Genomic DNA, 72,089 nt, shown 5'->3' with positions numbered 1-72,089 from the left:
GTGTGCATGCAAGAGATCTTGATTTCAGGAACAGCAGAACTGATGATGGAGGGGTAGTGTGCTCTAAATGGTTCCAAAAGGATCTTTAATCAATGTGTTTCTTTACAGTGACATCACAAGCAGCTATCATTTCTTCCCATTTTCGTGAAGTCTCCCCATTCATGTAATCAAGCCCAGAATTCCTACATATTCCTGTTACCTGGGCTTTAAGAGAGGGAATGCCCTCACTGTAGTTCTAGACTTCGGGACTCAATCCCTTTTGGCAAATGGTGTTTGAGACAGAGATGCATTTTTAATGAAAGGTCTACTCTCTTAGAAACAGAATGAAGTTTTGAACAAGTTAATAACAGCTGCACAAAGAAATAGGACTAAATTATACCAAAGAGATAATTCTAAGAGGATGTGTATTTGAAGGAAGAACAGGTTTTGTAAGTATGATACAGAATGGTAATTAGATAGGCACCATTAAGCTGTCAGAGTCCATGTGAGACTTTACCTATCCCCAACCATCAATGACCATCTCTGCATTAACAATTCCCAAGTCCATATTTCTGTTCCATAACTCTCTCCCAAGTCACAGATCCTCATTTCCAACTCCACTTCCCTGAAACTGAACTCATAATTTATTTTCATTCCCTTCTCATCCTCCCATATTTGTTTCCATTTTATCCAATCTTCTAATCTAAAACCGATCAACCTATATTCCTCTACCTCCCTCATGTAGAGCCCTCAACATTTGTACACTAAATGTGATTACTTTTATGCCAGAAAATCTGTCCCAAATCTGAGCTCTATTCCTACCATCACTATTCATGCAGACCCTCCTCATCGCACCCCTGGATCACCACAGGAGGCTTTGTACCATATCGTAACTGGTCTCTCTGTCACCAGTCTTTTTTCTTTCCGTTTCATCCTCCCCATTTCACTCTTGTCAATTATACTACTAATTTTTTCCCATTGTCTTAGAACTTCATCCTCCTGCTCAAAATCTCATCTTCTCTCCATTGCCTGAAGGATAAACTCTATGTCTGCCCTTGTGACCCTTCAACTCTGACCCTAGCCTAACTCTCCAGCCCTCTCACTCTCAACCCTCCGCCACCCAACCCCTGCACTGAAAATGTACTGAGCCTCCCACAATTCCCTGACTTGCCTTACCTACTTGTATTTCAGAGCCTTTACACATATTCTCCCTTCCCTCAGGAATGCCCTCCCCCACATTTTTCACTTAGTAAAGAGCTCCTTGTCCTAAAGGACATATTTACCTATTACTTTCTGCACGTTTCCTAGAATCCCCACATGTAGGCTTTGTATTTTGCTCTTCTGTTCCTCCATAAGATTTTGTTCATAATTGTATTATATTGCCCATTATAATGTATTGTACAAATCAGTTTTCATGTAAGTTTGACTTGTTTACTCATTCTTGTATTCACTATTTTGGCCAAAATAAAATTGCCTGCTATAGGGAAGGCTCTGGAGTATAACAAGCTGTTCTGTCATACTATCCACATGTATGTCTTCTTTAACCCCCTATGAAATAGAAATTGTCATTATATAAGTTCATTTTTAAGATGACGAAATTAGGGGCACCTGAGTAGCTCAGTCAGTTGAGTGTCTGACTCTTGATTTCATCTCAGGTCATGATCTTGAGGTCATGGGATTGAGCCCCACATCAGGCTCCTAGCTCAGCAGGGAGTCTGCTTGACATTCTCTCTCCCTCTCTCTCTGACCCTCCCCGCTATTGCTCACACACCTTCTCTCTCTCTCATATCAATCAATGAATCTTTAAAAATAAAATAACAATGAGGAAATTAAAATTTGGAGAAAGTAAGTACATGCTGATAATAGTGTAGCTAGTCAACAGAAGGAGCATAATTTCCACACATATCTGGTTGATTGGAAACTCCCAACTATTTACATACGGTCTCTCTGGGCAGCATACTCCTCAAGGTAAGGAGCTGAGGTAAGTGAGCTATTCATTTTTACATCCCCAGTGGCTACCAGAAAATAATGGGCATTTGACAAATTTTCCTGAATAAACGAAAGACTGAATGAGTGAATGAATAGATGGATATTGTGTATTTTCCCTCACATGATAAATATTCTCTCAAAAGTTGTACCTAGTACATAGATTTTGAAAAACAAATTCTATACTAGACATATGTTAGACGTTCTCCTATGATGAATCATCTTGCAAAGCATATTTTAAGCTGTATGTGAATTTTCATGTACCGAAATTACGTAAAATGAGGTGTAGCCACATGGAGAGAATGACATCAGGCTATTGTTATATGCAGTCAATGAAGTAACTTCCTAGTTAGTCAGCACAGCATAGGAGTCCATACCACAACACTATGACCACTGGGGGCCCACCCAAGGATAGAGAAGTTGGAGCATGTCCAAAGAAGAGCAATGAAAATGATTAAATGGTTAGAAAATTGTCTCTCTGAGGAAAGGTTACGGGAACTGGGCCTATTAAGTGTAGAAATATGAAGAGGCAAACCTACCAATATATTTCAGAGATGTAGAAAGGAATGGGCAGAGGTAAGCAGCTGTTTTTAATTTTTATTTATAATGATAGAAGCACAAGACATTGACTTCAAATGAGCACAAAGGTTTAGGTTAGTCCTTTAAAAGTCTTTATAAAACAATAGATTTAATTAACCCAAAAGGTTATAGTATTTATTTCTTTGAAAACTTCTGTAAAAAGAGTCAACTTCCATAGAAAAGAAATGTCCTGTGCCCAGAACTAAGTAGAAAGAACAGATATTTAGGAATGTGGTTAGAAAGGGTCTAAGATTCATGCATGTGTATTGCTTACTTTGGAAATTAAAATTATATCCAGCAAAGTTGGCTTATAGGAAAAGTCTCAATTTTTTTTTATGCTTTTCCCTATCATTTTGAAAATCTGAAATCTAAGTATCTTATGAGCAAATTATTTTGGAAAATCTATTAAATATTTAGTGAAATACTTTTTGGCAAGAAACATTATGGAGTCCATGAGCAATTTAAGCAATGATTTATGAACAATTATCCAGAGAATGACAAACCAATAATGCTAAAGAGGAAAGTGCCAAGGGTTATAAAAAAAAAAAATGCAGAGCTTACAGAGTAGGCAGTCCGAGTGTCTGCTTTCCTTATCTCTGGACAGCAGTGTTGGTGTTGATAACAAGACAGTTTATACTACTCAAAGGCATCCAGGACACAGTCTATTTTGCCTTTTCAGAGATATAAGGTCTATGAGTTGTAATTGACAGTAATGGTTTTTATCCAGCAGAGCCATGTGAAAGTCTTAGGGGGTTAGCAATGTTTCTATTGTATCATGTTACTATTGCATTTCTCTAATGTAGTATTAATATGATGCAGATGTATTAATTTATTATGGAGTCACAGATATTGAAATATATTGGCAAAAGAAATGTGTGGGAAGAGTTATCCAGGTCTGCTGAGACCTCCTCGATGTTCCAAAAGAAATCAATTCCCAGAAAGAAGCCCACTTACCAGAGAGCGATCACAATGTCTAGACTACCTAAATTGACAGTAAGGGGGAAATGCTGCAAGTAGATAATTGAATCGAAACGGCAGATACCTGCTGTTTGGGTCACCAGGAAAAAAAGAAAAATCATATTAATTGTAAATGCCAGTGACCTAAAGTGTAGTTTACTCTGTTTTCTCCCCCAGAGACTATTGTCTTCAACTCAGTTCCTCACTAGAAAAATAAATGCAAAAGACATCTTCACCATACAAGGAATTCTTTGTTTCAGGCTGGCTGCTGACATTCCAAACAAACTCACACTCAAGATAAGGTTATCCTCTAAGAGAACTCAGACACTTTTTTTTTTTTCTTCCCCATCATCAACTTGCCAACATTAAAGGCAGACCTTGCTTTTAGACACAATGTGTTTGAGGCAAATGTAGCTTCAAGAAGATTACTGCAAGGCCAAGCCCCGGCTGGTCTCCTATTCCCTCTTGATTATGGGGGAGCTGTCAGCTCTGAGGGGAAGCCACCAAATTAGTAGCTATATTGGTGAAAAGTGAAATGTGAGTCTTTGTGATCAAATGTCCAGTAAGAGGTGTGGTGAAAAGTAGGACCCCCCAAAAAGAACTGGCGAAAAGTGTGAATTATGTGTACCTTCCAACAAAATAACAGGAACATTTCCTCTGAACATTTTAATCAGTCACTTTTTATAACCACTTCTTAAACTGTGGAATGCTTCTTTCTACCGTCTTCAGTTCCTCAGCAGGCTCACTTCTGCACTCTCTTTCCAAGTTTTCCATTCTCATTAACAGTATATATTGCTGTTAGGTTCATGCATTGAGGGACCTTTATGAAGCTATTGAATTATTAAAAGCATGTAGTTTTTCACCAGGCCTCAATTTAAGACTTGACTTTGGAGCTGCTTTTACTGAATTGGCGGGAAGAAAAAGGAAAATAAGAAACCTTTCATGGAAATTACTTCCCAGAAAGTTGGTTTTGAACAGCATTTTTGGTCAAATCCAAGATAGGGAGTACCAAATCTCCAGAAAGACAATTTCTCTTGAAAAAATTTTATCTCAAGTTTGTGGAATCAGCTGCTTATTTTTCATAAAAGCCTAGATAACTTCAAAACACCATGTCCATATTCACACCACTGTATGGGCAAAAAGATAAGTATGGATAACACTAAGAGTACTTAAACAATGAATAATGTGACATATCCCTTTAGTTTACGATAAATTCTCCATGGAACTCTGTAGAAAAAATTCTTTCATTCTTATGTTTTGCTAGTCCCTTTTGCTACCCAAAATCAGGGAAATAAATGTTAACTTATATCCATGAGTAACGGCTGAGTAATTCTGGCCACATATTTAATCTATCTATGTGTTTTTTTCCCAATTATATATAAAGTATTTACTTTGGACCTAGTGGTAATAAATATCTGTAATATGTCCTTTTCCTCCAGAAATATTCAATGCTTTTAGGAGCAGTTTCAAGAATAACCAAAGCTGTAACACAGAATAGGATCATCAAAGGCTAAGAAAGCTAAACTTGGTAGTATCAAGATGATTTTATTGTTCAAGTAAGAAATATTAAAAGAGGAATAAAATGGAAGGTCCAGATTTGAGACATACTTTCTGGGATAAAAATTAATCAAATTCAGCGAGAAACTGTTTTGTGTTATTGGTGAGAAATGTAAAGGAGTATACGTTGACTTCCAGTTTAGGAGACTGGAAAAAAAATGATAGCAATATAAGATGTATATATTTAGGGGATGTGAAGCAGATAAAAATAAGTCATGAGTTCAGTTTTAGCAAGTAGTGAAAGTTAAGATATAAAAGTGGATGATGCTTAGAGACCAGATAGGAGCCAGATCATGAAGGGTCTTTAGGTTGGACGAAGCAGCTTAGGTTGATTCAATAAACAATAAAGAACCATAACAAGGTTAGAAGCAGGAAAGTGACAAGAGCCAGATATGTATTTCAGATACAGCACCCAGACTATCTGAAGGGTAATTTAATGTAGAGAAGCTAGTCAGCAGTCAGGGAGAGTAAGGATTGGGTTAGTGACATATTTCAGGTGTGCAGTGATGATAGACTGAACTAGGAAAGTATAAGAGATTGAGAAATAATCATAATGTAAAATCAGTAGGATTGGCAGGTTGATTATACGTGGGGAATAAGAAAGAGGAAGTGGCTTAGGATGACTCCAAATTTCTGGCTGGAGTAACTATGTGAATAATGTTGTAATTAATTAACAAAGGAAACATAGGAAGGAAGAGTGGGTTTGGAGGGAGAGAAATTTCAGATCTTTTTTGAACATGCTGTATTTCAACATAATGAGTAAGACATCTAAATGGATTTAACTAGCAAGTAGTTAAATATAGGAGTCTGAAGGGAGATACCAGAACTGTAGATGTGGATTACAAAGCAACAGGATATATAGTAGTAGTTAAGATCAAAAAAGGGAATGAGTTTGCCCAAGGAAAATGAAGATAGAGAGAATGGCAGAGAGCCAAAGACAGAATCCAAGGGAACCACCCATATTCAAAAGCAGAAAAAGAGGAGTAGCACATACAGAAGATTAAGAAGAAATATTCAGGGAAATAAGAGTTAAAAAAAAAGAAAAGAGTTGCTTCATAGATGTTAGCATAGTAGATTTTAAAGTTTCAATGCCTGGCTGATAGCGTCCATATTAAAGAGATGTCCAGTAAGACAGCAATTGAAATAGCCCAAGAAATTCATCAGCAATTTGGCCCTCGCCATACAAATATCTTGGTAGGCCACGTTGTCACTTAGCTAAAAGATAACCTTTCCCCAGATCCCTCCTCTTACTACCTTACTACCCAGCACCAAACACTCTGATTGCCACTATCAGTATCACTAGAACTTTGCCTGGACCACCAGTCTATATATAATCTGCTCTGGGGCCCTCCCATGAATTTCATCTAATAATTTCATCTAAAATGTCTTCCATGACTCTTGTTCATTCATTTCTGTAAATTTGTTTTATATTTTCATGTATCCAACCATGAATTGAGGACTTGCCACACATAAACAGCTTCTGACATTTCTACCCCTTCCCTGAAATTCCTAGCACTGTGTCCCTGATAATGTTAGATCTACTGGTTTGGCATTGCCTAAACGGGACATACAATGACCATATCAACTGGACTCATGCCTTGGGACATTTCCAGCTGATATTGTTGGGGCTGACTCTACAGAGGAATTAACTCTCTGAGTGCCCTCCTTCCGGTTAGGATTCTTCTCTTCTGTAATTCAGCATGTTCCAGACCTGCCTCATAGCTATGATGACTTGAACGGGAGGTGTGGCAGTATGTTCAAAGAGAGGTGCTGGATAAGCCATTTGAAATATGGCTTGCAGAGGAGATACAAAGCCAGAGTTTGCCTATAATTTTGAGAGACGGGATGAAAGTTAGAAATCTTTAAAATACAGCTGCTTCTTGATAGAGTATTTAAAGAAAAGATGCTATAAGCTTTATGATAACATTTTAAAGGACAACCAAACTTAAGGTGTTAGAGGAGATAAAGAACACATCTGAGGCATGAGAGAACCAAAAAATGAGAAAACAGAATATAAGACAAAGTGAAGTGAGCAAAGAGAATAAGAACATAGAAAAGATCTAAGCCATCATTTTATCTTCATCCTTGAAGGAACAGCTTCAATGAGTACAAACCCAGACTGTAAGAGATTTCTGAAGAGAATTGTGAGGAAGTAGAGGAAGTCACTTGAGGACCATACTTGGAAATTTTTTGAAGAAAGTAAAGAATTCACTTGTCTATAGAAAAGGTAGCAAGGATACAAAAGTCTGTGTTTATGGAGTCTTAGATCCTTATCTCCTGTATACCTAGAAAAGTGCCTATACAGAACAGGTCCAGTAAAATCTGTTGAAGGAGTGAACTTTGTTTTTGCTCTTGTTTTTATTTAAGATGTATGTATCTACAGGCTGGGATAGAATAAGGTTGTTAGAGAAAAAATAGGTACTTGATAATATCCTGAACATACTGGTAACATCTGGAGTCCAGAACACCGAGAGAAGAGTGAAGTCTCAACTGGGGAAGGGTCAGAGAGAAAGGAAGATACAGGAATAAAGACTAGAATATGCAAAAGGGGACAAACCGCATGCTCTTTCTCCCTAAAATAGTGGAATAACCAGATGGTATTGGGAGATGAAAGAAAAAAACACTACTAAATTCAATGCTAAAGCTGAACGAAGACACGAATTTCCCTATTAGGGAGAATTGAGAGTGAAAGTAGAGCATCTTTAGTCAAAATATGAAGGTGAGCCTTCATATTTTTTTTTCCCTCTTTCTCTAAAACATTCTGTCATCTCAAAGAAAACACCAAGAGTAGCTGGGAGGGCACCTGGTGGGGGTTATCCAAGCTGGAGCTCTGATGAATTGGGCAGGAAAGGGATCAGAAAGATGAACTGAGAGGTTGACCGAGCATACAAGGCTGGGTCAGAAAAGAGAGACAAGAGATGCTCTTTGAGCCTATAAAGGCACAAAAGAGAACATAGAATAAATGTTGAGTTAAATGGGGGAAAGAATGCAGGTAAAACAATTGTGGTTGAGGCAGGGAAGTGCTGAATTAAAGATCTCAAAAAGAAAAGTATTGACTTACGATGACAAATTTCAGTCTGTGTGACTTAAGAAGCAATGAGCTACAGGTCTATCGGGTCAGGAATAGAAAGGTATCAGCCCAAGGAAGCTTCGGGATCAAAAGTGTAAGTAATGAAATGATTAAGGAAGATTGCAGGGAATACTCAGAAAAAAAAATTGCAGCCAATAATTCATATAACCTGAAATAAATTACAGTGATGTTTTAAGGAAGGCCCCATGGAAGAAAGTCAAGGCCTTGAGGTGATGAAAATGGAAAGTGCCACAGAAGGCAGGGCTCCTTCACTCCAACTGTTACCATTTGAAACTAAAGTAAAATAAAATAATGCCTTTCTTTTGGGTTTCTTCCATATCTGCTCACACAGCTGGTTCACTGATCAAGAAATGATGTACCAAAAAAGCCAGTTGTCGCTACCACCCCAATTAATCAGGGCCAGTGAGAGGTGAGATCTGCATGAAAGAGGATATTGGGAATTTAGGTTCTTAATGAGAGAGCAATATTTCTGTTAGAGGAGAAGTAATTGGAAAAAAAGAAAAAAAAACAATATTGTTTTAGGAGGTAGTATTCCACAAGGTCCAATAGAACAGAAGAGTTAAACGAAGAAGAATTCAAATTCACAGGTGCAAAGAAGTAAATAGGAATACCTACGTGAGAGCACACTGCATACCGCCAACCCCAAACTCCACCATGAGAATGGAATGTCTTCATGGTGGAGTTTCTACTAACTATCTCATTTGGTCTCATATTTGGAGTATGCTAGGGTTGGTATCCATCCATCTATGCCTGGGAAACATCAAGAGACAGGCCCCAGTGGAGAAATAAATGAACAGGACTTTTTTCAGCTTTGGGGAAGTCTATTCTACCCAACTGGCACAAGAGTTATGGCTACAACAGCGTTTGGAAGTGTTCTGCTATCAAGCATTTAGAAAATAGTCTTTGTTTCAGCCAAAGAGAAGCTCTGACTAAAAAAGAAACTGGCTGGATAGGTTGTAATCTTAACAGATAATGGGCAGCATTTATGTCTTTAACCCCCCAAATGTAAACATAATGGAAAAAAAAGTCAGTCCCTCTTTATCATATACTTCCAAGCTGATCTGACCAACTCAGACAACAGTCACAACAACAAAAAAAATTTTTTTCGAAGAAAAAAGAAAAATCCTGCTGCATATTGAATCATATCTAATCGTATTGTTTCTCATTTGCTTGAATTAATCAAGAGCTAAAATGGCTGTTTCACTGTTCTCCTATGACAGAGCAGAGAATTCCCATGCAGTTTCCATTTGAAGGTTTTGCGGGAGAGGTAGTTTTTCTGCATGAGCTTTGAAGGAGGGGAGGGGAATAATTGAGCAGATGGGGACTGGAAGATTTTTCTTTCATGTTGCAAATAAAATATGAGATGAACTACGAAGTTAACCAGCCATAATTCCCAGCAAAGGTCAGCTGGTCTCAACTGATTTCATGTTCTTGCTACAAAGTATTCTTGATCTAAACTGGATTATGTGGAAAAAATTAGATGCTGCTCTATCCATTATTAATTCATTTCAAATATTTGTTTCAATTCCTACATAATAAACATAATCTTGACTGAGTAATTCTTTCCCAGTTATAATCTATATTTATCTATGTTGGCCTTATAAATGTATTATTTTTATTCATTTCAAGAGTGTTTGGATTTTTTGTTGTGGTGGTTTCTTTGGCTTTTTCTTGGTGTTTTTTGGAGTTTTTCTCTTAAGGATTTTTCTTTATTAATTTGTTTTTGTTTGTTTTGGACAGAGTGGTAAGTCAAGAATAGACTAAATTTTTTTAACCTGGCAAGATGGAAATATGAGTATGCCAAATAAATTATGAACATTAATAAATTTTGTTCACCCTTTTGTTCATAGTACAGTAACATGTGTATACTTTTCTAGGCATGCAGAAGGAAGACAGTCAATTAAACAATATTTATTAAATACCTATGATTTATTTGGCAAACAGTTATTTGGGACATTCTATATGTTTGACATTGTTTTAATTATTGTGGTGAATACAGAGAAATAAATAGGATAAGGTTTCAGTCTTCAGTGTATTTATTACATTGTTCATTTAAAAAGATTAAATAATACTTGAAATAACAAGGAACACTTTAAGATAGTGTGCAACTAAGTATTAATCCCAAAATGGAAGGTCAGTGTGGGTTAGGATTAGAGAAAACTCAGTGAAAAAAATAGAACCTAAATACTAGAGAAATGATCTTAATGGCTGGGTAACACCTGTATAATTGGGATAAAAAGTAAAGGTGGGAGGAAGTAATGAAAATAATCGACAAAAGCAGCAATAAAAGCAAGAAGGAGGAGGCAGAGGAGGAGGAGGAGAAGTAGAACTTGAATGAAGTTTGACTGAATGTTTACCATGCTCTGTAACAATGCTGAATGTACCACATAATGATGCCCTGAACACTTTTATCATTTCTTGACCCACAGTCAGACATCTTCCCGCATTTTCCCACTAGTGGTGATATTCTTCTTTGAGACATACAGATCTCTTCACAGGCCCCTTATATCATCAGGGCCATCCATTCACAAGAATGCCTAACAAAAGGAATGTGCTGGAAGCAGACAGCATTAACTATACAGTCTTCTTGCTAGAGAGGTTTAGTTTGAATTTGAGCATGAGGGAGTTATCAGACACCTTCAGGATGTAGACCTTTGAACCAAATGATGGGTCAAAAATCAGTGTCACCACAAATAAGAGACAACTAAATGGAGAAGAGATATGTTGGGTTCCAAAGGACTAAAAGAATTTGTTGCTGTATTTTTTTATTCCTTTGGAACCCAAAATATCTCCTCACCATTAGGTGGCTGTCTTTGGTCATGGTGACATTTCTTTGTTTGTAGGGGACAGGCCAGATGTCTAGCTTAATGGCATACCTCCTGAAGTTGTCTGATCAGTCCCTCCTGATTAAATCCAGCCTATGCTTTTGGCCAGGACACTCCATAGTTAATGCTGTGTGTGCCCCAGCTCAGCCTCCCCGGAGACCAAGAGTGTTCAGTTTGCCTGTCACCATTCTTGGGAGAGCAGCTTTGGTTACTTTGCTATGGAGGGCCTATCAGATCTGTTCACAGCAAGACACATAATTTTTGTTCTAAAATTAAGAATTTGGCAAGTGGTGTACTCTGAGGATGTATGAAGAGCCTCTTCTCTAAAGTCTTTCTCTAAAATGTTGCCATCTTCTAATAATTCCTGTGGTGCCTCATAACCCTATCTGTGTGTGTACATCAGAAGAATTCTTTTTGATATCTATACAATGTGTATTCGCTGACATTGCGATGTGGAAAAGAACATTCTGTCCTCCTTCTGTATCATTAAAGTTTTTTGTTTGGACAAAAAAAAAAAAAAAAAAAGGAAAGGCGAGCAAACAGGGAAACATACATCTTTCTCCTTGGCACTCCTCTGTGCTCTTTCATTATCTGTGCCTTCCTGCAATCATAAACCAAGTTCTCAAGTGCATCCCTGAGCCTCAGATAACCATCACTGTTTCTCTCTTTTGAGCTGGTGTTATACTTCTCTGTTCCTTGTGTTCTTACTCCATTACTACAACTGCCTCTTCTGAGTTATATTCCTTCACATTTCTGTATGGGGGGTGGGGGGGGATGCTGCTGAAAAGTTTGAGGGTTGGTGGTGTCCTAATATTTGATGGCTTCCGAACTATGTTTATGTTTTAAGCAAAACTCTTAAACTCAGGAAAGAGTAAGTTGAGACTGATAGGAACAAGAATAAAGAAAATGTTGCCTATGTATTTCTTGGTGTGAACAGAAAGAACATTCCTATGCTTCTCAAATGAACTAGAGCCATGCAATGACCTGATCAGAAAGTCATTTAGGCTCCCCATTGTTAAAGATAATTGGATATCAGTGTGGACTGAACTTAACGGCCCCAGACCTTCTTAGCATTCAATTTAAATGACCAAAAGAAAAAAAAACAACAAACAAACAAAAAAAAACTATAACAAATGTGTCAGCTAAACCCTGTGTTTATATACTGACTATATAACTCTAAAGAGAACGAGACATGATTATCCATTGGATTATCTCTTTCTCTTCTTGAACAGGATATGAAGGTAGGAGCTAGAAGTAAAGCAGTGAGCTAATATGTGGCACAATATTATGGGCTGTGTCCCACTCATAGACCCAGTGCTATTTGATTCATGACCTAGGTCATAGAGCTCTGTTGGTCCAAGTAAGGCTTCTTAACCAAGTATTGGGATATAGAAGACAAACTGAAGACACAGTCTACAGAAGGGAAACTAGTGTTAACTTCCACTTTGCAAAGCTCCCAAGCCACACATTTTCTTTTGAAAGACATGCTTACTTCATGGAAACCACTTACCAATAGCCATTGAAATACCATACAAACATTTTAGAGTAAAAGAAAATAATATTGTGTCTGCAAATGAATGATCTAAAACGAAAAAGTTTTGTTTTATTTTGTTTTGTTTTTTTAGACCCTCCCCCGCAAAACAGAATTGCAAAGAGGGTTAAAGTCACTGTTTTTCTTTAGACTTTGGGAAACTAAAGAAAAAATCTTTAGGGAATGGATCAGATATGCCCAGGGTTTTATACTTCAGAATCTGATATCAATGACTATGGATGCTTAACGATTGGTGAAAGTTCTTTAACTGACGTTTTATAATATTTCTTCTCACCTTTTGTTTTTGTGTCTTCTAGCATTGCCAAATTCAGCTAGAACAGGTGTGGGATGGCTTCATCTCTCACGGCAGCCCCCTTCAGGATCCTCCCTGCCTTTGTCTCAGCCCTAAGATCGTGAAAAAGACAGACTTAGAGGAAACGGAAGGAAGGAGCTGTTCTCCTCTGTACTATTGTTGCTCTTGGCAGGGTGCTACCAGGAGGCCTAGATATGTACCACTTAAAGCTTAAATACTACAGCTCACTCTACCAAAGAGCAGTTTAAACACAAAAGCTCAAGTAGATTATGCTCCTTTGCAGGGTGACTCATCTTGGATGATAAATATAGCATTCCTCCCACACACAAAAACAGATGTGGCAGATACGTCGCTTGTAGACGCAGCGCTTTGCAGAAGCTTTGCGGCTACAGAGATTTTTGTTCCTAAAATAATGCTTCACATTTCCACGGCATTTTCTTCCAAAGCATTCTCAGCCTTTCGGATAGGAGTGAGAGGAGGGCAGATCATTCCAAGTGGACGATGTGAGGCTCCGTTGGAAGAAGAGCATCCACCAAGCACGCAGCCAAAAACAACTGCAATGGGTTGTTGACAAGATCTGGAAAGTCCTCTCCTGGAGAGCCTGAAGCTTCACCCACCCAGGGTGGCCTCTCTCAGGCTTGCCAACAACACACAGGATGTATGAGGCGACTCTTGAGGCCATTGTCATTCATCAGATGGAGACATTTATAATGAAGACCCCCGCAAACAAGATGGTTGGCTCAGTTACTGTCACCAAGTCTTATAAAATCTCTGGGATATGAAGAAAAAAAATGTGTATCCTCTGTTTTTTTCTCTTTCCATCATTTATATTTAGATATAGACTCATTAGTAGAAAAGAAATACTTATGTGACTCTTGAAGCTTACTTAAGCCTTTAAGGTGATGTTCAAGAAGACAGGTTCTCCTCAAAATGCTCCAGTGGCCATAATGCAGCCACCGCCTCCACTAGGGGATTTGCTGCCCTAGTTAAGACACAGTTAGATATTCCCAGGCATCCCGGCTCACACTTCAAATCCTACATTCCAAAGTGAAATCTACTGTCCTTGGTAGGGATAATCCATTCTCAGGAATCAGCCCTTTCCTGAGCAAAGGAAAGGTCCTGAGCAAAAGGACAGTTTTTAGAAAACAATAGCGAGTTGAGAACAATAACTTCTATTATTTATAAATCTATCCAAATTCTGTCCCAGCTACCTCCACTCCCCTGCATGCACTATGTAACTCTCTGCCATGCATCTCAAACAGCCAGGTCTAAACTAAAACAGAAAAGGTGCTTTATAAATCTCCATTCCAAAGGTTTCCTAGAGGTTTGCATGGTAATACTTCCAGTTAGCGGTACCTCCATAGTTTTAAAATTTTCTAAAGCAGTGATCCAGACTATTTTGATTATGATCCTAATAGGTATATATTAATTTGTTTATAAATTATAGCTGTATTAAACAAAAACTAGAAAATTTAAAAGGACGAGATAAAGATGAAATAAACATATTTAATGTTTTGTTAATTATAGTGGCTTTATACTTTAGGATACCAAGGAAAAGTATACTCGGACAAAGCTCATTGTTAACTAGAGTAAATATATCTTTATTATTAATAGCTTTTCCAATAAATTTATGTATTTATTTATTTATTTTTTAATAAATTTATTTTTTGACTAGCTTTTCTGATACTATCAGTTTGCCATTTTCTTTATCTACCTGAAGAAAAGCTCTTATTTGGGGAGAAGTTGTCAGATCAACCATTTTCCTGTAGTGCCCAAATGCTTGCTCTATTATCTTCAATTCAAGTCTACATTGCAGGAGTATTTTAAAGGTTTTTTTTTTTTTTAATTTAGTTATTTGACAGAGAGAGTGATCACAAGTAGGCACAGAGGCAAGCAGAGAGAGAGGGGGAAGCAGGCTCCCCCCTGAGCAGAGAGCCCAAGACGGGGCTCGATCCCAGGACCCTGGGACCATGACCCGAGCCAAAGGCAGAGGTTGTAACCCACTGAGCCACCCAGGCGCCCCTGCAGGAGTATTTTAAAGCCATTTATCCATTTTATAAAGACCAGTCTAGTGAAAACTGGATAACAAGTCATTCAGTGCAAAATATGCACATATTAAGCTATAGTGCATAACAATATCTTGGGGGGAAAAGGATCCAAGTGAGGGCACCACAGTTAAGTTCACCATGCAACTTCCCTTTCCAAGGCCCCTCCACATCACATGTTTGTGGTGACGGTATTATGTGCATGTGCAGTGAGGATGAGCCAATGATATGCCACAAAACAAATTAGTAATATTTCACCATAAAGAGGGTGAAAGACAAGCCACAGAGATGGAGATGATATTTATAATACATACATCAGTAAAAGATTGGTGTAAAGAATTTTGGTAAATCAATAACCTACCAAACAACCCACCCAAAAAAATGGACAAAAGACCTAAACAGGAAAACAAGATCTAAATGATCATTCAGCATCTGGGGAAAAAAAAAAAAATGCTAAGTCACTAGTTATGAGGGAGGTAGAAATTAAAACCACAGTGTAATATCACACTACACACAAAAGAACTGCAGTAAAAAAATTTAACTATATCATGTGCTGGTAAGGATATGGAGTACTAGAACTCTCATATAATGGCTGTTGGGAGTAAATTGGTACCACTTTGCAAAACTGTTTAGAGCTATCTACTAAAGACTATTTGTGTATCCTAAAACTCAGGAATTCCACTCCTAGGTATTCATCTAACAAAAATGTTGGTAGATAATAGTATTCATAGCAGTGCTAAACCAAAAACTGGTGACAAGGAAACCCAAATATTCGACAGTAGAATGGATAAACCATGGTACATACAATGGAGTAATATATAACACTGAAAATGAACTACAACTATATAGAAATTGGAAGTAAATCTCATAAACATACTGATGAGTAGAAAAATGCCAGATTAAAAAAAATACACAAAAATTCCATTTAGGTAAAATTTTTAAAAAGGTAAAACCAGTATATGGTATTAGAAGTCAAGATAGTGATTTTTCTCTGAGAGGTGGTCATATGAGGGCGGGCGGTGGTGTCTTCTATGGTTCTGATAATGCCTGTTCCTTGATCTGTGTTGGTTATATAGGTGTATATGAAAATTTATGAAAATTAACCTAACTAGATGCCTTTTATTGTTCATTTTTTAAATGTATGCTATATTTAACAAAAAAATCTACAGAATGGGTAAAGCTTAACTCATTTTCTTAATTTTTTTAGATAAAAATAAAAATAAATGACAGTTGTTTTTTTTTTAAAGATTTTATTTATTTATTTGACAGAGAGAAATCACAAGTAGACTGAGAGGCAGGCAGAGAGAGAGGAGGAAGCAGGCTCCCTGATGAGCAGAGAGCCTGATGCGGGACTCTATCCCAGGACCCTGAGATCATGACCTGAGCCGAAGGCAGCGGCTTAACCCACTGAGCCACCCAGGTGCCCCATAAATGACAGTTCTAATTGCTTCTTTTCACACCATAGTCAGTGATTCAGTGAGCATACACAACTTTTTGGACAACACGATTCTGGAACCAGAGCTTAGTAAGTAGAACATACATCTTCCCAGCCAACGGTTCTGGAGAATTCCAAAATTCTCGTCCAGTGGGGAAAAAATGCATAGTCAGGGAATATAGAAACTGGCTGTTGCTTATTTCCTGGTAACCACAAATATGTTGGTCAATTTAAGAACATGTGGAAGGGGAAAAAACAAGCACTTCTAGTCTTCCCATCCCAACATTTTTCTAATCCCAATATTGGCTAATCAAAAGCTCTGTCATTTTAATTAAATCTTTGCTTTGTTTTAAGACTGACCCTCCTAATTTTTTCTCCAGGTTACAAAATATGCATTGCATATAAATCAAGGTTTTTCTCTCTGCAGGCCTCCCATCATAATTGAAATTCCTCACATGCCTCAAATACGAAAATGACCTTTGCTTTCTCCCTCTGCTGATTTAATCACTAAACAAAAAAATTTATATTATCCTCTAACATTTGTTGGTGCATCCATCAGTTAATCCATATTCAATATTTATTGAGTTTCTGTTTCGTTCTAGCCATTCTGCTAGGACCTACTAATGTAATCATGAATAAGAAATCATGATCCCCATTCTTAAGGATCTATAAATGTCCATGTTGCAATTTTATGTGTTTAATTTTACATAAGGTTATTTATAAAAACAACATAACCTATCAGACATCATTTACTAAGGACAGTGAATGAAATATTTTTCCACTTCTTCAGCCAAAATAAGCATTGGAGGTGATGGGCTGTCAGAACATTTAATTGGTTAAGTTTGTTGGATATCAGAGAAAAAAAGTCTTAGGGGTTTATAATAATAAAGAGTAAAGCCAAGAAAGAGGCCCTTCTTATCCACTACCAAATATCTTTTTAATGACTCAAGTATAAATAAGTAAAATAGAATAATTAAATTTCTCTTAAGTACACATAAATTTACATAAAAATAAGAGAATCTAGGTGGAATGCATTTTCATTTTTAATGAAACCAAACATTTGTTCAAAAGATAAACTTAATACTCAACAAGCTTTTCAGTACCATCCTACCTAACTCACCAACTTTGAGGGTTAATCTAGGTCTTAGAGCAAGTGAACCATTTACCAACGAGCTTACTCAATCACCTCAATGACTCTACTTAACTCCTTTATTTTTTTTTCCTAAGAATAAATTCTAACTTAAACTATTTGCAATTGCAAATGAGTTTAAAAATCCTAATCATTAGTTATCGAATTTCGTGTATCCAACCAAACATCACTTATTTTTTTAAGAAAATGAATTAAACAAAAACTACACTCATAGATCCCAGGATTGCAACTCAGTATGATTTATAATGATTTGGCAGTGCTTACATTTTAGTTACAGTGCTGTTATCAGTATTATGGAATTATGCAATATGAGTTGAGAAGACTGTTAAACACTCTGCAGTTTTCTAAAAAAGACTTGACATTGAAAGAGTAATAAGATGGGTGTTTCTTTTTTTCACACTATGATATGACTGCCAAATAAATCAGAGATGACAATAATTTACATTTGTTCATTAATCCCCCCATTTTTATCTTTCAGCATTTATTATGTGCCTATCATGTGAGAGACACTGACAGGCTGTGGGTATACCGAATGAATTAAGTACAACGTTGTCTCAGTCCTTGAAAAACTCACAGTCTGGTGAGGGAGACAGACATGTAAACAAATAATTACAATGCAATGTGAGAAGTGCTATAAGAGAAAAGGAATGCACACTTAGCAGAGATGTTAGCAGAGATGAAGGAGATGGTAAAATCCTGCCAGAGGGAGAAGAGGAGCAAAAAGGAAAGTCAGAGAAAGCTACAAAGAAGAGATATTTGAATTTGAATCCTAGAGCTTGAGAGAAATTGAATTTAAAGTATTAAAATATGTGAAAGAGAGACTGAATAATACATATAATTATTAAAAGAAACATATTACAGGACCATGATCCCTTCCAAATAAGACTGTCCAAAACAATATGGTATTTCCCTATCTCTCATTGATTATCGTGTGTTGGTTAAACCCCTGAAAATAAGCTATATAGTAAATATCAGAGATGATCCTTTCATTCAATTTTCAGTTTAGGAAACATTGCTACTGCGATATTGCTTTTGGACTAAGCCAACTGTCCCCAATTCCTTTTCTAAGACATAAATATCTCTAATCCCAAGTGTTGCTGAAAAATAGAAATATAATTACCTTATTGATGACAAGAAAGCTATGAACATAAATCCAAAAAGGTCAACCCACTTATTTCATGCTAACAGCTAATTTATCCAGTAGCTTTGTGCCTATCCAGGCTGCCTAGGATCTAGAAATCTTTTAGCACAAAAAGTGACAGGGGATTATTACCTTTTACCAACATTTTCACATTGTATTAGTACTATTGTCACCAACCAAAGATTTTCTTCACTTTTTTCTCTTAATATTTGAAAGGTAATTTTAAATCTCCGTCTAAACACTCCACCAGGAATGACTAAACAAACTTTGATACATTCATTTAATGCCATATCACTCAGCAGTAAAAAGGAACAACCTATTAATACATGGAACAACATGGATGAACCTCAGGTACATTATATTGAGGGAAAGAAGGCAGATTCAAAGGCTGCCTGTGGTTTGAAAGCATTTATATGACATTCTGGAAAAAGCCAACCTCTACAGACATGAAACCGATCAGTAGTTGGCCAGGGTCTGAAGGTGGGTGGAGGAGCAAGAGGGAAACTGTGGACTGAATGGAATTAATTCTTCTGTGTCTTGGCTTTGGTGATGGTTACATGGCTCTTTGTATCCATCAAAACTCATGGGATATCCACTAAAAGGTTGATTTTACTGAATGTAAATTATAGGTCAATTTTTAAAAAACAAGTAAGAAACCAGAATCGCAACTACCAAACCCTCTAATCCATGGGGCAACCTAAATAAACCTACATAGTGCAATTTTTTATTATCAAAACCTAATATTCCATGGTCTCCTATTACATAAAACTGAAGGACATGATTTCGTGTTCTTTAATCCTTTTTAAGGTGCTGAGATGAAAGCTGTTCATCTGCCTTAAATACCATTAATGTGATTATGAAAACATTAATGAATGTTAAATAAACTTTTCATTGAACATAACTTTTGCAGAATAAATGGACTAAAAACAAAACTGAAAGGAAATTGTGGCTAATCATCATTTAGTAGTTCATGCTTTAAAAAATATAATATTTAAATATGTGATTAATTTTTTTTGCAAATGTGTATAGACTTCCAGTAAATCAAGCTATCAATGGTACTTCCTAAGTGTCAGCTGCATGTTGGGAACTATATCAGCTACATTAGGAAGTACTTAAAAGTGCTTACAATCAAATATGAGGCTCACATTATATAATATGCTTAAGAGAATCATAAAGCAAAACAAAGGTGAACCCTCAGGATACATGAACTAATGATACCAACACATGGTTCCCTCATCAGCTCATTGAAACAGAAGATCCAACCAGATCTATCACTTAAATAAAGTTTATAGATAACACCATTATCTCCAAATCCTGATCTTACCTACACAAAAGTAGCTAGATTTAATTTACCCTTTTGTGCCATTGTAACTAAATCAAGAGTATCACTATAAAGCTTTGAGATCAAATATGGTCTGCATGGAAATATTGAAAACAGCCTTCAAAACAACCAGCAATGTGTTAAAAAAAAAAAATGGGGGAGAGGTGGTTAACGGGTTCTGTGATGCAGGTGAAGTCTTGTTATAATTAAGCTTGTTAAAGCCCCAATTCCACTTCAATAAAACAGTATGAGGCTCCAGCTGGTAGCCAGCTGCTCCCCAGACCTTTCCATGCCAAAAAAACAAAACAAAACAAAAAAACCCCTCCATGATATAAGACCCAATAGTTTTGTTTTAACAACATTTCACTTTTCTAGGTGTATCAAACAATGCCAGATATTGATTTATCTGATTCTTCAGAAACTAATGACTTTCATCAATCTGTGAATATACCTACAATATTTTATAAAGATCTTACTTTATTCAGATGTATCAATATGAGGAAGAACATATGGCAAGATTTTATGCAATTCACAGAAATCTTGGACATATTTCAAAATAGATAACCTTTGAGAAGCTTTTATTCCTTTGGATTAAAAAATCCTTACCAAAGTGTGCCCAAGCTTTCAAAGTTGCTTGTGAGGACTGAGAAATCTAACAAAGAATTCTGAGAACTTTTGGATGCAAAAATCTTGAGTCTAAAATTATATTATGTTCTGACCAAGAATTCAAATAACCCTTTCTGTATACTCCTATAAATTTGCATTTTTATTGTTATTTTGACCTATGAGTTAGCTCTATACAGGTAACAAATGGTTCACAGAAAATATTTGCAAATCTTGATGGATGGGCTAAAAATGGAAGTGACTGAAATCCAAGGCTGAATAATTGGTGGTGGAGGAAAAAAAAAAATAAAACCAGAAAAGTAGCAAAGTGGGATATTTGATTGATTCCTTCTCCTCACTCAAAGTGACATCTGGTCTTCCCAGAAGGTCTACTCTCAGAAGACCACAGAGTGACTAGAGAGACATTGTATTTACAAATGTGGGACACACTCATAACTCAAATTAACTGTTATTCTTAGGTTATTAGAACATTTGAGAAAATAATAACGGAGACTTGGAAACTAGCTGGGAAAAAAAGGTAAATTCGAGTAAGAAAGAGCCACCCATTCATTCACTCACTTACCCTTTCAGTCAGTCAAAGAATTAATATTGAGCACTTACTATACTGTAAGGCACACGTGAAATAAAACAGATGTGGTCCTCTGTTCTCACACAGTTCACAGACCAGTGGGTGATAAAATTACAATACATTAAACATGACACATATGAAGATGGAGGGCAAGCAAGGCACTGTGGGGGCTCCTATGGAAAGGATTGGTCAGTAAAGTTTCCCAGAAAGAGATGACACATATGGTGAAATGTGAAGATTGACTAAGAGTTAATCAGACAAGATGGTGGCCAGGATGTTAAAGGTTTCGAAGCAGAGAACAGAGGGATCAGAAGTGAGACAGACTGTGACAAAAGTGAGGAACTGCAAGATGTTAGGCATGACTGTATTAGAGATGACAAAATGAGAAAGTAACAAAATACAAGACCTGAGAAGGAAAGAAGAACCGGATCAAGAAGAGACTTATAGGATATGAAGAGTGTATTATGAATCCATATGAAGTTTATAAAAAATGACCCAACCATGAGAATTACCAGTCTTATACCTTCAAAAATATACCTGGGAACTTTTTGAGTCTTACTTTCCTGATTTATAAACTGTCAGTACCAACCCCATCCTACTTATTTCCCATGGCTATTGTAAAGATAAAATGAGATAATACATGAAGAATTATACATATAAAAGCATATTATGAACATAGACGTATGTGCTGGAGCAGGTCAAAGAGAATGCAGTTTACAGAGGGACAAAGCAAAAGTAGAGACGTCATCTGATTTAATGATATCATTTGGGTTTAAAATAGAACATTAATTTTGAATGAGATAATTCTTCGCCCTTGCTTGCATTAGCCATTGTGTTTATCTCTCCTAAAGCTCTCCCTTTTACAAACAGGCAATCCTACATTGATTTCCACACTTGGATTCCCAGAATTACTGGCCTACTGCCCACTTTCCTTCATTCCTCATCTAAGAATCCTTTTACCTAAGTACTACCACCGGACGGTGGCAGGTGGGGAACAGGGAGGACTGTAAGGGGAGAATCGTGGTTTCCTGACAACTCCCACAGGATAGTCTCCAGAGGAGGAGACCTCTACTGGAAAATTTCCCCTTGTCTATTTTCACTTACTCCCTGAGACTTAACCACCTAATTAGGGATTTATTCCTGAGGGTTAAAATTTTCTAAAGCATTTGAAAGGAAGTCAATTTGTTACTTTAAGTCTCACCCTAACATAACCAACACATGTTCTCACAAGGGACTGAACAGTAACATCCGCATGAGGAAAATGTGTTAAAGGATTTAAAATGAATCTTGTCTATATGGATGCCCTGAAAAATAACTACAGAACTTAAAATATGTCCTAAGCAGTCCACAGTCCATAATACAAGAGAGAGTAGATAAGTTCTTTGAGGCAACGCATCTGGCCTTGACAGGAACTGTTGACATCAGAACCTTTGCACAAAATGGGTGGTTTTGACCTCAGAAAGTATATTTTAATAATGTGCTCATAATAGGATAAAAATTTATTATGTTTTATTCAATGATTCAAATTATTTTTTATCAGTATCTTGGAGGCAGATCTAATGCTTTCCTAAATTTCATTAAGCCTGTCAAGTTATATCTCCTTTTAAAAAAAAAAAAAAAACTTTTAATTAAATACAAAGCTGCAAGGATATGTAATCCCTGTCCTCAGTTAGCTTAAAATCAAATCTTCCAAATCTTCAAGCCCTGAAACAAGGACGATACAACTTTGCACATGGTTCAAAGGTAATGAGTGGTTATAGCAGGGATAGCATGGAACTCAAACTTATCAAGTGTGAGAGAGACTGGGGAGTCTCTGGTAACTTCCAGCTGCCTCTTCCAGCTTTCACTGAATTCTTTTCTCTTCTACAACATACGGCCATTCTCTAAATCCAGCCCCCATCCTGTCCCCTTCTTCCTCCCCCAAATGTCACATGAGCCAAATGGAAGGCATATCCTAAGTAGGAAAGTTATATTGACCAGATGGAACATGAAGAAGCAGGAGAGGGAGGTGGAGGGAGTTAGCACTAGCTGTTAAATCAAGTCAGAGAAACAACAGCTACTGTAAAAACAAAAACAAGGTATGGAAGCTTAGCACAAAAGCTTATCATTTACATAAAATCTAAGGCAGTTGTCCCCAGTCAGGATCTCTCCAAGGCAGTATCTCTTCAACTTTCTTTTTTATCCATGAAGTTGGAAGAAGAAAGGGACCTAGTTTATGGCCAACCCAAGAATAACACTCTGCCCACATCCCACTAGCTTGAATACCATGATCGGACCTAATGCAAGGACACTAGAAAATGTGACACAGCTGTACACTTGGAAAAGAGGAGTAGACCTCAATAGCAACAGCAGTCTCCAGCCGGACTGGGATAAAAGCAAGCTGGGCAAGGCCAAAGAGAGAAAAAATAGAGCATAGGAGCAAGGAAGGGGCAAGGCTCTAAGGACATCCTGGGGAAACAGGCTTCAAGTCTTTCTCCCCCATGTTCTTCTAGTGACCTTCTATCTAGATAGGAAAAGCTGAATTATTTTATTTTTTTTAATTTATTGAATTGTATTTATAAGCGGAATTATTTTAAAGGGAGCACTGCATGCATGCTAAGGAGTTTGGATTTAATCATGAAAATGGTTGATGAACACTGTAAGTTTTCAGGCAGTAGAGGGCTGTGGTCTGACCCATGTTTTCAATAGATCATTACAGCAAATCTGTGGAGGATGTATTTAACCAAAACTAGAATAGGGGCAAGCATACCAGTTAGAAGATGACAAGGACAGTCAGAAGGAGATGATCCATCCTATTAGGTCATAGTATCTGAGATAAAGAGGACAGATAAGGAGGTCAAATTATCAGGATTTCATCACTAATTGGTTATGTGGGATGAGGAAGAATTAGTGGTAAGGGGAAATATAAATTCTAGCTCACACAACTGAAAGTAAGTAAAAGAGAATTCTCCAGTGCCTTCGGACTTCATCCTGCACCTTCAGTTCTCCTCAGCCTCTAGCCTGCCAGCCAACACCGCAGATTTGGTCTTGATAGTCTTCATAGTTGCATAAGCCATTTTTTCACAATAAATCTCTTTATTTCATAAACATAAACACACACACACACACTCCTATTGGTTCTGTTTCTCTGAAAAGCCCTGACTAATACAAGTATGGAAGTGGAGCATGAATCTTTGACAGAGAGCCAAAACCCATATTTCCAGCCACCGAATTCATGAGTGTACTACATGCACATTTTCCTTCTCCAAAGAAGACACCACATCATCCATATGGTCACTTCACCCAGCTCAAGTTTCAGGATCTCTGACATAAAGTCTTCTCCAGCAAGTTCAAATATTATTCTTTATTATCCAGTCATTAACATACTGGAAGACAAGTTACCTCCCCTCTCTTTTGCCCTAGCCAGTAGATGAGCGCAGGGACAGAAAGATTATAATAAAAACTTCCACTCAGAAAACAAACAAATAAACAAAGGACCGGAGTCAGAGAGCATCCATCACTCTACAGCAATGATTTCCTGGCTCCACCTCTGGGACATTGTTTTCTTGCCCTTTGTCCCCCACATCACCACATTTGAAATGGGTTTTAGGGCTTCTTAGAGCCTGCACAACTTTTACAGCTCCTTCCTGCTGGGGTCTGTTTGGGAATCCAGTGGTGGTTTTAGAGTCACTGGATTTGGTTAATTTTGGCCAAACTAAATATGCCTGCCAAAACTAAACATGCATCTTATCTAATCGTCATTTCTTTTTGGAGATACCAACATTTTTATTTTAAGTTGCAAATTCTAGTACAAGGCTAGAGAGAGGAAGGAGGATGTAGTGGAAGAGTAAGTTAGAAGAAACAATGCATATTAGCAAAGATGTTAGTATGGATCCAGCAGGTATACCATTAATTTAAAAGTCATAGATATTTATCATTATGCCAAGACTACCCATATTTAGTCAGTTTAATCATGAAAGCAAATACACCTAAAGATTTTTCTTCAGTATATTCTCTCAACCTCCTTTATTGCTATGCTTCTTTACCCTTACACCAACCTCTCTCAGCTTAAACGTGGGTACTGTGAGGCCATCTAAAGCAATTTTCATGGATGGGGCAATGACCACCAAGATGAGATCTTCTGTTTTACAAGAAATTTTAATGGCACTATGGTCCTGGTAGCCTCTTTTTAACAAATTATGACTGGATATTTTGTTTTATTATTGTTCTTAATAGACTTGATTCTCTTACAGCAGCGTTATGCTTGTAGTCTCTTGAGCAGAGACTACAGAGAGTCCCCATATATCCCTGTCCCACACTCACACAACCTCACCCACTATCAATACCCCCCACTAGAGTGGCACCACTGTAATAATGGATAAACTACATTGACACATTATTATCACTAAAAGTCCATAGTTCGTTCTTGGTGTCATACTTTCCATGAGTTTTGACAAAGGTATAAGGACATGGACCCGCCATCGTATTATCATACAGAATAGATTCATTGCCCTAAAAATCCTCTGTACTCTACTTATTCATCCCTCCCCTATCCCCAATCCTTGGGAACCACTGATCTTTTTACTATTTCCATAGTTTTGCCTTTTCAAGAATGCCTTATAATTGGAATCATACAATACATACTTTTTCAGATCGGCTTCTATCACCTACCAATATACACATAAATCTTCCATATCTTTTCTTTCTTTCCTCAGCTTTACTGAGGTGTGATGATAAGTAAAAAAAAAAAAAAAAAAAAAAAAAAACTATATATTTAGATTGTACAACATGATTTCTAAGATATATAATAAAATAATATATGTATATATTGTGAAATGATGCCACAATCAAGTTAATTAGCACAATCATCACCTCACATAATTACCCTTTTGCATGTGTGTGGTAAGAACTTAAGATGTAGGGTCACCTGGGTGGCTCAGTGGGTTAAAGCCTCTGTCATCAGCTCAGATTATGATCCCAGGGTCCTGGAATCGAGCCCCATATCGGGCTCCCTGCTCAGCAGGGAGCCTTCTTCCTCCTCTCTCTCTGCTTGACTCTCTGCCTACTTGTGATCTCTGTCAAATAAATAAATAAAATCTTAAAAAAAAAGAACTTAAGATATACTCTCTTAGCAAATTTCAAATATACAGTACAATATTATTATAATCACCATGCTGTACATTAGCTCTCCAGAATTTATTCACCTTGTAATTAAAAGTTTATACTCTTAACCAATACCTCCCCATATCACTCAAGTTCCAGCCCGTGGCAACCACCATTCTACTCTCTGGTTTTAAGAATTTGACTTTTTGGGGCACCAGGGTGGCTCAGTGGGTTAAGCCTCTGCCTTCGGCTCAGGTCATGGTCTCAGGGTTCTGGGATCGAGCCCCACATCGGGCTCTCTGCTCGGCGGGGAGCCTGCTTCCTGTCTTCTCTCTGCCTGCCTCTCTGCCTATTTGTGACCTCTGTCTGTCAGGTAAATAAATAAAATCTTAAAAAAAAGAAAAGAGAATTTGACTTTTTCAGACTCTAACACATAAGTAAGATCACATTGTATTTTGTCTTTCTGTGTTTATTTTGCTTAGCATAATATCCTCCTTTTATCATAAGTGGCAAGATTTCCTTCCTTTTTATGACTGAATAATATTAAAGTATACTGAATAATATTGCAGAATGTTGAGTAATAGTGCAACATATATACCACATTTTATTTATTCTTTTGTCAATGGACAAATAGGTTGTTTCCAATCATGGCTAATGTGAATTATACCGCAATGAACAGAAATGCAGATATCTTGGATAGACTGATTTTATTTCCCTTCGATATATATCCAGAAATACTGTTGCTGGATCAGAGGATTTTTTAATTTTTGAGGAGGCTTCATTCTGTTTTCCATAATCTGTACCAATTTACATTCCCACCAACAGTGCACAAGGGCTCCCTTTTCTCCATACTTGTCATCTCTTGGCCTTTAATAACAGCCATTCTGACAGGTGTGAGGTAATATTTCACAGTGGTTTTGATTTGCATTTCCCTGATTAGTGATATTGAGCACCTTTCATTTACCTGTTGGCCATTTGTTTGTCTTTTTTAGAAAATGTCTATTCAGGTAACTTGCTGATTTTTAAATTGGGTTATTCTGGGGGTTTTTTGTTTGTTGCTATTGAGTTGTATGAGGTCCTTATATATTTTGGATATTAACCCCTTATCAGAATATGATTTGCAAATATTTTCTCCCATTCTGGAGGTTGTCATTTCTCATATTGTACAGAAGCTTTTTTTATATTGATTTGATATTACTTGTTAATTTGATATGATTTGATATTACTTGTTAATTTGATATGATTTGATATTACTTGTTAATTTGATATGATTTGGTATTAATTGTTAATTTTTTTGTTGTTGTTGCCTGTGCTTTTGGTGTCATATCCAAGAAAAATGTCAAGTAGATTTTTCCATTTTCTTCTAAGAGATTTATTGTTTCAGACTTGCCTTAAGTTTTTAATCCATTTTGAGTTAATTTTTATGTATGGTGTAAGGGTCCAATTTCTTTCTTTCCTTCCTTCCTTCTTTCTTTCTTCTTCTTTTTTTTTTTTTTGGATGTGAATATCTAGTTTTCCCAACACCATTTATTGATGAAATTATCCTCTCCTCCATTATGTGTTCATGGCACCTTTGCCAAAGATTAGTTGATCATTTATGCATTAGTATATTTCTGAGCTCTTAATCCTGTTCCACTAGTCTATGTGTCTCTTTTTATGCCTGTACCATTCTGTTTTGGTTACTATAGCTGTGTAATATTACCCAAAATTAGCAACTGTGATGCTACTGGCTTTGTTCTTCCTTCTCAAGACTGCTTTGGATATTTAGGGTTTGAGTTTTTTGGGGGGGTTTTTTTGTTTTGTTTTGTTTTGTTTGGTGGTTCCATATGAATTTTAGGAGTTTTTTTCTTTATTCCTGTGAAAAATGCCACTGAAATACTGATAGAGAGAATGCATTGAATTTGTATATGACTTTTAGTGGTATGGGCATTTTTAGCTATATTAATTCTTCCAGTCATGAACATGACGTATCTTTGTGTCTTCAGTTTCTTTCATCAAGGTCTTAAAATTTCAGTGTACAGGTCTTACCTTGGTTAGACTGAATTCTGAACACTTTATTCTTTTGATGTTATTGTAAATGGGACTGTTGTCTTTAGTTTCATTCTCAGTTTGTTTTTAGTGTACAGAAACACAGCTGATTTTTGTATATTAAATTTGTAACCCACAACAAATTGTAGGAATAAATCCCACTTGACTATGGTATATGATCCTTTTTTATTATTATTGAGGTATAGCTGACAAACAATATTATACTACTTTCAGCTGTACAACACAGTGATTTGACCATTCTATACATCACACTATGCTCACCACAAGAGTAGAAGACCCTTTTAACGTGCTGTTGATTTCAGTTTGCTAATATTTTGTTGAGGATTTTGGCATCTATGTTCATCAGAGATAGAGCTTGTAATTTTCTTTTCTTGTGGTGTCCTTATCTGGCTTTGGTATGAAGATAATGCTGGTTTATTAAAATGAGTTTGAAGATGTGCCCTCTTTAATTGTTTGAAAGGGTTTGAAAAGGTGTACTGCTAATTCCTCTTTAAATTTGATAGAATTGACCAATGAAGCCATCTGGCCATTTCTTTTTTGAGAGATTTTTTTGTTGTTGTTGTTGTTATTACTTCAGTCTCCTTACTTCTTAATCGTCTGTTCAAGGTTTTCGCTTTCTCTGTTGAGTTTTTGTAGGTTGTAGGTTTCTAGGAATTTACCGATTTGTTCTAGATTATCCAATTTGTTGGCATATAACTGTTGACAGTAGTCCCTTAAAACTCCTTGCATGTCTGTGATATCAGTTGTAAGGTCTCCACTGTCACCTCCATGTCTCTTCATGGCTGGGCAGCTCATTCCTTTTTAGCACTGACAAATATTCCACCATCTGCACCACCATTTATTGGCCCATTCACCTGTTGAAAGATGTCTCGGTTGCTTCCAATTTCTGGTAATTGTAACTAAAGTTGCTAAAAACACCCATGTGCAAGAACTCTTATGGACATAAAATTTCAATTCACTTGAGTAAATACCAGGGAGCATGATTACTGGATAGTACGGTAAGAGTATGTTTAGTTTTGTAAGAGACTGCCAAACAAACCTTCTTCCAAAGTGTCTGTACCATTTTTCATTCCCACCAGCAATTACTGAGAGATCCTGTTGCTTTACACCCTAACATGCATTTGGTTTTGTAGTACTTTGGATTTTCACCAATTATATAGGTTTGTGTGGTATATCAACATTTTAATTTACAATTCCCTAAATGATGTATTATGAGCATCTTTCATATGCTTATTTTCCATCTATGTATTTTCTTTGGTGAGGTGTCCATTCAAATATTTTGCCCACTTTTTAACTGGGTTGTTCACTTTCTTATTGTTGAATGCTCAGGAGTTCTTTGTATATTTTGGACTACAGTCCTTTTTCAGATACATCTTTTGCAAAATTTTCTTCCAGCCTGCAGCTTGTCTTCTCATTTTCTTGACCCTGTTTTCCGAAGAGCATAAGTTTTTAACTTTAATGAAGTTCAGATTATCAATTATTTCTTTCATGGATTGCATCTTCTATCTTCTATCTTTCCAAAGCCTTTTTAAGTCTTATTTCTTTTGGGGTCTACAAGCAGTAATGTTTTATCACCTTGAGAAGTTCCATTTTTCAGCATTCTCTGTACTTCATTTATTGATTATATTTATTGATTTATTGATTTATTTAATATTTATTTATTGATTCTTACTTGTCTGGCCTCATTTTTTTTTGCTCAGACCTTGTTACACTCAACCAGTAACAATCAATAACCAGTACTAACAATCTTATTTCCAGTCTAAAGCTACAGACAGGAGTCTTCGATGCCCTCAAATTATTATGGGCAATAGTTTTACCAAATATTTTACCATTATGTGACTTTGTCATCACCTTTCAGACTCTGATATTAGTTTCCTTATTACTTGCTACCCAAACACTCATCTAATTTCACATATCTCAAGTTTTCAAATCTTAACACCACTTCAAATTACCAATTTCTATATTAATGTCAGCTACTGTAATAAATAAATCTCCAATTCTCATTGGTTTAATATAATAGAATTTTCTTTTGATTCACATAAATATTAATTATACATATTTCTGGCTGGTAGTTAGTCACATGCTGATTATGGGTCCCAAGTTCCTTTCAACATGTAGATCCACTTTCTCCCAGGACAGATGGCAAAAGTCAGAAAAATTGTTTGTTTGTTTTTTAATTCCATGGCCCAGAAATGATTTGTCCTTTTTCCTCATATTCCATTGTCATGAACTGGTCTTATGTTCTCTCTTGGATTCAAGGGGGCTTGTTCTGAAAAATGCAGCCCCTACTCAGAAAGCATACATTATATAAGAGAGAAAATGGATCCTTTGGAGGAAACAAATTATTTGTAGGGAAAAAAATCTGTAAGAACAGAGGATTTCAAGAGGGAGAAATGTGATGAGAGAAAGAAATGAAAATCCAAGGGTGAATCTGTAGCATTCAAGGGACTGGTTGAGGAAAAGAAATGTTGGCCCATTACTTGATTGGGCAGAAGACATGAACAGACATTTCGGCAAAGAAGACATCCAAATGGGAGGGAGGAGTCAAGATGGCAGAGAAGTAGCAGGCTGAGACTACCTCAGCTAGCAGGAGATCAGCTAGAGAGCTTATCTAAAGATTGCAAACACCTGCAAATCCATCGGCAGATCGAAGAGAAGAAGAACAGCAATTCTAGAAACAGAAAAACAACCACTTTCTGAAAGGTAGGACTGGCGGAGAAGTGAATCCAAAGCGACGGGAAGATAGACCCCGGGGGGAGGGGCCGGCTCCCGGCAAGCGGCGGAGCAACGGAGCGCAAAATCGGGACTTTTAAAAGTCTGTTCCGCTGAGGGACATCGCTCCGGAGGCTAAACCGGGGCGAAGCCCACGCGGGGTTGGCGTGACCTCAGGTCCCGCGGGGTCACAGAAGGATCAGGGGTGTCTGAGTGTTGCAGAGCTTGCAGATATTGGAACGGGAAAGCCGGCTGCAGAGACAGAGCCGACAGTGAGCTCGCAGCTCAGAGTTGCCTTGAACCGGTCGCAAGCTCGGTGAGCTCGGAGCGCGGCCGGAGGTCAGGCAGACGCGAGTTACTGGGAGCTGTTCTCTGAGGGCGCACTGGGGAGTGGGGCCCCGGGCTCTTGGCTCCTCCGGGCCGGAGACCAGGAGGCCGCCATTTGTATTCCCGTCCTCCGGAACTCTACGGAAAGCGCTCAGGGAACAAAAGCTCCTGAAAGCAAAGCCGAGCAGATCACTCAGCCCGGCCCCTGGTAAGGGCGGTGTAATTCCGCCTGGGGCAAAGACACTTGAGAATCACTACAACAAGCCCCTCCCCCAGAAGATCAACAAGAAATCCTGCCAAGACCAAGTTCACCTACCAAGGAGTGCAGTTTCAATACCAAGGAGAGCAGCAGAATTCCAGAGGAGGAGAAAACAAACCACGGAATTCATGGATTTCTCCCTGTGATTTTTTAGTCTTGCAGTTAAGTTAATTTTTTTTTTCATTTTTTTTTCTCTTCTTCTGCTAAAATTTTTTAAAACTTTTACCCTTTTCTTTTTTAACGTTTTTTAACTAGACTATCTAATATATATATATTTTTCTTTTTTATACTTTTCTTTATTCATTTTCTTTTTTTTAATTCTTTTTTTTCTTTTTTTCTTTATTTTTGAACCTCTTTTTATCCCCAAATCAGAAGAGATCCTAATCTCTTCAATCTTTTTCTTAATTCTTTTTTAAATTCTTGATTGAATTTTTAATTCAATCTCTTTTTTTTAATTCTTTTTTTTCTTTCTTTCTTTTTGAACCTCTTTTTATCCCCAAATCAGAAGAGATCCCAATCAGAAGAGATTGGGAGATCCCAATCAGAAGAGATTGGGAGATCCCAATCAGAAGAGATTGGGAGATCCCAATCAAAGGAGATCCCAATCAGAGGAGATCCCTCACCCAATCGTGAGGGGGGAGAAATCCCCCCTCACGATTTGGGATCTCTTCTGATTTGGTTAAAGCATATTTTCCTGGGATTGTTGCCACCCTTTTAGTATTTTACTTGCTCCTTCATATACTCTTAGCTGGACAAAATGACAAGGCGGAAAAATTCACAACAAAAAAAAGAACAAGAGGCAGTACCGAAGGCTAGGGACTTAATCAATACAGACATTGGTAATATGTCAGATCTAGAGTTCAAAATGACAATTCTCAAGGTTATAGCCTGGCTTGAAAAAGGCATGGAAGACATTAGAGAAACCCTCTCCAGAGATATAAAAGCCCTCTCTGGAGAAATAAAAGAACTAAAATCTAACCAAGTTGAAATCAAAAAAGCTATTAATGAAGTTCAATCAAAAATGGAGGCTCTCACTGCTAGGATAAATGAGGCAGAAGAAAGAATTAGCGATATAGAAGACCAAATGACAGAGAATAAAGAAGCTGAGCAAAAGAGGGACAAACAGCTACTGGACCATGAGGGGAGAATTCGAGAGATAAGTGACACCATAAGACGAAACAACATTAGAATAATTGGGATTCCAGAAGAAGAAGAAAGAGAGAGGGGAGCAGAAGGTATACTGGAGAGAATTATTGGGGAGAATTTCCCCAATATGGCAAAGGGAACGAGCATCAAAATTCAGGAGGTTCAGAGAACGCCCCTCAAAATCAATAAGAATAGGCCCACACCCCGTCACCTAATAGTAAAATTTACAAGCCTTAGTGACAAAGAGAAAATCCTGAAAGCAGCCCGGGAAAAGAAGTCTGTAACATACAATGGTAAAAGTATTAGATTGGCAGCCGACTTATCCACAGAGACCTGGCAGGCCAGAAAGAGCTGGCATGATATTTTCAGAGCACTAAACAAGAAAAACATGCAGCCAAGAATACTATATCCAGCTGGGCTATCATTGAAAATAGAAGGAGAGATTAAAAGCTTCCAGGACAAACAAAAACTGAAAGAATTTGCAAATACCAAACCAGCTCTACAGGAAATACTGAAAGGGGTCCTCTAAGCTAAGAGAGAGCGTACAAATGGTAGATCAGAAAGGAACAGAGACAATATACAGTAACAGTCACCTTACAGGCAATACAATGGCACTAAAATCATATCTCTCAATAGTTACCCTGAATGTTAATGGGCTAAATGCCCCAATCAAAAGACACAGGGTATCAGAATGGATAAAAAAACAAAACCCATCTATATGTTGCCTCCAAGAAACTCATTTTAAACCCGAAGACACCTCCAGACTTAAAGTGAGGGGGTGGAAAAGAATTTACCATGCTAATGGACATCAGAAAAAAGCAGGAGTGGCAATCCTTATATCAGATCAATTAGATTTTAAGCCAAAGACTATAATAAGAGAGGAGGAAGGAAACTATATCATACTCAAAGGGTCTGTCCAACAAGAAGATCTAACAATTTTAAATATCTATGCCCCCAACGTGGGCGCAGCAAACTATATAAACCAATTAATAACAAAATCAAAGAAACACATCAACAATAATACAATAATAGTAGGGGACTTTAACACTCCCCTCACTGAAATGGACAGATCATCCAAGCAAAAGATCAACAGGGAAATAAAGGCCTTAAATGATACACTGGATGAGATGGACATCACAGATATATTCAGAACATTTCATCCCAAAGCAACAGAATACACATTCTTCTCTAGTGCACATGGAACATTCTCCAGAATAGATCACATCCTTGGTCCTAAATCAGGACTCAACCGGTATCAAAAGATTGGGATCATTCCCTGCATATTTTCAGACCACAATGCTCTGAAGCTAGAACTCAACCACAAGAGGAAGTTTGGAAAGAACCCAAATACATGGAGACTAAACAGCATCCTTCTAAAGAATGAATGGGTCAACCGGGAAATTAAAGAAGAATTGAAAAAAATCATGGAAACAAATGATAATGAAAATACAACGGTTCAAAATCTGTGGGACACAACAAAGGCAGTCCTGAGAGGAAAATATATAGCAGTACAAGCTTTTCTCAAGAAACAAGAAAGGTCTCAGGTACACAACCTAACCCTACACCTAAAGGAGCTGGAGAAAGAACAAGAAAGAAACCCTAAGCCCAGCAGGAGAAGAGAAATCATAAAGATCAGAGCAGAAATCAATGAAATAGAAACCAAAAAAACAATAGAACAAATCAACCAAACTAGGAGCTGGTTCTTTGAAAGAATTAATAAAATTGATAAACCCTTGGCCAGACTTATCAAAAAGAAAAGAGAAAGGACCCAAATAAATAAAATCATGAATGAAAGAGGAGAGATCACAACTAACACCAAAGAAATACAAACTATTATAAGAACATACTATGAGCAACTCTACGCCAACAAATTTGACAATCTGGAAGAAATGGATGCATTCCTAGAAACATATAAACTACCAAAATTGAACCAGGAAGAAATAGAAAGCCTGAACAGACCCATAACCAGTAAGGAGATTGAAACAGTCATTAAAAATCTCCAAACAAACAAAAGCCCAGGGCCAGATGGCTTCCCGGGGGAATTCTACCAAACATTTAAAGAAGAACTAATTCCTATTCTCCTGAAACTGTTCCAAAAAATAGAAATGGAAGGAAAACTCCCAAACTCATTTTATGAGGCCAGCATCACCTTGATCCCAAAACCAGACAAGGATCCCATCAAAAAAGAGAGCTATAGACCAATATCCTTGATGAACACAGATGCAAAAATTCTCACCAAAATACTAGCCAATAGGATTCAACAGTACATTAAAAGGATTATTCACCACGACCAAGTGGGATTTATCCCAGGGCTGCAAGGTTGGTTCAACATCCACAAATCAGTCAATGTGATACAACACATCAATAAAAGAAAGAACAAGAACCATATGATACTCTCAATAGATGCTGAAAAGGCATTTGACAAAGTACAGCATCCCTTCCTGATCAAAACCCTTCAAAGTATAGGGATAGAGGGCACATACCTCAATATCATCAAAGCCATCTATGAAAAACCCACTGCAAATATCATTCTCAATGGAGAAAAACTGAAAGCTTTTCCACTAAGGTCAGGAACACGGCAGGGATGTCCATTATCACCACTGCTATTCAACATAGTACTAGAAGTCCTAGCCTCAGCAATCAGACAACAAAAGGAAATTAAAGGCATCCAAATCGGCAAAGAAGAAGTCAAAATATCACTCTTCGCAGATGATATGATACTCTATGTGGAAAACCCAAAAGACTCCACTCCAAAACTGCTAGAACTTATACAGGAATTCAGTAAAGTGTCAGGATATAAGATCAATGCACAGAAATCAGTTGCATTTCTCTACACCAACAACAAGACAGAAGAAAGAGAAATTAAGGAGTCAATCCCATTTACAATTGCACCCCAAACCATAAGATACCTAGGAATAAACCTAACCAAAGAGGCTAAGAATCTATACTCAGAAAACTATAAAGTACTCATGAAAGAAATTGAGGAAGACACAAAGAAATGGAAAAATGTTCCATGCTCCTGGATTGGAAGAATAAATATTGTGAAAATGTCTATGCTACCTAAAGCAATCTACACATTTAATGCAATTCCTATCAAAGTACCATCCATCTTTTTCAAAGAAATGGAACAAATAATTTTAAAATTTATATGGAACCAGAAAAGACCTCGAATAGCCAAAGGGATATTGAAAAAGAAAGCCAAAGTTGGTGGCATCACAATTCCGGACTTCAAGCTTTATTACAAAGCTGTCATCATCAAGACAGCATGGTACTGGCACAAAAACAGACACATAGACCAATGGAACAGAATAGAGAGCCCAGAAATAGACCCTCAACTCTATGGTCAACTAATCTTCGACAAAGCAGGAAAGAATTTCCAATGGAAAAAAGACAGCCTCTTCAATAAACGGTGTTGGGAAAATTGGACAGCCACGTGCAGAAAAATGAAATTGGACCATTTCCTTACACCACACACAAAAATAGATTCAAAATGGATTAAGGATCTCAATGTGAGAAAGGAATCCATCAAAATCCTTGAGGAGAACACAGGCAGCAACCTCTTCGACCTCAGCCGCAGCAACATCTTCCTAGGAACATCGCCAAAGGCAAGGGAAGCAAAGGCAAAAATGAACTTTTGGGATTTCATCAAAATCAAAAGCTTTTGCACAGCAAAGGAAACAGTTAGCAAAACCAAAAGACAACTGACAGAATGGGAGAAGATATTTGCAAATGACATATCAGATAAAGGACTAGTGTCCAAAATCTATAAAGAACTTAACAAACTCAACACCCAAAGAACTAATAATCCAATCAAGAAATGGGCAGAGGACATGAACAGACGTTTCTGCAAAGAAGACATCCAGATGGCCAACAGACACATGAAAAAGTGCTCCATATCACTCGGCATCAGGGAAATACAAATCAAAACCACAATGAGATATCACCTCACACCAGTCAGAATGGCTAAAATCAACAAGTCAGGAAATGACAGATGCTGGCGAGGATGCGGAGAAAGGGGAACCCTCCTACACTGTTGGTGGGAATGCAAGCTGGTGCAACCACTCTGGAAAACAGCATGGAGGTTCCTCAAAATGTTGAAAATAGAACTGCCCTATGACCCAGCAATTGCACTACTGGGAATTTACCCTAAAGATACAAACGTAGTGATCCAAAGGGGCACGTGCACCCGAATGTTTATAGCAGCAATGTCCACAATAGCCAAACTATGGAAAGAACCTAGATGTCCATCAACAGATGAATGGATCAAGAAGATGTGGTATATATACACAATGGAATACTATGCAGCCATCAAAAGAAACGAAATCTTGCCATTTGCGACAACATGGATGGAACTAGAGCGTATCATGCTTAGCGAAATAAGTCAAGCGGAGAAAGACAACTATCATATGATCTCCCTGATATGAGGAAGTGGTGATGCAACATGGGGGCTTAAGTGGGTAGGAGAAGAATCCATGAAACAAGATGGGATAGGGAGGGAGACCAACCATAAGTGACTCTTAATCTCATGAATCAAACTGTGGGTTTCTGGGGGGAGGGGGGTTGGGAGAAGGGGGGTAGGGTTATGGACATTGGGGAGGGTATGTGCTTTTGGGTAAATTGGAAGGGGAGATGAACCATGAGAGACTATGGACTCTGAAAAACAGTCTGAGGGGTTTGAAGTGGCTGGGGGGTGGGAGGTTGGGGTGCCAGGTGGTGGGTATTATAGAGGGCACAGCTTGCATGGAGCACTGGGTGTGGTGAAAAAATAATGAATACTGTTTTTCTGAAAATAAATAAATTGGGGAAAAAAATGTAAAAAAAAAAAAAAAAGAAGACATCCAAATGGCCAACAGACACATGAAAAATTGCTCAACATCACTTGGCATCAGGGAAATACAAATCAAAACCACAGTGAGATACCACCTCACACCAGTCAGAATGGCTAAAATTAACAAGTCAGGAAATGACAGATATTGGCGAGGATGTAGATAAAGTGGAACCCTCCTACACTGTTGGTGGGAATGCAAGTTGGTACAGCTCCTCTGGAAAACAGTATGGAGGTTCCTCAAAAAAGTTGAAAATAGAGCTACCCTACAACCCAGCAATTGAACTACTGGGTATTAACTATAAAGCTACAAATGGTAGTGATCTGAAGGGGCACATGCACCCCAATGTTTATAGCAGTAATGTCCACAATTCCACAATAGCCAAACTATGGCAAGAGCCTAGATGTCCATCAACAGATGAATGGATAAAGAAGATGTGATTACACACACACACACACACACACACAATGCAATACTATACAGCCATCCAAAAAAACACCAAAATCTTGCCATTTGCAATGACCTGGATGGAACTAAAAGGTATTATGCTAAGCAAAGTAAGTCATTCAGAGAAAGACAATTATCATATGATCTCATTGATATGAGGAATTTGAGAAACAAGACACAGGATCATAGGGGAAGGGAGGGAAAAATGAAACAAGATGAAATTAGAGAGGGACACAAACCATAAGAGACTCTTAATCTCAGGAAACAAACTGAGGGCTGCTGGAGGGTGGGGTGTGGATGGGATGGGGTGGCTGGGTGATGGACATTGGGGAGGGTATGTGTTATCTTGGGTGCTGTGAATTATGTAAGACTGATGAATCACAGATCTGTACCCCTGAAACAAATAATACACTATATGTTAATAAAAATTAAACAAAATATGTAATTGGAAAACAAACAAACAAACAAGCAAGCAAACAAACTTGGGAAGAAGACTTACAAGGAATCATTTACCAGAAGGCAAAATCTAAGATACTAGGGGAGTAAATAGTTTCAGGAAAAAGAAATCAGGAGCTAAATGCAAAAGACATAGAAGGTAATAAAGGAACTCAGAATAATTTGTTGTATTTGGTTCTGATTGCAGATAAAGTGGTGGATGTGGAAGTTCATCAGTTTATAGATGATGTGGAGGGGATTAGTTCTAGATAAGACTGTGGGAAAAGGAAGTAAAGACTCTTCCTCTTCCTTTTAAGAACTTTACCAGCAGAACAGAAGCAATCTAGAAAAATACCTAGAGCGAACACAGTGTTAAAGGAAGGGGTTTATTTTTAGTTCTGTTGTAAAAAGTTTTATAACAAAAAGACTTAAGTTTTTGTTGCAAAATAACATTATATTTTGAGATGGAAGAGACTTAACAGTGATTTAAAGAACACTATTTCCTGCCAATATAAAACCAGCAAAATTAAGAATATAACTTCTCTCCTCTGAACACCCATGGTATTTAACTGGACTATGATTATGGCATAAGCACCCATATTCTTGACAGATTTCCCCTACTACACTATAAGATTCCTGAGGCAGAGGCTGGGTCTGATTTATATTTGCATCTACAAAGTGTCTTAGGAATGCTGAAGTGATGGTGAAAAATGTTTTTCTGCATAAATGTTGTAAGAAATCTTCCAAGCCCAAGATTATTTACTGAAGTGATTCTTTCCTAAAAAGATGTATGATGGTTTTTCAAGCCAACCAAACATTTTTGTGCTCCATAATTTTCTCTCCCTTTTTTGTATTTTTAGTTTTCTCCCTTGTACTAGACAATAGACATGGCCATAATAGGTATAATAAAAGCCAACATGAGCTACTTTATAAACACACATTATTTGTGATTAATGTGTTAAGATTAAAGAACCAGAAACAGCCCTATGGAGCCATCCAGCCTCTTTGGCTGTGATAGCTGCATAACATGTCAGTCATATCCATAATACTTAATTTTCTTTGGTGGGTGAAATCCCTATTCCCTTTCATTAAATTGTTAATGACTTCCCTAATGGTTTGCCACTTGCTTTTTCCTTGGTGGTTTTTTTCAGTTTCTTTAGAAGTTTTTATTTATTCTCTAAAGTTGATAACTTTATATAAATTTTACTTATGAACAGGAATCCCTTTGAAAAACCATTTACATCTAAGTTCCTAAATTCACTATATTCTCTAAATCTAATCTTGCCTCCTCACCTAATAGTTATAAATTAAAATATAATACAGCATTGACTTCTAGACTAAATCCAAGACCTGAAATTGAATTTGCCATTATAAAAAAAAAATTGCCATTATAACTCCCTAGCTGTAAAACAGAAGCTAGATTTATAGCTCCCTTCATTAAAATATGGACCATCTATCAATGCCTAACTCAATTCCTACCTTCTCCAAGAAATTTACAAAGATCCATATTTTCTTTATTTCACACTAGAAATCATGCTGAATAGATCAGTTGATCAATTGCTTTTTAATTTTTTGAAGAATCTCCCCATTTCCATAGTGGTTGGGCTTATTTATATTCCCAGTGGTATATAAGGGTCCCCTTTTCATCACCTCCTTACTACCACCTATTGGCTCTTGACTTCTGTTGATTGCCATTTCTAACAGGTGTGAAATGATACCTCAGAGTGATTTTGATTTGAGTTTTCCTGATGATTAATGATGTTGAGCAACTTCTCATGTGGCCATCAGCCATTTTGATGCCTTCTTCAGAAAACAATTCATTTATTTCTTCCACACATTTTTAATCGATTGTTTTGTTATTAAGTTGTATGATTTCTTTGGTATTTTCATATTAATTTTTTGTATATGTTTTGGAAAAATTTTCTCCCAATCTGTAGGCTATCTTTTCATTTTGTTAATGGTTTCTTTTTCCTGTGCAGGAAGAAGTTTTTAGTTGGAGTTGTTGTGCTTTTGGCATCACACCCCCAAAAAATCACTGCCAAGACCAAGATCAATGACCTTCCTTCTTACATTTTCTTTTAGAAGTTTTATATGGTATCAGGTGTTTAAGTCTTTAATCTATTTGGAGTTAATTTTCATGAGTGGTGTGAGATAGGGGCCCAATTTCATCGTTCTGTAGCACGATTTGTTGAAATTTTCCCTGAACCATTTGTCGAAGAGACTATCCTTTCCCCATTGGCTGTTCTTATCTACTTTGTCAAATATTAGTTGACCATATGTGCCAGGATTTAATTCTGAGCTCTCTATTCTGTTCCATTGGTCTATGTGTCTATTTTTGTGCCAGGACCATGCTATCTTTATTACTATGATTTTATAGTACAGCTTGAACCCACAAAGTATGATATATCTGGCTTTTAAATTTTTTTTCCTCAAGATTTCTCTATTTACGGTCTTCTGTGGTATCACACAAATTTTAGGATTGTGTTTTTTTGTTTGTTTGCTGTTTTTTTCTGTGAAGAATGCCTTTGGTATTTTGATGGAGATTACATTGACTCTATTGACAGCTTTGGGTAGTATGGCCATTTTAACAATATTTATTCTTTTGATTCATGAGCACAGAATGTCTTTCCATTCATTCGTATCTTCTTTGACTTCTCTCAGCAGAGTCTTGTAATTTTCATTGCATAGATTTTTTTTTTTACTTCCTCAGTTAAATTTATTCCTAAGTATTTTTATTGTTTTTGAGGTTATTGTGAATGGGATAGTTTCTTTATTTATTTTTCCAATTCTTCATCATTAGTGAAAAGGAATGCAAGTGATTTCTCTGTTGATCTTGTAACCTGCCACTTTACTGAAATCATCGATTAATCCAAACAGTTTTTTTTTAATGATTCCTTGGGATTTTCTCTGTGTAAGGTCATATCATCAGCAAATAGCAATAGTTTTTCTTTTCCAGTTCGGATGCCTTTTATTTCTTTGTCTTGCCTAATTTCTCTAGGTAGGACTTCCAGTACTATATTGAATACGAGTGGTGAGAGGAGGCATCCTTGTCTTACTCATGATCTTAGAGGAAATGCTTTCCTAGTAATAACGAAATATAAACAGCATCTTTTCATGTGTCTGATAGCCATTTGTATGTCTTCATTAGAGAAGACATATCTTCTGCCCATTTTTTTGATATGATTATCTTCTGCCCATTTTTTTGATATGATTATCTGTTTTGTGTGTGTTGAGTTTGAGGAGTTCTTCATAGATCCTGGATATCAACCTTTTGTCTGTACTGTCATTTGCAAATATCTTTTCCCATTCCATGGGTTGCCTCTTTGTTTTCTTGATTGTTTCCTTTGCTGTGCAGAAGCTTTTGATTTTGATGAAGTCCCAAAAGTTTATTTTCGCTTTTGTTTCCTTTGCCTTTGGAGACATATCTTGAAAGAAGTTGCTGTGGCTGATATCGAAGAGATTCCTGCCTATGTTCTTCTCTAGGATTCTGATGGATTCCTGTCTCACATTGAAGTCTTTTATCCATTTTGAGTTTATCTTTGTGTATGGTGTAAGAGAATGGTCGAGTTTCATTCTTCTACATATAGCTGTCCAGTTTTCCCAGCACCATTTATTGAAGAGACTGTCTTTTTTCCACTGTAGATTTTTTCCTGTTTTGTCGAAGATTAATTGACCATAGAGTTGAGGGTCCATATCTGGGCTCACTCACTAACCATCAGGGAGATTCAAATTCAAACCACATTAAGATATCACCTTACACCAGTTAGAATGGCCAAAATTAGCAAGACGGGAAACAACATGTGTTGGAGGGGATGTGGAGTAAGGGGAACCCTCTTACACTGTTGGTGGGAATGCAAGTTGGTGCAGGCTCTTTGGAGAACAGTGTGGAGATTCCACAAGAAATTAAAAATAGAGCTTCCCTATGACCCTGCAATTGCACTCCTTGGTATTTACCCCAAAGATACAGATGTAGTGAAAAGAAGGGCCATCTGTACTCCAATGCTTATAGCAGCAATGGCCACGGTCGCCAAACTGTAGAAAGAACCAAGATGCCCTTCAACGAACAAATGGATAAGGAAGATGTGGTCCATATACACTATGGAGTATTACACCTCCATCAGAAAAGATGAATACCCAACTTTTGTAGCAACATGGATGGGACTGGAAGAGATTATGCTGAGTGAAATAAGTCAAGCAGAGAGAGTCAATTATCATATGGTTTCACTTATTTGTGGAGCATAACAAATAGCATGGAGGACAAGGGGAGTTAGAGAAGAGAAGGGAGTTGGGGGAAATTGGAAAGGGAGATGAACCATGAGAGACTATGGACTCTGAAAAACAATCTGAGGGGTTTGAAGCGGTGGGGGGTGGGAGGTTGGGGGAACCAGGTAGTGGGTATTAGAGAGGGCATGGATTGCATGGAGCACTGGGTGTGGTGCAAAAATAATGGATACTGTTTTGCTGAAAATAAATTAAAAAAATATAAACAGCATCAACTGAAAGAGGTTTATAAATGGTTTTATGTAATAATAGATTCAGAATTGGAAGTGTCCTGCTTTTTGCTGCTTTTGAGAATAAAAGAATAAAAGCATTACTTAGAAAAAGATAACTATGTAAGTAGAAGCATTCAAACAGATTATAGAGAGACATACAGTACAGGAATAATTTTTATTATGTAAGGTAATGGGTTCAAGAAAGCCAGCTCGTAACTAATAACCCTAGGGGGTTTTAATTATTATTTTCCATTTTTATGAACTTCTTTCTGAAGCCCAATAAATAGCTGATAAATCATTCAGTAGCTAAGGGGGAAAAAAGCTATATTAATCAGTGCCTTTTACACAGAGTTGGGTTTTTATTATGACACTGATGTTTCAGGGGCCAAGAAACTGTTCCCAAGGCAATTTTAATATATCTTACAAGTAGATATATATATTCAATAGACTCAAGTGTGATTTTGAAATTCTCAGAGGGAAAGTAGACATTTTAGAATAGATTATTGAGAAAAGCATTCTAATATATTAGAAGCTATCCGCTGATAAATGTTTAGAGTTCTTAAAACACAAGGAATGAAATTATTTAATAATACATACAGTGACTAGATTTCTGAATTCACTTAAAGAACCGCACATCACAATCCCCAAATCCTCCACAGGGTAGCATTCATCTTTTCTCTTCCTCTTATAGGCATACCTGGGAGATACTGGGAGTTCAGGTCCAGATCACCACAATAAAGCAAACGTCACAAAAAGGTGAATGATTTTTTTTGATTCCCAGTGCACATAAAAGTTATACTAACACTAAACTACAGTCAACTAAGTGTGTATTGTCTAAAAAAAATGTCCATACCTATTTAAAAATACTTTATTGCTAAGTATGTAAAATGCTAACCATCATCTGAGCTTTCAGCAAGTCAATCTTTTTGCCAGTGGAGGGTCTTGCCTCAGTGCTGATGGCTGTTGACTGATCAAGGTGGTTGTTACTATCCTATATGGACGCAATTTATGGTACCCCAAAACAGTTATAAAAGTAAAAACAAAGACACTGATCACAGACCACTGTAACAAATGCTGTAATGAAAAAGTCTGAAATATTGCTATAATTATCAAAATATGATAGACACACAAAGTAGGCAAGTGCCCTGATAAATGTGCTCAATGCAGGTTGCCACGATTTATCAGAACAACAACAACAACACACACACACACACACACACACTTGTGAAGCAAAATAAAGCAAGTGCAATAAAATGAGGTCTGCCTGTATTCCAAATCTCACATTTTAGTTGTAATATGTTCTAGCCATTTGCTATATCCCCTCCGCAGAACCCTAGACAATTTAAAAGGGTAAAAAATTGTACTTCCTGATTTACAACTTCAACATCTCATGATACTCATCCCAAACTCTACCCAGTGAACATAGTGTTTCTCATGGTAACAATAAATTTGGAACAAAGAATTTATAGAGGAAGGAAAGCACTATTTGTAAGATATCTCTTTGAAAACAAGCATTAAAATCAGTTAAAGGAGACAATGAATTTTCTCAACTTCCCAAACTCGGTCTTATTCAGAGAAACCTCAGCAAAGCAAGAACTTCACAAGTTAACACAACAAGCATAGTCCTAATCTATAAATCCCATTGAACCAAGTTAATCAGGCCTTGAAAGTCTCCTCTAGGTTATGGAGACAGAACCACCAGAATTAATGGGAATATCTGTGGAAATCCCACTTGATTAGTTTTAGATTCGCTGTTATTTTTAGACCTTTGGATCTCCAGAGTGAAATTTCTCCTAACTGTAAGAAATTATTTCAGAACCCTCAAGCATAATCTTGTCAAACTTCTCAAAAGTATATTTTCATATATGAGCAAAATGATATATTGATGATATAGGAGTATGTTCAGAGAAGAAGTGATAAGGTAGGTACCTTATGAGAAAGGGGCTCCCACGGAGGAAGCAGATATAACCTGAGTGATCAGCTTTCCCCACTCTGTGTGTGGTCATCAATATAGTTGTGGTAATCAATATAAATCCCTAAGTCCTAAATGCAGCAATATGCTAGTTGCATGTGAAGATTTTTTAAACCTTACCCATTTATATTTTTAAATAGGTTATATCTTTAAAAAAATGTTTTAAGTTTACAGTAAAAGTAAAGAGACAGTACACCCATATGCCCCCTGTCCCATACACTCACAGCCCCTGCTACCTCCACTCCCCACCACAGGTGTTACATTGGTTACACAAGAGGAACATACATTGACACATCATGATCATACAAAACCCAATTTCCTCCTTTTCCTGTCCCTCTTATCCTTAAAAAAAAAAGAAAAAGAAAAAAAAAAAGAATCCTTTCTATTCCCTTGAGGACTACTTTTATTTCAATGTCTCAGAAGTTTCTGATTATTTAAATAATAGATTTTGACAGCAAGATGAAATATTATGTATCTTTTAGCCTTGACCTTATTATCTACCTTTTTTCAGACTAACAAGTGCAGAGAATTATAGGTAAGTTAGTTCAAGATATAGAAAGTAACAATTAATCTTCTGATTTGAAACAAAAGGGACTAGCCAAGACACCCAGTAAGGTCTGTATATGTCTCTGGTCTTTATATTTCTTGATTGAAAAAAAAAAAAAAGTATTAATGTATTTGAGTGTCTGAATCGCATCCTGAGACCCAACTGGTTCTATGGTTCCTTATATGATCAAAATGATAGAGTCCCCCTATCTGGCATTCGAATTCCATCTATGTGTAGTCTATTCACATCACAAGCAACTTGTCTCTGAATGTTCTCCTGCCCTTATACACTGGAGTGGGGGGTGGGTGACAGAAAGGAAAAAGGAAGTTGCAAAGCTCTGACATGACTCTGGAATGGCTTTTGGTTGTAAGTTGCATACATTTCACCCTCTGGCATGATCTCTCTGAACATAGAGCTGCTAGCTCATTGGCATAAGTCACAATTTGTACGGCCCACCAGGTAGACATGCATGGATGTCCTACACCTGCCTCTTCCCTCTGCCAAAGAAACGGAGCTAGGGTGCCATCACTACTACTGTTACTGCAGTGCCCAGTACTACTAACATGGGCAATGGCCCCAGGTCAGCTCTGTGGAAAGATATTCCATAGGGCAATGAATCCATGACCTTCCTTCTCTTAGGACACAAATTTAAAATAGTAAAAAGGTAAAGAAAACTATTTCTCCACCATCAAAGAAACACAACTAGTGAAAGTCTGAATAATAAATGATGCTACTAGCATAATTTATGCCTGAATTACCTACAAGATAGCACTAATCTCTCCTCCTCTCCCTCCTCTCTGCCTTTTCTGCTACTCAGACATCACCTCCTTAGTGCTGTAGAGCTGATGAAAAAAATAGTGAAAATTAAAACTTGTAGCCCAAGGTCTAGCATATAGTACAAGTTAAATAAATGAAAGTGTCTATATAAGAAATTGACCTGCTGGATTTCTGTTGTTATTTGTGGTTACTCAGCCTACAGCTCCCAATAGGTATAAATTCTACGTTCAATATGCTGGGATCCCTGTATACCTCCACTCACTCATGCATTCATTCCATCTCCAGGTATTTCTTAAGCACCCACTTTGTGCGAGGCGTTGTACTGCAGTCACGGCACAAACAATGGTAAGACAGACAAACATGATCCCCTACCCTTGTAGAGCTATCATTCTTGCAGACGAAACCACAAGTCAAAATAAACAAAGTAATTGCCAGAGCAGAGAGGGGACAAAGTCTCATTTTCCTAAGGTGGTTCAGAAAAGACTCTTTCAGGAAGAGAGTCTTAATACTATATACCTTCAGGAGAATGGAAACTATAAAGAAACTTTCAATTTCTATACACCCACAGGAAGGGAGACTGCACATTTTCATGTAGAAATAAAACATGTTGGAGCATGGGGATCACACTTAATTGTAATCAACTTGTTTCTGAATTTCTCTGAGTAGGCAGAAAATATAACAGAAATGGTTAAAGAAATTATATGGTTTAGCAAACTTGGTTGCCCAAAGTGTACACTATAAATGCCTAAAAGGGACAAAGTTTTTGTTATTAGTTGGTTAAAAAAAATACTGGAAAATTCCCTTTACCTTTCTGGACTGCAAATCCCTCTAAAAATAATAAAGACAATAAAAATATCTACCACATCAAGTCCTGAAGTTCTCATTATAACTGTAACCATGGCATACCAGTAAAAATGTCTAATAAACTTTTAAAACATTTTTGAGGTATCTAGTCTAGTGATATTAGCTTAATTAAATATAAAAGTATTAAAGAAAAAGTTTTAGTTTATCGTTACATATGGTTCAATAAAAATGGAAATGTGACTTATGCACTAATTGGATACCAATGCAATCCTACACTCTCTCCCTCTAAAGAGAAAGCAGAAGGAAGGAAATGTGTTGGTACACATTTCTTGGCCACCAAAGCTTTTCTTCAAGAATATATTTTATAGAACTTTGGATTTAAGCAAAATCAAGAAATACATGTAGGAAAATTTGTTGTGATTGTCAACAAAACATGTGGTTTCAGTGTTACTAATATAATTTATAATCATTTTTACTAGAAAACAATCAAACAGAGAGCAAACACATCTCCCAGATCAGTTCCTGGGTGTTTGTTGGTCACTGTCAGCCTCTCCTTGATGAATTTTCTGGTTTGCCTTTCTTTTGTTATGGTCATATGTCACTGGTCAAAAGGTTAGCCTCTAGCACAAGGTTTCATCAAGATTTAGTAATTAGGTTTTTCTTTCCTGTGATAAGGAATATTTTTAATGGAATTACATAATGAGAACAGGCAAAATGCTACTGAATCCTAATTGGTAAATACCCAGGAGTATGCAAAAGCAGTGCAGACCATATGCCTTGAATTTGGAATGACAATCAATTTCAGGCCTGCAGTACAACCAAATCAATTCAGAGCGTTCCAGGTTCTTACTTAAAGGACCCTCATCTCCACTGTCAGACATACCCCATTTTTTCAGCTTTGCAAGCCAATGCTAAGACAACAATTCAAATGCTTTGAGGACCAGTTTTGAAAGCCAATGAATTATTAAATGTCTACTAGCACTGATTGATATGATTTGCCATGTTGTGTGTGTGTGTGTGTGTGTGTGTGTGTGTGTGTTTTAAGGGAGCAAGTCACTATTGAGTTGAGTAAATAAGCTCCAAATGTATAAGACTGGGTTCAGTAATGATAATGTTAACAAAAGTACAACAAAAACAAAGCAGATCTTGGGAACAGGGCTGCATTCCAATCCTAGGTCTAAACTCCTAAAGTCATCAGCAAGTAACTCAAACTAGCTATATTATTTGTAAAATAGGATTAATGACCCTATCTTCTAGGTTTGTGGGGAGGTCTGCTGAGAGCCTGTGCATCCTACAGTCTGGCATGGGACAAACTACACAGTCAGTATCGGCATCCCCCACCCCCGCCAGGTTGGCCTCCACACCCTGCCCTGGCTTCTGAGTCCTGTACAGGTCAATTCCTTGTACCTCAGCAAGGACTCAGAGGCAAAGAGTCGTCACAGGAAGGCAATGGATTAGTGCCTTTGGTTCTCTGGAGGTCGAAATTTTAAATCAAGAAGGTAAAGAAAGGCCATGCCTTTACAACCACAGCAAAGTAGAGCATTGAAGACTCAATGAGCCAAATACTAAGAGCACATTTTACACCTGATTTACTGAGGTAATTGCCCACATCTACCCTGTCTTTGGGCAAAGACTCCTAACTTTACCTCTAACTTCTAAGAATCGCATGCTTCAGTTTGTCCAGGAGATATAAGTCCCAGGTGTAGGGGATGTCAAAAATCAGCACCGGGTTTGAGTGAAAGTTCTCCATGGAAATCCTATTTCTATTCTTAAATGTCCACCACCAGAATTTTCTATAGTTTTACACACATGAAGTTTCTGGGTTCAAAACATAAGACTACTAACCATCTGTGGGAAAGTAAATTGATACCAACATCAAAATGTAAACACATAAAGTAATAGGATTTTATAAGGTCTGCTTTTTACATTTTCTTTTCCATATTCCATAAAAGAAAAAGTATAGGATAAGCAAAATGGTTGTCTAAATCCAACTGCAGACCTAGTTTTAGCTCTTTCAACTGCAATAATCCTTCAAGATTCTCTCTCATAGTTTATAATATCATTTAAGTTTTACTCCAGACATTTACCCTTTCCATATGTTCCTAGCAGGAAACGTGCCTAAATACAGAAATTCAGAGAGACATGTGATATTCAATAATGTAACACATTTTCAAAGGGAACAAAAGGAGCACTCTAATGAAAATACTTACTGGATTTGTTTTTAACTCAAATAGTATCCAAGTATCATTCCTTTGGTAACTCTCAGTTTTACTTACAAGGGTTTATTTTTCCCGAGATTTTTTTTGAATGCTCTTATATTAAGATGTTTTGATAACAAAGGTTACTATTTTAAGTCCTGTTTCAAATCTTCTCTAACAAAAATGTATAGCTGAAGCTACTCCTCAAATGAGACTTTCCCGTACCATTTTCTGAAAATGTAGCCATTATTGGATATAATAGTACAATTGTTTGGGCTACAGCGCATCACATTAGATTAGATGAGACACTGATGAAGTTACCAGAAGTTTACGATGTGTCATATCACTTAAAAGATTAAAGCCAATTTAGTAGACTGAATCCATCAAGTGATTATTAAGTATTTCTTGACAGTTTGCATTTTAATCCTGGGACTGTAAGTTGTGGTTTGTCTGAAAGTTCCAGACAGTAATTTCTCTAAAAGCGTAACTGCTGGAGACTTCTTTACAGTATAGGTGGGTAAGTGAGAGATCTATCATAAGGTGGGACGAAACTCTGGATTATATAATGAAATGGAATGAGATGGAAAGTATTTAAAACAGCTATAGAAATAATTCAACAATAAAAGAAAATGTACATTTATTGAAAACTCTCTTCATGAGATTGAAAATCTTTTCTTCCTGTTTCTCAAATTTAAAAATCTTTAGGACTCACGTTATTTCATCTCATGCAATAATATTCTTGAAGTTTTGTCAATAAAATGATTTTCTTACACTAGAGGAACATCTGACTACAACCAGGAGAAGGATGGCAAACACATGGCTGGAACGGGGCCTCGCGTCCCTCCTCGACATTCTGTAGGCGTTCATGTTCATCGCACCCCTCCCTCACGTGATGAGTACTTTTTTGTGTCTGAGCTAGGAGACCCAGGTGTTTGGTCAAACAACAGTCTACCTGTTGCTGTGAAGATGGTCGTTAGGTGTGATTAACATTTACAATCAACAAACTATGAGTGAAGCAGGTAAGCCTGCACAAGTCAGGTGGGCCATCCAATGAGTTGAAGACCATAAGAGCAAAGACTGAGGTTTCTGGAAGGAACAATTCTACCTCAAGACTGTGACATCAACTCTTACCTGAATTTCCAACCTGCTGGCCTGCCCTGCAGCATCCTCACTTAGCCAGCCCCCACAATCACAGTAGTTAATTCCTTAAAACGAATTCCTATATATGTTATATACAATGTCTTACTGGCTCTGGAGAACTCTAAAATACCCAGTGTGTCCAGGCATGGTCTTTACTCAACACTTAGTCCTGGTAGCCACTGCCAGTCACTTAGAGAGGACACACCTAATTAAATCTGTTTGCCATTTCTATATTACGAGATCTTCTATTTAAGAAAATAGTGTAAGGAATACTTATCTAAAAGTAAAAATTCCTTTGTAATGTGTTTAATCACCCTTGTCTTTTTGGTATACTTTGTTATTTAATCAGCTTGCTTAAAGCAAAACATATCCCACAGCTTTTTACTATTTGTTTTGTAGAAACGTTTCTCACAGCCTAGTGGTAATCACAAAAAGCACAAAGGTGTGTTAAAAATCAAAACTTGTATTATGAAACAAACTAACTGAGCTCTTCCAAACTTCACGTAAGTTAAAGCTATCGTGTAACATGTGCATTTCTAATATAGCATAAAGCCGTCTCAGGACACATGTTCCCTAAACGGGCCTTTACATGGAACCAGGTACATCTCGGGTGAGACTGAGAAAGCCCATCGGCATCTCAGAGTCCATTTCTTCTTCAGAAAATGAAGTGACAGGTTAGACTGCTTTACCATCACCGCCTGCTTTGGAAGCTAGCAGACAGTCAACATGAACTGAAAACAGTTGCATTTCAGAGATTTGCCTTTTAAGGTCACTCGAAAACTTCTCTAGTAGGTGACCCTATACTATCTGTTATTATCTACATCATTTAGCATTACAAGAACCCCAGTGTTCTAGTCCATACCAACACTTATAGCAATGTTTTACTGAAGTCACTAAATAATAAAGAAATGAGTTTGTGAGGTTTGTATTACCTAATGTCACCACTTTATGAGTGACTTCTGCAAAGCATTACATTATTTAACTTTAAATGCTTGAAATTAAGTAGTACATTAAATATATTTGGCACAGCATAATAGAACAGACATCCATGATACCTGTCATCCAAGTTTATCAATGCATTTTGTAATGTTTTCCCAAAACTTTAGAAATAAAACATTATATATAAGGCCAGACTTCCACGTGTCAAATCTCCAATGCCAGCTTCTCCAAGTCCCTGCACCCTTTAAATGTTGGGGATTCCCAGATATGGTCTCAAGATGACTTTTCTCTTCCTCTAATCTCTCTCCCTAAATAAATAATCTCTCTCCCTAAATATTTCCTCAGGCTTAAAGGCATAGCCAAAATGAAGACACACACATTGTCAGGAGACCTTCACCATGGAGCTTTCCCCCGACCACCACCAAAGGTATCAACCAGTCTCTCCAGCCAGGCGCCTCCTCTGAGCCCCAGATTCACTATATGCAACTACTTAACACCACCACAGCTACCCTCCCCTCCAACCCGCATGTCTCCCACATCTCAAGCAATGTGGTGGCTTGAGTCAGATATTTAAATCATTCTTGGTTTCTCTTTTCTTTTACTCCCTGTATCCAAATATCACCTTATACCATTGTTTCACCTCAAAGACACAATTCATTTTGCACACCGTTCTCCATTTCCTGTTATCACTCCACTCCCCCATGCCAATAAGTCTAACCTGGACAGGTGCAACTACTCCCAACGTGGTTTCCGTTGTGTCCTTGCTCCCCTGCCCCCAAATCCATTCTCTACATTGTGTGAATTTAATATGGAAGTTGGACAACGTGACTACATGGATTAATCATGAAAAGGCTTCTCATTACACACAGAACAAAGTGCACATTCCTAATCCTGGCTGACAAGGCCAGCGTTATCTGGTCCCTCAATCTGATGCTATCACTTCAATCACATCTCATGCCGTTTACCCTCTGCTTATTATCTAGGGAGCACTTCCCCCACGCCACTCCCAGTTCTTCAAATAAACCTTCCCCACCACAAAGCTTTATCTCATGCTGTTCCACTACCTGTAATTCCCCACCCCCAAGCCCACCCGCATCTACCCGATTCCTCTACTGTCATCTAGTCAGAGAATCAATAGTTCCCTGACCACTAACCCTAAACAGACATTTCCTACCTGAGATGCTTTAAAAACAAAACAAAACAACAACCACAACAACACCTTCCTTCTTTGACGTTACAATTCACAAATATTTGTTCATTTATCTATTTTTAGTTTCTTACCTTCACTGGATTGTGATGAGTTCAAGTCTACCATACTATGTTTATGATCTCAGCCAAATCCCAATTCCTGAAGCATAGCAAGCATTGAAAAATGTGTTTTATGAAATAGAATATTCCATTCATCTGGTAGAAAAAAAAAAAAAAACAAGGTTTCCTTAGCTGAAAATTCTTATCCTATTCCCCATGTCACCAGACCATTTCTCTAACAAAAACATTTTCATTTTTGATACAGATAGGTCTCCAGGAAAATTAACCAAAATCAATACAAGAAAACAGAGAGAATTTTATATTTCATTTAGGTAATCTGAAAGATTCATTTTGGATTTTATTTATTTTTTAAGATTTTATTTGACATAGAGAGGGTAGCAGTATCAGCAGCAAAGGGAGAAGGAGAAGCAGGCTCTCCACTGAGCAGGGAGCCCAACTACATGGGGCTCAATCCCAAGACGCCAGGATCATGACTTGAGCCGAAGGCAGATACTTAACCAACTGAGCCACCCAAGTGCCCTATTTTAGTTTTAAATAGGTGTTTAGCTAACTAGCTAGACGATAGATAGGCAAATGCATATATTTATATCAACGTATATAAACAATAAACTTAGTTTACATTTATATCACATTTATACACATACGTATACATTATGCCACAACAAAATAGAAAAATACTTTTCTTAAAATCACAATAATGCAGAGTACACTGAAACATGAGGAAATATGATGATATGGTGTCCAATTAAAAAGTATAATGCACAATGGAGTTTCAATACAATTACAGGTATATAAGATGTATACACACATGTAAATAAAGTCACTGGTAAAAATAAAAAGTTACATTACGGTTTATTATATTATACTTACTATATCTTCAAAATTTTATTCATGTTTTATATCTTTTGCATGTAAGTAAAATAAGAATGAACTGCACAATAAACATTGTTCCTAAAACTTTTATAAAGCTGATCTCAAAAGTCAAATTGTATCACGCTACAGGTAATAGATATTTTACTCTTGACTGTCCTAATTGCTTTGAGCAGCAGTGTATCGGGAGCCATGTTACAAGAACTGACTCTGGAGCAAAACTGGAGACAATAAAGCCCATTTTACACAAATTAAATAGGCAATATTTCCATAACTTGCTGATAGGTAGCCATTTGGTCTTTTATCTATTCCCAAAGCCAGTATAGCTAGAGAAACTAAATAAAATATAAGCTTCTAAGCCTGTATCCCATCAGTTAGGAAATGAAAACAATAAATACTTATTTCTTTGATGTAAAATTTATTATTTCCTTGAGTTCGAAGGAAAATAATGGTATTTTCATTTGAAACACATCTAAAGACCATGGACTTGCTTTGTGGTTCATTATTTAAGTCAAATAGTTTGTGATGAGAATTGTATCACCCAGTGGGCCACCAACATGGTGAAGAGCTAGCCACGCATTCATTAGAAACCACAGCAGACCGTGGATCTTTGTCATAGGTGCTGCGGGCACTATGGCCCAGGGCAAAAGGCACTAACTCCCAGGAAGGCAAGTTGAGTCCTTCCATGAAGAGCCCTTCCAGAGAAGATGACATTTGTACTGGCCTTTGAAAGATTGGCAGAGTCTCACCAAACACAGAAGAGAGTGTAAGAGCAATCAACATTGAAAACAGGACAAATAAGGGCATGTGAAGTAGTTTTTTAAATCTCATCAGAGGTACCTGGGTGCCTCTCTTGGGTAAGCCACCATGACCATACCTTCAGCTCTGGTCATGATCCCGGGGTCCTGGGATCAAGCCTCACTGTTGGGCTCCCTGCTCAGCAGAGAGCCTGCTTCTCCCTCTACCTCTCACCCCACTCGTGTTCTCTCTCAAAAATATAGAGAAAATCTTTAAAAAATAATCTTACCATCATCCTCCCTGGCTGGAGGAAGAGCCAAAAATGAAAGAACTAGCATTTCCTTTTATATACAGAGCTAACTTGTTCTTTAATGAGAACCCAGTAGTTCATTTTTTCAGTTGCATACACTTTATAATGAGCAATGAATCAAATTTACTCACATTATTGTAAAAACCATATTTTTACTTAAAAATTTCAGGCCAAAAATATTGGTGGAAGAGATCATAATATAGTTTTGCTGAGAGAAAATCTTTATTATATAATGAAATTTTAAATATATACGCTAAGTTCATAGCCATTCCTATTCTACCTGCAGACTGGAGGAAAATGGTTTCGGGATTTATTTTTAAAATCTGAATTCAGCAGAGTAATTTTCATATGGGTAACTGACTTGCTTTCCTTTTTAAGTATCTATGTCATCGTTATATGAGACAATAAATGTTAGTTAACAATAAGTAATACTGTTAGTTATAAGTAATACTTATATAAGTATTACTGTTATAATACTGTTAGTTAACAGTAATAAGTAATAAGTAATACTGTTAGTTAACAATATAAGAAGTAATATAAGTAATTTTAATAGAGAATAGCATCTGCTACCAAGTAATTAGAGCCACCTGTAACAAATCTCCCATATCTAATTATAAATACAGGCCTTTTGTTATGCAAGCCCCTGATTATTTAATATCATAGAAATTAATGACCTTTTAATTTGTTGTCTATAAATGGACAAAATGAAAGATACGTACTAACCTCACAGCTATTAACAAATTCACAGAACACTTCAGATACACGTATGTGATCAGAAATGTTTCTATTTGGGGAAAATTATATAAGAATTTCCACTGCCACATAATTATTTCTTTTTCATTGTATCTACTGCACATAGACAATTTAACATCAGACATTCCACTGCGTGATCAGGCCAAGGTGTGCAAGGGCGAATACCACCACCCACCACATTCCCAGTCCGTGTTCCATACTTCAGGTCCACAGAGACTCCCGATCTCATGTGTGTTTCATTTTAAGTTCTGCCTTCTTGAATTCTGTATCCTCTCTATCGGCTTTCACCAGGTCAAAGGGATCTCCAGCAACTATAAAGGGCAAACGTCCAGTTATGTACCGGAAATCTGCCCAATGAGTGGCTACACAACCCTCACTTTAAAGCTAACATGTGCAATTAGTATACTACCAATTCGACATCAAGATTCTAATGATCAAGGTCAATCCATGATTTTTTTAAAAGATTTTATTTATGGGGGTGCCTGGGTGGCTCAGTGGGTTAGGACTTCTGCCTTTGGCTCGGGTCGTGGTCCCAGGGTCCTGGGATCGAGCCCCGCATTGGGCTTTCTGCTTGGCAGGGAGCCTGCTTCCCCCTCTCTCTCTGCCTGCCTCTCTGCCTGCTTGTGATCTCTGTCTGTCAAATAAATAAACAAATAAAATCTTTTTTTTTTTTTAAAGATATTTATTTATTTATTTATTTATTTGACTGGGGGAGAAAGAGAGAGAGAGTGCTAACAAACAGGGAGAGAAGCAGGCAGAGGAAGAAACAGGCTCCCTGCTGAGCAGAGACGCTGATGCAGGACTCAGTCCCAGGACCCCAGGATCAGCACCTAAGCCAAAGGTGGACACTTAAAACTGAGCCACCCAGGTGCCCCCCAATCCATGATTTCTTAAAGATACTAACTGTGGGGGCACCTGGGTGGCTCAGTGGGTTAAGCCGCTGCCTTCGGCTCAGGTCATGATCTCAGAGTCCTGGGATCGAGTCCCGCATCGGGCTCTCTGCTCAGCAGGGAGCCTGCTTCCCCCTCTCTCTCTCTGCCTGCCTCTCTGCCTACTTGTGATTTCTCTCTGTCAAATAAATAAATAAAATCTTTAAAAAAATTAAAAAAAAAGAAAAAGATACTAACTGTGATGACTTCAGCTAAATCACTCTTTTTTGTTCAGTATCCAGGAATATCCACAGGAGTAATCTCCACGAGGCGACCAATCTCTGAACATGAATGTCTAAACAGAATCCAGGCTAATGAGCCTCTAATTCACCTCCTGACACACTCTACCCTCTCCTCACTATAGATCATCTCGACATAATCATGTGCCTCTAAAACATCCAGACACTCAACCTGCAAGACTCTCATGCCAGCCAGGGAAACCCTACACAGACCCACAGTGTGGGCATAACCTCAAGAAGCAATTCCACTCGTCCCTGTAGAGTCCTCATACGTAATGCTCTCCTCTTCTCATTGCTTAAAGGCTGATAGTGTTTGGTGGCCAGAAAGACTAAATATTGGAAGGTTGCAGAAGATTTTAGTAAAATCAGTAAAACTTGTGCCCTGGGAAAGGGAAGCATCCAGTTACTAATTACCAGATAAAGAAATTACCAGGATTCGATGTTCGAAAGACCCACCCAATTATCCACACTCTTTGCTGCCCCATTACTAACACATGTATGTTGAACAATTAGAATTTTATCTAAGAACTTACTTTTAAAAATTACAATACACTAAAGACCTTCTTGATTAGGCATCCAGATTATTATTTTCAGAGACATTTAGAGATGTGGTTTTTACTTCCCTAAAAGCAAATAACACATGAAATTTCACTGTGGAGCCCTTCAATTTATATACTACTTCTTTGTTTTGGTGTTATGTTAAATGTTTATATGTTAAATCTCAGCCAAAGACGTATGTGACTAAATTACTCACTCTATAGCATTTTTTCCCATATAAAATGTGAAGAAACGGCCTCCTGGAAGTTATTAAAGATACACTTCTAAGTACATGTTTTTGATATAGATGTTCTCTAAAATAATTCAGTGTAAAAAATATTGGACTCATTGGCCTGTTAAAATAAATTGTGTGCTAAAACATGAGGATTTTTTAAAATCCATATTCCACTGCTGTGATCTCTTAATGTTTTTCAGTTTTCTAACATTCATTATTTGTTCAAGAAATATTTTGAGTCCTTATTACATCTAGGGCATTGTACAAGCACAGGAAACATTAAGGGGAGTGAAAAAAGAGTCCCTGTGGTGGGGTCAGCCTGCCATGGCGGGGACTTCAGAGATATTTAGGCAACGTATCACCAGGACTTGACTGTCTGGATGGAGGTGGAGAAAAAGAGAAGCTGAAGAAGACTCCTAGGTTTATAGAGTTGAAAGGAAGGCCTCTGGTCATGCCATTCTCAAAGCCAGGAAGACAAAAGAAGGAACAAGTCCAGGGAAGAAGGACCAAGATAGAGAGTTGAGTGTGATGTGCTTGCAAGATATCCAGATGTCCCACATGTAACAGGCCACTGAGTTCAGGACGGTTATCAGGCTAGAGAGATAATTTAGGAGACAATGGAGACTGCACAGGATGTATGGGTAGAATAAAAAGAGGGAGTAGGACCAAACCCTGTGAAATACTAACTTTTAAGGGAAAGATGGAGGTAGGAGACTGAAAAGGAAGCTGAGAAGCAGTGGCCAGAAAGAGAGTTTAAGAAAAAAATTCCAGCAACATATGGTGTCAGAGACTCCATGGGAACAACGCATTCTGACAAAGAACTAAAAGCTAAAAAGTCCAGGGCTGAGAAGCATCTCTTGGATTGAACACTGGGGAAATCAGGCAGACTTTCAAGAAGGATCAGTCTCAGGGGTTAAAGAAGTGAAGGGGAAGTAAGGGAGATAGCGATTGCCAGCCCTTCTTTCAACATGGAGAAAAAGAGAGGGCAGAGAATAAGGGGGAATCTGGAGTTTTAGTTTTAAAACCCTAGAGGAAGGATTTTAGTTTTGAAAGAAAGGTGAGACTTGAAACCATTTAGGTGTTCTTGGAAAGGAACCTGTAGAAAAGAAAAACAGAGATAAAAGCATGAAAGAGACAGTATTACTGACCTCACATAAAAAAGAACTACTTCCAGCAATATCATGGATAAGACCTAGTTATAAAAAAAAAAAAAAAAAAAAGTTTTGCTGAATCTCTATTACTGTCTCTCTGTGGAATACTTCCCTAGTCCAATATTTACTAATATTCTTAAGCACTGCCTCCTTCCACAGAAGACCTGGAGTAACTAATCACCACAAAATAACAAAACTGAAACTATATTACAAAGTTGCAAACTAGATGTGGGGATTTTGGCTAAGAGGACTAGGGATTTAAAAAAAACAAGCCACGTATAGGACATCTATACAAAGCCCTGTACAGTTGCTAGAAAAGTGGCCAAAGTTCATGCTAAGCTTACTAGTGACCAAAGCAAAGAGAGCAACAGGATATATTACATGGTTAGGGTCTATAAAATAAGAGACAAACCAATGGCTCAGAAGAGACAGAGCTGCTTCTCCTTAAATCAAGACCAGAGAAGAACTTGTCTCATTGTTCTCACAAGACACTGCAGTGAAAAAACAAATGCCTTCCTTACAACATGTCAACAACTGATAAAGCAGCAAATTTCAAACACCTGTTTCTTAAAATGCGCTCCAATATATCCTTTAAAAAAAATGATACCAGATGGCAATTAACTTGGGTTCCAAGAATGCAGAACACTAACATCTGGTTTGATAGATAGCCTAATTTTAGAATCTCTTATAGGAATGGAAAAATTGCTTGCCCTGCAAGTATTCATTCATAAATATTATTAAATAGCATTTCTCTCAACTAGCATTATAATGAGGTTTATGCAGCAGAAACTTTAAGGTTCTATTTAATGGCAAGAACCTGAAGCGTAACCACAGATGCAAGCAGTCCATCAGTCACGGAGCACGAATGTAGCACAAAATGCCCCCACCTGCTGGGCGGACGTGGCGATAAGGTAACCAAGCCACCAGACGTCCTGGGTTGCCTGAGACAGTCCCAGTTTATGCCTCTTATTATGGAGTAATTATTAATAGTGCCCCCTACCACTCTCAAATGTATTCCTATCATGTTGGTTGTCACTCTTAATGCTGTCTGTATCAGGGAAGTTATCAGTAATAGGCCCTTGGCCAGTAGTCTGGAATCCAAAAGCCAGACTTCTAGTGCTTGGCAAGTGGGCATATAGTGACGTAAGGTCCATTAGATTTAGTCAAGACAACAGCCTGAACAAAACATAGGAGGAGAAGCAGATTTCTGAAGCAAGTACTCCAAAACAGGGGAAGAAGAAGAAACAGATATTCAGGGTCAGGAGAGCCTCAAGGATTTAAGGACTACAAGCTAGCCCCAGAAGGTCCATCTAAAGGGCCTCAGAAACATCCCCCAAAGACACTCAAGGCTGAGCCAGCAGCAATGATCAAGAAATATCAAGGGGCTGAGAGCCAGCCACCACCCACCGACACAATCTTTTTTTTTTTTTTTGTAAGATTTTATTTATTTATTTGACAGAGAGAGAGAAGGGGGGAAGCAGGCTCCCCACTGAGCAGAGAGCCGGACATGGGACTCCATCCCAGGACCCTGGGACCATGACCCAAGCTGAAGGCAGAGGCTTAACCCCCTGAGCCTCCCAGGCACCCCAAAGACACAGTCTTATACTAGAAGATGAAGAAGTTTATCTCTAAGAATCTGAGTAAGAACAATTATATATATAAAAATCCAGAACCTTAAAAATGTTTATATCATTTGACTTAATATCTTGCCTGAAGGATTAATCTAGGAAAATAACCTGTTATAGTGTCAAAAATTATGAATAGAGATTTTCAAATTACTTATAGTAACAAAAATGTGAGCTAATTAATTCCCCAGCTATAGGAATTCAGCTTAATTATGATACATCCAAATGGTTAACACTGGGGGAGTTAAAAATCATATTCTTAATATTTAATGAAAAATGTTAGAATATAATACACAACGGTTTATGTATCTTTTGATTTAAAATTTTACCTATAAATTTATATCCATAAATATTTAAAAAATAAAAACAGTGATTACCTATGGCTTGTAAAGTTGGGAGACTTATTCTTTCTTCATACTTATGCTCTTCACATTTTCTAAAATTTAAATAAGCATGTATTGCTTTTATAATCAGAAATGTAGCATTGCTATGGTTATTAAGGTCAGATAACTTGTCTTTCAAAGCATTTTCCAACAGTTTACCAGACACTGATACTGCTTAGGATGCTGTACATCTCACCACTGAAAAGGCTAATTTTCTTGGTCCAAGATTTGGTATAAACAGAGTTTAATACCCTCTCAGCTTGTTCTGATATTTACTAGCTATTCAGTGAAGTTTTCTTAACACTATAGACATTAGGGCATCTTTAGGACCAGATTAGCAAGTCAGCAAATTTCTCTGGTAATTTAGCATCTTCCAACAAAGGCCTAGGATTACGGTTTTTCTCGAACACTTAAATAACGATAATCTGGATTTATGGAAGGAGATGGTTTGCGTTATTACCCGTCAGAGGACTGGTTCCGAACTCAGGTTCAGCTGCTTGCTTCTCGAAAGCCAACACTCCAGAGACAAGCGTTGGTGGCAAAAGAAAGGCTGCTTTATCCAGGAAGCCATCAACCTGGGAAGATGGCAGATTCACATCTCAAAGACCATTTTTCGGAGTCCTGGTGGAGCAGGAGATATTTAAAGGGGAAGGGATGGGAAATTGTGAGGGGGCAATGTGCGGAAGAAGCTTGCCCCGCAGTCAATCATTTGCCTTGCAAGGCTTCCAGATTCCTCTGCTCTGCCAGTAATCAAGACTCCCAGGTGTCTCTTATCGAGGATATCAGGGTCAGAAGAGGCTGTTTTTGAATGCAGGCCGGCCTTATCTTCCAAAAAGTCTAGACCTTTGCTCCTTATGGCTAGTGGTCTGCAGGGTCTCAAGGGAAGTAGGATAGCTCTGCTACAAACCATGGGGGTTAGGTCAGCAAGCAGGGAGTGATAAGCCCGAAGTGAGTTAACCCTGAAGACCAGCTGGAGGACTGCTTTTTTTTTTTTTTTTTAAGATTTCATTTATTTATTCGACAGAGATCAAAAGTAGGTAGGAGAGGCAGGCAGAGAGAGAGGGAGGAAGCAGGTTCTCCGCTGAGCAGAGAGCCGGATGCGGGGCTCAATCCCACCTGAGATTACAACCGGAGACAAAGGCAGAGGCTTTAACCCACGGAGCCACCCAGGCGCCCCTGGAGGACTGCTTTAACAAAACATTCTACTACCTACACACTATTAACTGAAACGCTTGCCTTTTTGTAGTATGATGACTAATAATCACAATAAGACCCTGAAGAAAGACGTTTAGGCACTCTATTGCCAACAACAAAAGTGAAATAATGCCTGATATAATTTATCTCAGATATCACTTTGATTTTATATATATATATATATATATATATATATATATATATATATTTCACTCAGTAGATGAATGTTAAGATTCACTCCAGTCCTGAGATTCCATGATTGCAACTTTGGCATATGACAAATCTTTCACCCAATATTCAGAACAACCGAAACAGAGATGTTTTTTGTGCAAATCTATTTTTAATTGAACATACATGTGAGCAAACATGCAGAAATAACAGTAATTTACAGAATATTATAAAAGTTTGTTTTTAAAAAGTTCAGATCCCTCAGACAGATCAATTCATTGTCAGATTATTCCTCCAATGTAGCTTGAAGTGTCTGTCAGTGAGGCCTTGTCCATGCATTTTTTTTAAAAGATTGATTCATTTATTTGAGAGAGAGAGAGCATAAGCAGGAAGGGCAGTGGGGGAGGAAGAGAGGATTTAAGCAGACTCTCTACCGGGCATGGAGCCCAATGTGGGGCTCAATCCCATGACCCTGAGACAACAACCTGAGCCAAAATCAAGAGTCAGATGTTTAACCAAATGAGCCACCCAACCACCCCTTGACCATACACATTTTAAACAAGTCTAAAATTTAGCTTAATTTGGTTCTTGGGAACTTCAGAATCTATGCTTTGTGAAATACTAAATTATCTTCATTGTTTCAGCCAGGTTCAGTTAGATGTGTAGTCATTTGGAGCTGAAATTACCCCAGCTGGGAGGATAGACAGATTTAGCAAAGCCAGTATTTTCGGGGGGGGGGGTGGATTGCGTTCGAGAACATATTTATTTATAGTTTACTGCCGACTCACACCTAAATATGCTTTAGCTTATGAAATTTCAATGGGAAAAAAATCATGTTTAATTACATTTTAATAATCATTCTCGTGCCATGAAATCCATGAAACTGGCATTAAACCAAAGTGATTTGATGTAAGTCCAGAAACAGCAAGAGCATTTGATGAAATTGTCTGAATTACAGAACCAGTGCTTAATTCAGTGGCCCAGCACTTAGCCTGTTTAATTATGTTTCTTCTGCATTAATGTGGAAATTAAAACAAATGGCAGTTAGGTTGTTCCTATTCTATCCTAAGAACACTCTGACAAGCATCTGAATAAAAAGTTAAAAGCTTAATGAATCATTTTTGCATTTTATCTACAAAGTGTCAAAACTCGAAAATACTAAAAGCATCAAAATATTTATCCCTATGTACTCAAACACCAAATGAGGCTTTATTTCTTTAGTATTCATCTCAATGCTTTGGTGTCACCATCAGCTGGACTACTGCCTACTGAATATCTTACCTGGCAGCAAACTATGAGTATAAAATATTAGTATGTGTTCCACTGTCAATTTCCGTAACTCATTCAGAGTCATAAAGAGTTAAATGTTCATATCACTTTAACCAATCAGTTTCACAGTATTCCCAAGTCGATGTCCAACAACCAAAAATTAGATCTGTCCACTTATTTACAAATATGACCTCAGCATGTTATATGCATAATGATTATAATAAAAACATTAGGTCCCAAGAATATGACACCTAAATTTGAAGGACTCAAAATAAGGAAATAATGAGTTATACAGGGCAATGATCACTTGATCATATACTATCTTTGTCTGGGTTCAGTTAGCGAAACAGAGCGGTTACATGTTTTAAAAATAAAGTGGTATTAGTGATATAGGAATTAGAGGTTTGGGGAAGTGGGAAGAACTAAGCAGCAAACACCAGAAAAAGCAGCAGCTAGAACATCGGAGAAGTCATTACTCATGACTTTGGCCCATAGCCCTGGAGAAGGAGGCCAAGTCAGAGTTACTGAAAAGGTCCAGAAGCCACCACACCTGGCTGCTGTGACTGTGGAGAAGGGGATCATGGAGACATCTGTCTGACAGTCACAGCTATGAAGTGAGACACCTGGAGAGGTCCACAGGGCTTCCACAACTGTCAACATCTGTCAACATTCTCCTACCCCATCCTCCCAAGAATGGTGGCTTCTGCTCTCTTTCCAACTTCCAAATCTCCCAGCAGTTCTTCTCATTGACAAACTTTCATGGTGAACCATACACGGAAGTGAATTCTTAGAAATATGGTTACTGGCCTTAGAAGAGCTGGTGTTTAGTTCAACTTAACATGCTGACCTCCACAAAAGATGAAAAACAAAGCCCTGTATTATTTTATGTGTCTCTGGATGATAGTTACTTCCGGGCTAGCAATTCATGCTCTGCCTTTGACATATGTAGTTTAACACTGAGATATGGGATTAGTCATTGCTAATATAATAATGTTATAATATATTATAATATAATATAATATCATATAATATAATATAAGGAGATTATATGAGAATTGAGCAGAGGAAAAAACTGGTTAACAAAAACAAATATATTCATATCAAAGCAAGGAAAAACTACATCATGATTTCTGGGACCCTTGTTTGTGAAAGCACTCACAAGGCTGTAGCTGGTATTTATAACCTCCTTCTTCCATTACTATTGTAAATTCTCCTGAACCTTATCAAATACTTAGATTTGTCTTGGGTCTTTGTCTGATGAACCCACATCTTTATTGCTCAAGGGTTTGTCTCTTTACGAGTTACACCTATATTATTTTGCTACAGAACACAGGACAACTGAGTTGACACATTCTGAGACTCTTCCAAGTTGCAATCCTGTTCATCGTTGGCACCATTGTACCAGACCGAGTCAATTTTCCCTGATAATCAGCTTCAACCTCCTAGCCAAAATGTATCCACTTCTACACGCCGTTTCGGTGGTATGAGGTGCCAAAGTGGCCAGGTGGCAACGTCAACTTCCAGTTCCATGAAACTATTGCTGTGTCCCTGTAAACTAAAATCTCTAAACATATGGAGATTAAAGAACAGGAAAAGTGTCTTGATAGTAGATCAGTAATTAAATATTGAGAGCAGTCACTCTTACTTTCACTACATGTTGTTCTTTTTGGTATTAACACATTCACCTTGGCAATGCCTTCACCCCCTGTCATGAGAGTAAATTTGTAGGGGCAGGCTCCTCACAGCCTAAGGGACCCGGTGCAACACTGATGGTTACAGTCTGGTACCACCGCTACCTATACGCCACACCGACTCCATGTCAGGTCCTGACGAACAAATATAGCTTTTCTTTTGACCCTCCTCCTGCTCCACTATCGTTTTTCTTACTTTTAGTCTCAACTGTTACATTGAGAAACTGAGTCAACAGCAGCAAGCAACACAGTATTGATTCTGATCCTCAAATTCCTTAAATCATTCTTGTAGAGTCTAGTTTAAAGCAAGGAAAAAAAACGAAACACATACTGACTGACTTTAGAGGAAATCTTTCTAAAATAATGGCAGGAATGCATCCCTCTATAATCAGAATTCCGACTTAGTAAATAAGAACCAGTCGAATGAAAATTCATGCAAATGGGTTTCAGGAGACAGCAGTGAATGTGGAGAAAAGAGACTGTTAATGGTCACAGGATAACTTAGCCTAGAGAAGAAAAAGTTATGAGGTGATAGTAATCTTCCAATATCTTTCTCATTTTCATCCAAAATAACTAATGAGGAAAAATTTAGGTTAGCAGAGGGGAAAAAATGTCCTTGAGTAAAAAGATCAAAGAAGCTGGACTAGATTACTGAAAGGAAACTTTATGAGACTTGTCTGTGGTTCCTGAAAAAAAGTCCTGTGTTAAGAGAGCGATAAAGTAGGCAACCCATAAGGTCCTCATAATTTCTAGCTTTTTCGTTTTGTGTCTCATTTACAGAGAGGAAAAGTGGCCCCAAATGTCTGACAATATGACATAAATGTAGTAAGACAACGTGACATCGTTATGTCCGTTCCAGGGGTGGGAGGGAGGTTTGAAGAGGCTGACTCTGGCAAGGGTATGTTCTACTTTATCCCACATGGCCTCCTCTCACCCCTCAAGAGCCCCATGAGATCTGTGTCATTAACTCCATGTTGCAAACATGGCTATTTAAGGTTACACAGCCAGAAGAGAAAGAAGAGGGCCCACAGAATACTTGCTGACCTCTCACGAATAGAAGCTTCCATGAATAAGGCTTGTTCTCACACTCTAATCAGTATTAAAATAATTTGGCTGATAACACCAGCACAAGCATAAGTCATAAACAAGGACATTTATAATTAATAAAAGAAGTATCTCCAAAATCAATTATTTCTGTTAAATTTTCTCAAATGTTGTCGGTAGAAGAGAGGCATTATGATGTCGAGAGTTTGTGCCTTGGAGTTCATTAGACCTTTTGAAACCTCTGATGGATGACGAAGTGTATTACTATGGAAAAGTTACTTAATCTCTCTGAGCCACTGTTTCTTCCTCTGTAAAAATGGCAAAAATAACACATCCTGTGTTTTGAGTAGAAATTTTCCAATAAAGTACCATCTTTCCTTCCTTTTTCTCCCTCTGCCTTTATTTGTTCATCCTCTACCTAATTTGCCTCCTTTTATTAAGACAAAACGGACGTCATCTTGCACTGGAGTCAAATTCACCCGACAAATTGCAGGACAAATGTATATAGAGATTTTAAAAAATCAGCTCCTATGAATGGTGAGGTTATATATCCAACCAAAGGGTTTTCAACAGGATAATGAGGAATTACCAAATGCTTTGAATTCATCAGGAGAATCTGGGGGCACTAATGGCATCCTACTCTCCGAACAGCACTTTTCAATAGAAATACCACGTGAGCCACACATGTAATTTTGTTTTCCAGCAGCCACATTAGTAAAAGTAAAAAAGACTAATGAAAATAATTTTATAATATTGTTTCAAAATGTAATCAGTATAAAAATATTGAGGGTTTTTCTCTTTTTTTTTCCATACTAAGCCTCTGAAACCTAGTGTGTATTTTACACTCACAGCACATTTCAATTCTTGCCACATTTCAGGGGCTTGCCAGCCCCATTGCTCATGGCTCCACACTGAACCGCTCAGCACTAGACCTCAGTCTTCAGGGTTGAAGGGAGCTTAGGAAACATAGGCCACTGGAAGGAAGTCAAGTCACTACTCTTAAAGGAGATGACAAGTTGCTAAAGATTTTATTGCTGCGCAGATCTCGCTCTGCACTGAGCTCCTGGGACAGAAATCACATGCCTTTGGGGCAATCTCTGACCTCCTTGGGAGCTTCTCTGGGACTTGTTAGAGATTTCTGGTTATGGGCCTATGAAACAAACAAAAGAAATATTAGCCTTGAGGCCAACAGGATAAACTCGCAAATGCCCAAATCTCTGTTGGGAACAAAAGGATGTAGGGGAATATCCTCAGAGCTGCAAAAGCAGTTTATGGTCCAGCTGTGAGGCCTGATCGCCTTGAGTAGGCTGGGAACACCCGAATCGGTCCTATAACTGGGCTGTGGAAAAAAAGGGCATTTGGGGCAATTTATTGTCTTTCATTTGTTTGCAAAAATCAATGGAACCTCATTAAGGAGAGGAAAGGGCTGGTCTTTCCGCTAGTTCGTTTTATCTCTGTTGTTGTTTGAACAGGTGTGAAGGCTGGAATTATCTGGTGTATTTATAGGATCTGGGGACTGGAACAAACCCTTAACCATTATAAATTTGGCCATCAAACTTTTTAAACCTAGCCAGTCAACAGAAAGAAGCTATAATTTGAGGACGGTTTAAAAACACACACTTCACATGTTATTTCTCACCTACGGAAGGTATTAAAATGTGTGACACTTGACATTCCCAGTGCTAATGTTCCAAGTTAAGCCCTTGCTGCACCTCCCTTGGACTTCTGGTGTAGGCTCCAACTTGCTGTTTGAACTTCAGCTTGCCTGCCTCCTCCCACTGTTCCTCCAATCACTCCCGACGGTTGCCTGTTCTTATTAGTCCTAAAGTGGACCCCAATCAGGTTGTATTGAGGACTAATATTTATCTTCAGGGGCTCTGATTCAGCCATATGCACTTTACTCACTTAAAACATCACAATAACGTTCTTTGATACCCATTTTACAGTTGAGGAACCTGAGGTTTAGATACAGCCCGAGATCAAATGCTTTGCAAGTGCTAGAACTGAGAGTTGAAAGATGGCAGACTTAGTCTCATTGTATAAACAGGAAACCTCAAAAATACTCAGTGGCTCCCCATTCTCTTATAAATCTAGAGCTGTCATGCAACACCCTGATTTTCACAAATCCATGCTTTTATTTCACACCATTTCCACCACCTGAAATGCCACGTCTCTGTAATTTAAGCCATTTTCGAGGGCCACAGTAAGCATCTTCATTTCCCCCAGCTGGAACAGGTCTTTCTTTTGTCAGGGTCCCCTTTACAGCTTTATTAATGCATTTGAGATAGTGCCTTGTCAAACTGGCTCTTTGACCTTAGCCAAGACAATCTTAGTATCTGTGTCCAAAAAAAGATGATAATGATATCTGAGAGCTGTGCCTTCCAAGGTGATTGAAAGATCAAAATGAGGGGAGCCTGGATGGCTCAGTCATTAAGCAAATGCCTTCGGCTCAGCTCATGGTCTTGGGGTCCTGGGATCGAGTCCCGCATTGGGCTCCCTGCTCGGCGGGAAGCCTGCTTCTCCCTCTCCCACTCCGCCTGCTTGTGTTCCCTCTCTCTCTGTGTCTTGCTCTGTCAAAAAAATAAATAAATAAAATCTTTTAAAAAAAAAGATCCAAGTGAATAATAAGTACTAAAGGACACAGTACACCATAACGCCATCAATGCAACTCAACTCAACACAACTCAGTGGGTGTTCCTCTTTGTATTCTCTACCGTACTCAGCACCACGCTTCACACTGCAATAAACCTACTTCTTGGACTGGCACATTTACCCCTAAATTGTAAAAATAAACAAAAAGCACATAAGAAAACATGTCTTAATCATCTTTTAATTTGGTAGACTTTGTTTTTATTTGAAAATTATCTAGACATTTCTAGATTATTTTTTCTGGAAAATTCATTTCCCTTGCAAATAGCTTTTTGGCTTTGTATATGTTTCCAGAAAAACAAAGTCAATTTTTCAGGTCAGGTGAAACACAAAGAAAATCAATTCATTATTGACCATTCTTTTTTTAATATAAACCTCAGTTCTTGCCATCTGACCACCTACCTCTAAAACCACTGATGCCCAACCAATACCACTGATTTTTTTATTTTAACTCAAATGCATCTCAACCTGTGACTGCCATGATTTTTTTTTCCTTATGTGCCTACATTGATAGTTATCTCATGCAAGGAATCTTGGACTTAAAATCTGGGCCTTGATTGAGTAAGGATGAACCCAATGTGAGAGATTCTCTTCTTCTACTTTCTCACATAATCAGATTCTGAAGCAAATAATACATTATATATTAATAATTTTTAAAAGTTTATTTATTATTATGACAAAGTCCTACTAACTACTCCAGCCCGACCCATGTAAGCAGACACTTTCTTCAAGCAGAAAATTCGGCTTTCCCAGTCAGGGATCTGTGGGCCAGAAAAGTGCTCCAGGATGTGTTCTCAGCCTCACACAGAAACTACATGTCCCTGGTCATTTTCCCATCCCCTTCGAGGACACAGCCTTTTAAAAGCAGAATATAGTTACCTAATTATCTATTGCTTATATATTCTTTTGTTCATAGTACTTTATAAAGGTGGGAAGAGGGTAGAATATAAATGAAAAGCTGACCCGCCGACGATGTTTTTTTAAGTGATGCCCTGACCAAACTTTTTCAAAAAGAATCAAAAAGGAGCCGGTGCCTAATCCATAGTATAAAAATCTCACTCCGGTTTCCTACTGGGAAATGGGATGATTGGGGAACAGTTCTGCTTTGATTTATGTCACTCATTTTTTTCTGAATTGCTTAATTTTTTGGCACAGATTTTAAATGTATCCCTATAAATTAAATTTTTAAATAATGAAAGTGATAAAGTTTGCTTTCAACTGACTTTACTCTTTTCTAGAGGTTTGTGTATTTGATCTTACATCAAGCCCTGAGGTAGCTACTACCTCTACAGGTAGGAAATTGGCAACAGAGTGTGTAAGTAGTTCCTTTTACAAGACAGTGCATGCAAATTTGCAACTGAAGCCTAGGTTTCACCTGTCTTACGTTTACCTGTCTCATCTTTAGGATTCTTTCGACTTAACCTTTCTGCTTTCCCTGATATCTTCCCTCCTCCCACCCGACTTCTTCTATCCTATTCGTTGGGATTTCATAACAAGTTCAATGACACTGAAATAAAAGATATTGTAGTCACTAAGATTGCCTCTAAGAAAACAAAATTAAAGATAAAAGGAGTCCAAATTGCAGTCTACACAATTTGTGCTCATTACACACTTGCAAAAAACAAAAACACACAAAAAAAGAATGTGTGCATGTGCGTGTGAGAGAGAGACAGAGAGAAAGACAGAGACAGACAGACAGACAAAATAGTTTATTTCTATTTCATTTTGATTTAACCTGTTCGTTTTATGGGATTAGTTTCTTGGTTATTCTAACAAATGGAGGTATGCCGACAAGGAGAGATAATTTTAAAAGAATTTTAAAAATTTTAAAACCGTTATTTTGTAATTATTTATTGGATATTATTTTCTAGACCTTGCAATTCTATTTTTTTTTAATTGTACACTTTATTTTTTTTTAAGATTTTATTTATTTATTTGAGAGAGAGAGACAGTGAGAGAGAGCATGAGCAAGGAGAAGGTCAGAGAGCGAAGCAGACTCCCCATGGAGCTGGGAGCCTGATGTGGGACTCGATCCCGGGACTCCAGGATCGTGACCTGAGCCAAAGGCAGTCGTCCAACCAACTGAGCCACCCAGGCGTCCCTAGACCTTGCAATTCTAAAGAATGGAGCTGTTGGTAAGAATTTCATGGTCTAAATTTTAATCTCCAAGCTTAATATTTCTCTTTAAATAAGTTATAATGCTGTATAGAATCAAGTAATAAGAGAACTACACTGATGGCTTTATTATTCAGCTCTAATGATTACATTTGCATACACACTGGCTTTTTAGAAAAAACTGCAATGCTAGTATTAGAATAAAATGTAAATCTCATTGTCCTAAATGAGATGTTTGTCCTTGAAACAGATTTCCTGGGGATAGTAGATAACGATGAAAATGAGAAACAGCAAATTTAACAGGGATGCTAAATTCTAGAAATAATTCAGTTATATTTAATAACAATTTTTTGAAATGTTAATTTTTTAATACATAAAGAGCTCTAGATAGTCAATAAGGCATGGAAATAAAAAACTGAACAGAATTAGAAAGTTAATAAAAAATTAAAAATGACTAATAAATATGTTGAAAGACTTTTGAATCTCACCAGCAATCTAGCAGATGGTTAGAAAACATGAGACAGCTACACAGCCTAACTCTTCTTCGTTATTCAAGAATGAACAAATATTTTATCTCATTTTTATAGAGATAAAATGGTACCAAAAAAAGTATAACAATGAAGGCCCTTAAAGGACCAATAATAGTTCAAATGCGTTTGAAAAGTAAGAAGATTCTTCAGCACAAGTTGGTAAAGGTTTCCTCTAAATTGGATTTTCATAGGAAATAGGAAATCAAGTAGAATGCCTGCTCCAGTTTTGGTGGGAAAGTGGAGGACATACCATGCAGGGAACAAGAAGCATTCTGCTTACAACCTGTTAGTGGTCAGCCTGTTTGCCCAGCACTTAGCATGGAGTACAGCCCCACCGCCCCGACTTTCCACCCTCAGCTCACTAGACTGATTCGATATCACTCTCCCCTCATGTTCCGGCAAATTTTAACCATTTCAAGCTCACCAAATACATCATGTTGTTTCATTGTTCATGTCTGGAAATGTTTTACTATTTACATTACTTGTTGTTTCATTTCTTATATCCATGTAGTCAATCACTTAATGACATTTTATCAACAATGAACAGAAACCCCAAAGGAGGGGGTTCTGTCTCTACTTCTCTACAACAGAAACTCCCTCAAGATAGGGGTAATATTTTGTACATTGTTTTATTCTGACTCAGTAACTGGATAAGCCTAACTCAATAACTGGAACATAGGGGCATTCCGTAAGTATTTATGGAATCAATTAATTAATTAAATATGAACTGCTAAGTACACTGGCTGGAAAATAGTTTTTGTGAGAGGGAGTAGTCACAAAAAAATGAGAATGGAGAAGTAAGTAAGCCAACCTTATTCTGGCAGAGACTGACTAGCTTTTCCCAAGCCTGTTTTCTGACATGTTGAGGGAGAGATGAGTAGCTCAGGTGGCTGTTGGCAGGATTCAGTTCCTTATGAAGAGTTGGACAGAGGGCCTCAGTTCCTTGCTGACTGTTGGCTGGAGGCCTCCCTCAGTTTCTTGCCATTGGACCTTCCAAATGGAAATTCACATGGCAGATGGCTTCTCTGAGTGAGCCAGCCAGAGAACAGTACAGAAGTCAAAGTAACCTAATATCAAAAGTACACCCTCAGTGTTTTCGCCCTATTGTGCTGGTTAGAAGTAAGTCACTAGTCCA

General features: G+C 37.6%; 1 long non-coding RNA gene across 1 annotated transcript; it reads right to left on the bottom strand.

Moving 5' to 3' along the window:
- Positions 1-12,817: 12,817 nt before the first annotated feature.
- Positions 12,818-61,142, bottom strand: LOC122891709. The gene is made up of 3 exons (XR_006381311.1): positions 60,755-61,142; positions 52,537-52,659; positions 12,818-12,910 (listed from the first exon to the last, which is right to left on the bottom strand). It is a non-coding gene; the product is annotated as an uncharacterized LOC122891709 (long non-coding RNA).
- Positions 61,143-72,089: the final 10,947 nt, after the last annotated feature.

Source organism: Neovison vison, chromosome 12 (assembly GCF_020171115.1).
Source record: "Neovison vison isolate M4711 chromosome 12, ASM_NN_V1, whole genome shotgun sequence".
NCBI classification, from domain to species: Eukaryota; Metazoa; Chordata; class Mammalia; order Carnivora; family Mustelidae; genus Neogale; species Neogale vison.
Note: the sequence above shows the minus strand (reverse complement) of the source record. Positions and strands in the feature narration are given on the sequence as shown.